The following is a 72,089-nucleotide window of genomic DNA, read 5'->3' as shown; positions in this document are numbered from 1 at the left end:
CACACTTCTCCTTGTGAAGCCTATCCCCCAAATTGCACTGTAGGGTACGACTCCAAAGGCTGCTGAGTGGATTATAGAGTAGATGCACTAACCACATGACTGGTGATCAAAGTCTTCTTATGGAGTCAACCCTACGTCCATCTGACAAAAGTCACATCACATTTGCTGACACTAGTAAAAGCAAGGTATTGGGCTTAGGAAGAGTTGCAATCTCAAAGGATCAGCACATGGATAAAGTGATGCTTGTTGAATCCCTTGATTTCAACTTAATGTCTGTCTCAATGCTTTGTGATCTGAACATGATTGTGATATTTGGAAAATATTGTTGCCTTGTGCTTATGGAATCTGACAAATCTCTAGTCTTTGAACGATATCGAAAAGATGATATGTATATGGTAGATTTCTCCATAGGACCACAGCTGGCCGTACGTCTTCTAGCAAAATCTTTAGAGTGATGGCTCTGGCATAGGATACTAGGGCATGCGGGCATGAGGAACTTGCACACTCTCGCGAAGAAGAAGCATGTCATAGGCATCGAGGGCGTCAAGTTCAAGAATGATCATCTATGTGGTGCCTATGAAGTCAGAAAGATGACTAGGGCCAAGCATCCCTCGAAGACATGACAACAACGCGTCCCTTCGAGCTGCTTCACATGGATTTATTTGGCCCTACTCACTACTCTACCCTTACTACCACTTCATGCCTCTATGGTTTCGTCATTGTTGATGATTACTCTAGATATACATGGGTGCACATAATTCTCTACAAGACTGAAGTGCGGGATGTCTTCAGACGATTCGCCAATCATGCCATGACCAACTATGGCATCAAGATCAAGCACATCAAAAGTGACAACGACACATAATTCAAAAACACCAGCCTCAACACTTATCTTGATACATTGGGCATCACACATGTGTTCTCTGCTCCATACACACCTCAGCAAAATTGCATCGTGGAGCGCAAGAATAGAACCCTCATTGAGATGGCATGAACGATGCTTGATGAGTACAATACTCCAAGGAAATACTGGCCTGAAGCCATTGATACAGCAGGCCACATCATCAATCGTGTTTATCATCCCAAGTTCCTAAAGAAGACATCATATGATCTCCTGACTGGTAAGAAGCCAAATGTCAGCTATTTCAGAGTACTTGGTGCTAGGTGCTAGATCAAGGACCCGCATCACACTTCAAACTTTGCACCAAAAGCACATGAAGGTTTTATGCCTAGCTACGAAAAGGACTCGCACTCCTACAGAGTTTTCAACCTCTTTCACTATAAAGTGGTTGAAACTCTAGATGTGCGGTTCGATGAGACTAATGGCTCGCAAAGAGAGCACCTGCCAAATGTGCTAGATGAAGCTACACCAAGTGAATCTATCAAGCGTATGGGTACTGGAGAAATCATACCTTCAGAGGAACAGGATGAAGAGGAAATCATCATTTTTGCACATAATCAGCATGAAGACACTACTCAGCCTGAAGCCAATGCTGAAGATGAGACAATGATCAGTAAGGGCTAGATCTTCGTCCAGTACATCCTCGTGTTTCAAATGAAGTCCAGATTGAGAAGATAATTGATAGCATCAATGCACCTGGTCCACTCACTCGTTCAAGAGAAACACAGCTAGCCAATTTCTGTGGACACTTTGCATTTGTCTCTATATCTGAACCCAAGATGAAGCCTTCATGGAACCTGAATGGATTCAATCTATGCAAGAAGAGCTTCAACAGTTTGAGCTGAACAATGTATGGGAGCTAGTAAAGTGTCCTGATCCTCGCAAGCACAATATCATCGGCACCAAATCGATCAATCACAACAAACAAGATGATCATCAAGTTGTCAGAAACAAGGCTCGTCTCGTTGCTCAAGGTTACACAGAAGTTGAAGGGATTGACTTCGGTGAAACCTTTGCTCCTTTGGCAAGGCTTGAAGCCATTCGCATACTGCTGGCCTATGCCAACAACAACAACATTCTTCTGTACCAAATGGATGTAAAGAGTGCCTTTCTCAATGGCAAAATTAATGAAGAAGTGTATGTTGCACAACCACTTGGCTTTGAAGACCCAAATCGTCCTGACATGGTATACAAGATCCATAAGGCACTGTATGGCCTCAAACAAGCACCTCGCGCTTGGTATGGCACACTCAAAGACTTCCTAAAGAGCAAAGGCTTCAAATCTAGTTCTCTAGATCCCACTCTCTCCATGAAGACGTATGATGGTGAACTGTTCATATGCCAAATCTATGTGGATGACATTATCTTCGGATGCACTGACAAGAGATACGGTGATGAATTTGGGCATATGATGCAAGAGCAATATCAGATGTCCATGATGGGTGAGCTGAAATTCTTCCTTGGTCTTCAAATCCGCCAGCAGAGAAATGGCATCTTTATATCACAAGAAAAATACCTCAAAGATTGCCCAACGTAATTTGGAATGCAAGACTACAAAGGGCACACGACGCCAATGCCAACCAAAGGCCAATTGGCCCCGACGACAATGGTAAAGAGTTCGATCAAAAGGTATATCGCTCCATGATTGGTTCTTTACTCTACTTATGTGCATATAGGCCTGATATAATGCTTAGCGTTTGCATGTGTGCCTGATTCCAAGCGGCACCAAAGGAACCGCATCACTTAGCTGTGAAGCGAATTCTTCGATATTTGGCTTACACCCCAATACTAGGATTATGGTATCCAAAGGGCTCAGAGTTTGATATAGTAGGATTCTCAGATGCAGATGCAGATTATGCTGGTGGCATGTTGATCGCAAGTTCACATTAGGCACATTTCACTTTCTTGGACGATCTCTTGTCTGTTGGTCTTCAAAGAAGTAGAACTGTTTATCACTCTCCACTGCTAAATCCAAATATATTGCTGCTGGATCTTGTTGTGCTTAGCTTCTATGGATGAAGCAAACTCTCAAAGACTATGGTATCCACCTGAAGCATGTGCCACTCTACTACGACAATGAAAGCACCATCAAGATTGCCAGAACCTAGTTCAGCACATCAAAAGTGACAACGACACATAATTCAAAAACACCAGCCTCAACACTTATCTTGATACATTGGGCATCACACATGTGTTCTCTGCTCCATACACACCTCAGCAAAATTGCATCGTGGAGCGCAAGAATAGAACCCTCATTGAGATGGCATGAACGATGCTTGATGAGTACAATACTCCAAGGAAATACTGGCCTGAAGCCATTGATACAGCAGGCCACATCATCAATCGTGTTTATCATCCCAAGTTCCTAAAGAAGACATCATATGATCTCCTGACTGGTAAGAAGCCAAATGTCAGCTATTTCAGAGTACTTGGTGCTAGGTGCTAGATCAAGGACCCGCATCACACTTCAAACTTTGCACCAAAAGCACATGAAGGTTTTATGCCTAGCTACGAAAAGGACTCGCACTCCTACAGAGTTTTCAACCTCTTTCACTATAAAGTGGTTGAAACTCTAGATGTGCGGTTCGATGAGACTAATGGCTCGCAAAGAGAGCACCTGCCAAATGTGCTAGATGAAGCTACACCAAGTGAATCTATCAAGCGTATGGGTACTGGAGAAATCATACCTTCAGAGGAACAGGATGAAGAGGAAATCATCATTTTTGCACATAATCAGCATGAAGACACTACTCAGCCTGAAGCCAATGCTGAAGATGAGACAATGATCAGTAAGGGCTAGATCTTCGTCCAGTACATCCTCGTGTTTCAAATGAAGTCCAGATTGAGAAGATAATTGATAGCATCAATGCACCTGGTCCACTCACTCGTTCAAGAGAAACACAGCTAGCCAATTTCTGTGGACACTTTGCATTTGTCTCTATATCTGAACCCAAGATGAAGCCTTCATGGAACCTGAATGGATTCAATCTATGCAAGAAGAGCTTCAACAGTTTGAGCTGAACAATGTATGGGAGCTAGTAAAGTGTCCTGATCCTCGCAAGCACAATATCATCGGCACCAAATCGATCAATCACAACAAACAAGATGATCATCAAGTTGTCAGAAACAAGGCTCGTCTCGTTGCTCAAGGTTACACAGAAGTTGAAGGGATTGACTTCGGTGAAACCTTTGCTCCTTTGGCAAGGCTTGAAGCCATTCGCATACTGCTGGCCTATGCCAACAACAACAACATTCTTCTGTACCAAATGGATGTAAAGAGTGCCTTTCTCAATGGCAAAATTAATGAAGAAGTGTATGTTGCACAACCACTTGGCTTTGAAGACCCAAATCGTCCTGACATGGTATACAAGATCCATAAGGCACTGTATGGCCTCAAACAAGCACCTCGCGCTTGGTATGGCACACTCAAAGACTTCCTAAAGAGCAAAGGCTTCAAATCTAGTTCTCTAGATCCCACTCTCTCCATGAAGACGTATGATGGTGAACTGTTCATATGCCAAATCTATGTGGATGACATTATCTTCGGATGCACTGACAAGAGATACGGTGATGAATTTGGGCATATGATGCAAGAGCAATATCAGATGTCCATGATGGGTGAGCTGAAATTCTTCCTTGGTCTTCAAATCCGCCAGCAGAGAAATGGCATCTTTATATCACAAGAAAAATACCTCAAAGATTGCCCAACGTAATTTGGAATGCAAGACTACAAAGGGCACACGACGCCAATGCCAACCAAAGGCCAATTGGCCCCGACGACAATGGTAAAGAGTTCGATCAAAAGGTATATCGCTCCATGATTGGTTCTTTACTCTACTTATGTGCATATAGGCCTGATATAATGCTTAGCGTTTGCATGTGTGCCTGATTCCAAGCGGCACCAAAGGAACCGCATCACTTAGCTGTGAAGCGAATTCTTCGATATTTGGCTTACACCCCAATACTAGGATTATGGTATCCAAAGGGCTCAGAGTTTGATATAGTAGGATTCTCAGATGCAGATGCAGATTATGCTGGTGGCATGTTGATCGCAAGTTCACATTAGGCACATTTCACTTTCTTGGACGATCTCTTGTCTGTTGGTCTTCAAAGAAGTAGAACTGTTTATCACTCTCCACTGCTAAATCCAAATATATTGCTGCTGGATCTTGTTGTGCTTAGCTTCTATGGATGAAGCAAACTCTCAAAGACTATGGTATCCACCTGAAGCATGTGCCACTCTACTACGACAATGAAAGCACCATCAAGATTGCCAGAACCTAGTTCAGCACTCGATGACAAAGCACATTCAGATTCGTCATCACTTTCTCAGGGATCATGTCATGATGAAAGACATTAATATCATGCACGTCAACACTGAAGAGCAATTGGCAGATATCTTCACAAAGCCCTTGCATGAGAAAAGGTTTTGCAACCTGCGGTGTGAGCTAAATATCTTAGAATCCTCGAATGTCCTGTGAATGGGCACACATCCTCATGCTTATGCATGTTGATGACTTAGATGTGCAACACATGAAGTAACGTATATCTTCAATCAATGAAGACTTACCCTCTAAGTGTGAATACATTAACACGGAATTTGACTTTGGAGCGCCATGATAATTGTGTGCCGTGTGTGGGTCTAATACTTCCTATATGGTGGGTAACGCCACCACCAAACTTTCCTGGCGGTTTTTCATTTTGCGTCATGACTACATTATCTTCATATTTGGAGATTATTTTCATCTGTAATTTATGATTACAAGTTTTGGTGTTCTTGGTCGTTTCCATGTCCACCATACAAATGTGTTCTTCTTTTTCTGTTGTTTTACTTTTGAATTGTCATTGCAGGGAGAGATATGAGGATTGTATGAAGAGATTTGTGTTGTCAATTTTGCTTCTTTGAGTTGTTTCTACCCCGGATTCCCATGTTATTTGGTCATTGCTGGAGGTGGTGTATGGCGGCTGACTGTAGCCTGCGATATCTTGTAATCTGGTCAAACTGTGTAATTAAGTTGCGTGTTTTCAGTGTTGTTTGAATTGCTGTCGTATGTGTAGTTGGACTGCTTCGTGTCAAAATTGTATTACTGTGCGTTGACATCGGAGTAAGTATTTTCTACTGGCTGCCTACCCATACCTCTGCACTTTGAGTATAAAGCCCGAGCCCTCTGTTACTTTCATTCCAGCAGCTGCAACCAAAGAAAAGCGAGATGGATCCTGAACCAAGAGAGATCACCGAGGAGGAGGAGGATGCCGTCGATGTTAGGGATGTAGTAGCGGAGCAGAGGAGGAGGAGGAGGTGCAGGCGCAGGTAGATGTCACGACCTGTTGCCAAGGAGGAAGTGGAGGCAGAGAAAATTCAACAGACGCCTTGCGCGCAAGGTGATGGATACTTGCAACTCCAATGAACTGGTGCTTCTTTTCCCAGAGGGCAGGGGAAGGAACCATATTCAGATTATCAGTTGGGCTAGGGCAAGAACAGCCACGGCTCCACATCCATCCACCAGGGCAAAATGGCGTCGTTTCTTTGATCGTTGTGACTGAAGTAGTGAATTTTTTATGTTTTTAAGATTGTGTTGTGAGGGAGAAGATGTTTGAATGAGTAAATGAATTCAACTGTCTATCCCTGAATGTGTTGTTTTGTCTTCATATGTTGGTTATGTGCACTTTTGAACTGCTGTTTTAACTGAAGTTGAACTGATTTGCGGTCAAATGTTGCATGACTTGTATAATAACTATTTTCTGCCAGCTGGCTACCCACCTGCCAATTATTTTTATAATCTGTGAGTCTCCCTGGCTATAAATTCTATCCATCTATGTGTGGTGTGTGGCTCAGCCTCCCCCTCCTTTTTCTTCCTTCTTCCAGAATCAGATCTAGGTTCCTCCCTCTTCTCTTCATTGTTTTCTTCCGTATTCCTGTGATTTCCATGGAGGATTGTTCATGCGGATGTCTGGCAAAGATGGCGCGCATAGCTGACGGCTGTGTGTACGAATCTGGTTTGGAGCTGATCGAGACTCAGGCCGTGGGCAACTTTCGTGTCTACTGTACATGAACCATGGGTTCTGTGCACCCTTTGTTTGTCGCCTGACGATTGGGGACTTGAAGGAATCATGGGTATGTGTTTCTATCCGTATTGTCTTCTTCTTTTTGTAGGCCTCATTTTGAATCCCATGGACTGAAGCTGTAGTTTAGTTTTATCAATAGTTTGTCTATAATTTTTATTTGGTTTTGTCAGAATTTAATAGTAGGGATTTGTGTGTGTATTTGTTCATTACTTAACATTATTTTATCCATTTTTGTATAATCCTTGTTCTGTTTTCGTGAGATGTTTTTACTGTAGGTGGATTGATATGTATATTTCTTCAGTTTAGTCAGGTCATATGACTAGTTAGTTTGGTGTTTTTATTTTGGTTCAGATATTTTCTTTTCACTTTGTTATGCAACCGTTCCTAGATCTGTGTAAAAATTCAGTTATATCAGGTGTTCATTTTGTTTTCTACCCCATGCCCATTTGCAAAAAATGTCACCCAGAATCAGGATTGTTGCTGCTAGTTCCGGGATACTGAAGATGGAGACTTCAGACAAAAACGGGTATCAGTTGATGGAAGTTGCCTACCACATCGACTTTGATGGTTGCATCAACCTAACTACTTGGTGGAAGGAGTTTGTGGTAGAGTCTGGATTTGAGGATGGTGATGTGGTTATGGTTATGTTCTCCAGGGAAGATGACTCTCTGACGTTCAGAATTTATGTGTTGTAGGTTTAAATGTGGCAAATGACACTGGTTGTGAGATTTGTGTATGTTTGATTATGTTGTAGTATTTTTTCCTGTAAAACAATGCATGCGAGATGGTTGAATTCTATAGTATTACCAGATGGTTTGGAACAAGTTTTTTTATTTTACTTTATGCGCTATTTTTTAATTTATGTAATGCTTTCCTATTTTTTGCTCAAGCATAACTGTTTTTTATATATTATTTATATTTGAACTGGAACAATTATAGTTGAACTGATGGGCATCCTTTGGTTTTGACTGGGATATTTTCTTGTACATAGCTCGCAGACGGAAAATATACACTGATGATGTTTGTAGGACCCCTTTTGGGTTTTGAGTTTGCTGAACTTACATGTTGTTATTGATAGTACTAAACTATTTAGGATGTCAATGGCCAATCGCATTTGTTTGTTGTATACCATTTTTTCTTACTTTTGTACATGAAATTTACAGCACAATTTTTCTTTTTTAGTTGAGTATTGATGGTTATAGTATTTTTAAAATAAAAAGAATTAATCTTTGCTGCACAGTACTAATTTTACTTGAACCTTATGAATTGCAGTAGTTGAACATAAATTTGTTTGTGAAATTTTTATTACAATCTTTTATCTTTAATTTTCTAAAAAAGTATTTTTATTTTTTAGTTCATACAATTAATATGTGTTTGAACTTTTTACATTATTTGCTTTGAACTGATTTCTTAAGAGTTTTTTTAAATTATCTGCATTCGTTTTTTATTTGGTCGTGCGTGATGGGCTGGAATTTTGTAATGGGGCGAACTACTGTGTTGGGCCATCCGCCGGAGTCATTGTTTTGGGCCCAGATAGCTCGTCTACGCGGTTGTGCAGTGCAGCATGCGCGTGCGCTATACATTTAGTCCCACCTCGCTAGTCTAGGGGGCTCTTGACCTGTTTATAAGCGCAGCCAAGGCTCACTACTTGAACACCTCTGAATACTTACCTGAGCGCTTATACACGGCCCTCGCCCTCTGTCATGACCTGTGGGCCCTGGTGGGGTGGCCCCCGCAGTCTGGTTTACAAAGGGTTCGCCGGTTGTTTCATGGTTGGCTTGAGTCCTAGTACCCACCTGCGTTGGGCCGGCCAGTCCCGTGGGGTGGTCAATATTTTTGTTTCTTAGCATTTTTTCTTTCTAGTTTTTATGATTTTTTTGCCTATAAGCTTTTTAAGTACTGAATGTTGTCCTCTACTTGAACTGACATGTTTTTTTATAGTGTGTTTTCATTGCTTTTCTCTTTGTTCTCATTCTTTCTCGACATTTTTCTTGGATTTTTAATGAATATCCGGGTAAGATATATAGGGACCGTACCGAGTGGCATAGTTGTACTGATAGATTTTTGTATGGACTGAAGAACATCTATCTCTTTTTAGGGTGCGTGGCTAGGTGCGTGTGGGGGGGATAGAATAACCGCACTGTGCCTGTCAAACGAGCGCACCGTCGTGTTAGTGCGAGGCCGAGCCACCCCCTCCCCATCTCGGCTAGGCGAGCCGGGAACCAGCCGTAGCAGGCGACGACGCAGCGTGCCGCGGCGTCGCATGCGGAGGCGAGTCCGTAACATGACTTGCCCACATTATCTTATCTTTTTTAGGGGAAAAACCAGCACAACACCGAGGAGCATAGTTGTACTGACACATCTTCCTTGTATGGACTTGCCCCCATTTATCTATCTTAGGGTGTGTGGGTGCGTGTGTGGGGGGGACAGAATAACCGCATTGCGCCTGTCAAATGAGCACACTGCCGCGTTAGCGCGAGGCCGAGCCGGGGGGAGGGGGGTCGGTAACCCCCTCCCCCATCCCGGCGAGGCCGAGCCAAGAACGAGCCGTAGCAGGCGACGATGCGGCGTGTCGCAGCATCTCATGTGGAGGCGAGTCCGTAACATGACTTGCCTCCGCACCGCACCGAGGGGCATAGTTGTACTGACATATCTTCATTTTATGGACTTGCCCCCATTATCTTATCTTAGGGTGTGTGGGTGCGAGTGGGGGGGACAGAATAACCGCACTGCGCCTATCAAACGAGCGCACTGCTGTGTTAGCGCGATGCCGAGCCAGGAACGAGCCGTAGCAGGTGACGGCGCGGCGTGCCATGGCCTCGCATGCAGACGGAAGTCGGCAACATGACTTGCCCCCATAATATTATCTTTTTAGGGGAAAAACCAGCAGCGCACCGAGGGGCATAGTTGTATTGACACATCTTCCTTGTATGGACTTGCCCCCATTTATCTATCTTTAGGGTGTGTGGGTGCATGTGGGGGGGGGGACAGAATAACTGCACTATGCCTGTCAAATGAGCGCACTACCGCGTTAGCGCTAGGCCGAGCCAGGGGCCCCCTCCCAAATCCCAGCGAGGTCGTGCCAGGAATGAGCCGTAGCAGGCGACGACGCGGCGTGCCGCGGCGTCGCGTGCGGAGGCGAGTCCGTAGCATGACTTGCCCCCATTATCTTATCTTTTTTAGGGGAAAAACTAGCACCGCCTCAAGGGGCATATTGTACTGGCACATCTTCCTTGTATGGACTTGCCCCCATTTATCTATCTTTAGGGTGTGTGGGTGCGTGTGGGGGGAATAGAATAACCACACTGCGCCTGTCAAACGAGCGCACCGCCGCGTTAGCGCAAGCCCGAGCCGGGGGGAGGGGGGTCGGTACCCCCTCCCCCATCTCGATGAGGCCGAGCCAGGAACGAGCCGTAGCAGGCGACGATGCGTCGTGCCGCGGCGTCGCATGCGGAGGCGAGTCCATAACATGACATGACCTTGCACCGCACCGAGGGGCATAGTTGTACTGACACATCTTCCTTTTATGGACTTGCCCCCATTATCATATCTTAGGGTGTGTGGGTGCATGTGGGGGGGACGAATAACCGCACTGCACTTGTCAAACGAGCGCACTGCCGCGTTAGGCGAGGCCGAGCCGGGGGGGAGGGGGAGGGACCCCCTCCCCCATCCCGGCGAGGCCGAGCCAGGAATGAGCCATAGCAGCCGACGATGCGGCGTGCCGCGACGTCGCATGCGGAGGCGAGTCCGTAACATGACTTGCCCCCATTATCTTATCTTTTTAGGGGAAAAACCAGCACCGCAACGAGGGGCATAGTTTTACTGACACATCTTCCTTGTATGGACTTGCCCCATTTATCTATCTTTACGGTGTGTGGGTAGGTGTGGGGGGGGGAATAGAATAACTGCACTGCGGCTGTCAAACGAGCGCATTGCCGCATTAGCGCGAGGCCGAGCTGGGGGGCCCCCTCCCCCATCCCGGCGAGGCCGGGCCAGGAACAAGCCGAAGCATGCGATGACGCGGCGTGCCGCGACATCGCATGCGGAGGCGAGTCCGTAACATGCACTACAAAAAAATACACTTCCGTGATGATACGTGTTTGTCACAGTAGGTCGTGTTTTTTGTCATGCATGTACATCCATGATGATTTTATGACAGAATCAAGATAGTCATATCTATGTTGTCGTAGAAGTGTTCCATGACATTACCAAAATTAACATCACGGAAGTGTCCACTTCCATGACGATAAATCGCGCGTCACAGAAGTGCTTTCGTCAAGGGTGACCGACACGTGGCATCCGCCATAACGGAACACCGTTAAGCTATCGGTTCCGGTTTTGGATCCGATAATCTGCTAACATCCCCGACTAATGTGGATTTTCCACATGTAAAATCATCATTGGCTGGAGGAAACACGTGTCAGCTCACCGTTGGGACAGATGTCATCCACTCATTGGACCGGAGGTGCCTATGATACGTCGACACGTGGCACGGCCGAACAGTGGCCCGTTCCTGTGAAAAGGCCGGCCCGTTTGACTTGGTCAAAAGGTGGCAGGCCGGCCCAAGGAAAGCCTGTTAACGGCCTGATCACATATAGCCCATTTACAATCTGCTAACCCAGGGCCAGTTACGACCTATCCGAATTAGGCCCAGTAGCGTCATCTGGGCCGTCCAATATGATTCCAGCCCATTTTAAGTTCCGGCCCATGTATGGTCCATGACGTCTTTCGGCCCATATGAGGCCCTTTGTAACTATTAGCCCATTAACGGCCTGTGGTGAAACTGGCCCGTAATGAACAGTGTATCACTTTATACCCATTAACGGCCCATTAATCCATTGGGTCGTTTGCAGCCCATGTTATCTTTCGGCCTTCTCAGGCCCATTTATTCTTGGGCTCATTTCCAGCATTCGGTTACTTACGACCCGTAACTGCCATTTTCTGCTTGTGGGCCAAATTTAGCCCGTGGTTACAGTCGGCCCGTTTGTGGCCCGTTAATACGTTGGGCCATTTTCATAGCGTCATCAAATATGGCCTATTAACGACGGCCCATCATGGTCGACCCATGAACGGACGACTCCAACTCTAGCCCGTTTACGACCATAATGTGGTCTATTTTTGGCCCATGTTTGGCCAATCGATCATACGCCCCGTATAAGGCCCATTGATGATATGGCCCGTAGAAGGCCCATTGTTTCTATAGACCGTAGAAGGCCCATTGTTTCTACGGCCCGTAGGAGGCCTAGTGTCACTACAGTAAATATAGGTTTAAACCTGCTAATGGCCCAAGATGATTATAGGCCCACGTTTTGGCCCATATGAGTAACGGGCCGGCCTGAAGACTGACAACACTAAGATCCACTGAACCTTCCGGCCTAAATTACAGCATACCGACCAAAGAATAAACCTAGACTATACAATAAAGAAATTACGGCATATTACATCCACTAGGAATCAAAGTTCGCTACCGATGATAATAAAGCGCAACATGACCGCGAATTACATACACTGGGCTTCAAAGGTCGCCACCAGTGCATATAAACGCGCCAACAAAAGAATATACAGAACTGAGAGCACTTCAGAAGGCAATAGACCTAGCAAGGTCGGCTCCTGCAAGTAGCCGAACAAGCTGATGAGACCTCCGTTGTTTCAACGATAGATGCTTCACCCCTAGTTGCATGGCACCATAGTGCGCAAGGCAGTCCCTTGACATCTTCATTACATCTTTGACTTCAAGTCGGAGCTGAGCTGAAGCAAGCCTTTCCGCTTTAAGTTGAGACCGAAGAACCCGAACCGATTGAGGTAGCGACTGCACAGAGGTTGTCTCACACCTGTTGATGAGTAGCTTCAACTCACTGTATTCATCAAGATAGGACCTTGGGGTCATCTCGCTGGCCTCAAGATGGTTTGGCTCACTCTCTTTCCTAAAATTCTGCCTCGCATAAGAGATACGACTCTAAAAGAGAAACAAGGAGACACGTAACAGGTTTCACAATTATATAAGCAAATAAATGGATCTATTCTGCATAAGGAACATGTTTTTACAACTACAATTTAAAACTGGTAGTTGTTGCAAACATCCAATCAGATGTAAACATCATTGGATGAAATGATGCATATCCAAATCTATACCAGAACAAAGTTTGAAGGCTTGAGAATGATGAACTTACATTACATGTTAACACGGGCTGGACAAAGCCCTTCTCCATCTTGATGGAAGGATAATTCAGTAAATTCCCCAAAGAAAATTCTTTATAAGCATTGCCATTATTCTACATTTTGCAAAGAGTAAATATAAATCAAATAATATTGGAAGAAATAGAGGATAATGAAGCTCAGGTGCAGCCTGATGTTACATAATCAAATAGCAATTAATTAAGTACAGGGTTACAAGGCAAAAGGTACTAACAAGAGGAATGCAAACATCAACGTGTGAAGTGGCACTGGCTTTATTCAACATTTGGTAAGAGTAAATGTAGATATGATAATTTAGAGAAAGTGGAAGGCAGGGCAAATAAGATGCAGAGTAATGCTAGACAATCAACTCTCTCGTGATGCATGTACAGTAATACCACCACCATCCGTTATTACTTGTCGCTCAAATGGATGTATCTAGCACTATTAAGTTCTAAATACATCCAATTAATCAACAATTAATTCGATATAGAGGGAGTACATGACAACAGGTACTTACATGAGCAATCCGAAACTTCATAACCATTGTGTTAATTCTACATTTATCTAAGAGTAAATATAGATCTTATAATTTCAAGCAAAGGGAGGATAAAGAAGCGAACATTACAAAGGGCAAGAGGTACTGACAAGAGCAATGCAGAGCCCATTATTGTCGTCAGATCCTATGACCCTTTGAGCAAGGAGATTCATCTCGAATTAGTTTTTGTACAAGAGAGAAGGTAAGGCACATGCAAAATTTTAGGAGTTCAAATTTTGAATTGATATCATAGATAGTACCTGATGCTGGGCTCTCAGCAGTTCAAATAGGGGTTTGGCCACTGGAGTAGGGGTAAAGTCTGGTATAGTTGGGCCTGTGTTTTCTATGGCTGCTGATCTGTCTGATTTAACAGGTATCACTACCTTTTCCAAATACCTAGTTTTTACTCCTTGAGGATCTGCACTTACCCTCTTCCTTTTGGACGTCTATTATGAAAGAACAACATTTGACTCGAAAAACATAGTATGACGACACATGGAATAGGTACAGAAAATGGATAGGTATGGCATATACTCATATATGATGCTTAAACTAAGCAAATGGTGTAACAAAGTAGAAGTAATGCAAGAGGTCAGATGCAAAATATGTGCGACCAATACAACCTTGCCAAGTTAGAGCATGCACCTTGATGGGTGAATAAGATAGGCCATCCTCCACCATGCCAAGTTTGTTAGCCAGTGGATTGTTCCGCAATATTCCTCTCGTGCGCCCATTCTCATATTCATTTTGATAATGTTCAATACCTGACATGCATGAAAACATAAAAACAAGTGAGATTATCTTTGTAATGCAGAAGTGATTCTCATGCAATACTTCCTCCCTGTAAACCCCTTTGTGCTATCTCTGCAATTCATCTAAGAGGTGCCATGCATGTTGTAATTTGGTGTGTGCATTAATCTAATGTGGCCTAGTACTCAAAATATGAGAGCTCCAGAAGCGATGATACTTCACAGATGACAGCTTCAACATATAGTAAAGAAGAACAAGTCGACCTGACCTGACAGATTCAAAATATACTAAGGGAGGGGGGTTTTATCATTTCCGCCACTAGTTGTGTCCCACTACTCAGTTTTGCCATTAGAAGTTACAACTACTCAAAAATGCCATCGATTCGTGAGATGCTTGCTCAAAAATGCCATTAGATATCTCAAAAATGCCATCATTCCGTTAGATGTTTGCTCAAAAATGCCATTAGACACTGCTATTTTCACGTCAAACCCGTCGACCATGTTATATGACAAAAATAAGCCTAGACCCACATGTTAGTTCTCTCTATCTCACAATGATAAGTGTGGCCCCACTTGTCAGGAGTAACCAAGCGAATAATTTTACAGGAAAATAAGAACGTTGTTGGGAACAAGTGAACCCCACACTTTATTGTAGTGAGATAGAGGGAGAGCTGGCATGTTGGTTCATAGGTATTTATGTCATTATAACATGGCAAAAGAGATTTGACATCACAATAATGGTGTCCAGTGGCATTTTTGAGCATGTGTCTAACAAAGCGATGGCATTTTTGAGCAGTTGAAATTCCTAGTGGCAAAACTGAGTAGTGAGACACAACCGGTGGCATAAATGATAAAAACCCAAGGGAGAATTACTTGACCTGACCAGTCGACCGCAAGAGAAGAGGGTCATCTTAAAGAAGAGCAAGCAAATTGAAGATATTACAAGTCTTTCTATACAATGTCGGTTGGCCACCCATGATGAACCAGAGCGCACAGAGAAATACTATTCCTTCCGGTCTCTCCATATGTGGCTCACATGCATTTCGAAACTAAAGTAGGAACATTTAGCTGACTAATTAAACATCTCTCAGTTTTACTAATATCAGATTTGAATTTGTACAACTAAGCTTGTTTAGCTCGATGGGTGGAGCAGTGCTATTATGACACGAACCACGTAGGCTGATCGTTGTCATCATAAAATGGGGAAATCGTAAGCATGATGAGTATAGTATCGACTGTGGCAGTGGGATGGCAGATCTGAAGCTACAAACCGTGCAAAAGGGTAGTTAGCAAACGTTGTTTGCTTTGAAATAAAAACTAAGATTTGGTATGGACAAGAAAGTACAGTCAACAAGTGACAAAGAAATGCAATTCTGTTGTCTCTATATGTCGCGACATGCATTTGGAAAATCAAGTGGGACCTTTAGCTAACCAATTAAATGTGTCTGTTAACTAATATCAGTATCATATCACAATCATATTTGAACAACTAAGCTTTGGAATTTTGAGTGTTGTGGTGTTTAGCTTGAAGGGTGGAGTAATGCTAGTACGACAGAAAGCACCTACGCACATCATAGTAGAGTAGATAAAAGGGGAAAACCCTAAGAATCAAGAGTAAAATCAGGAAAGTGGAACTAGCTAGACCAGTGGGTGGCGCATATGCTTTTCGAAATGAATATAGGAACATTAGGTGACCAATTAAACGGTCTCTATTTTAGTAATATGAGCATCATATCAGATTCGTATTTCAACACATAAGCTTTGGAATTATGAGTGGCATGTTGTTTCGCTTGATGGGCTGAGGTCTTGAGGAGCAGTGCTAGCATGACACAAAGCAGTGAAGCACCTATGATGATGGTAGTGAATATAAAGGGGGGAAACCATAAGCTTTATGAGTATAGTGTCCGTGACATGGCGGATCTGAAGGTGCAAACCGGACAAAGCTACTTCGCAACCAATGTTTGCATTCAACTAGCCACTACGATTTGTCACTAACAAGAAAATTATAGTAAACAATTTAAGATCTATTTTCCGGGTGAGATCAATAACTTAAGCACATATGGAAGAGTACCACCTCTCTTGCGACGCCGTGTATGCTCCTGTTGATACGTTGAGGGTGCTGTGGGTGCTATTCCTGTCGGCGGCGGGGAAGAAGACTTTAGATGTCAGACGGCCAGGTCGGGGGATAAATCATGTTGCCGTGGACGAGGCGGTTATAGGATCGGCAATGGCAAGGTGGATGACGGCGCCGATGAAGCGAGATGATGCGATGAAAGGATCCTGGTCCGGCGCCGTGGATGAGAGACTCCATCTCTTGCAGTGGACGACGAGGTAGGGGTAGTGGCTCCGGCAAGGTGGAGGATGGGGTGGCGGACAGAGGAGGCTGGCCGCAGTGGGGAGGTTGTCGTGGCGCCGACGGTGTATGAATTGGGAAATGGAGGGGGGGATCTCAAACTTTGCTACGTGCTTGTCTGAAATGTGGGAAAGTTACGAACTTATCCCCCATTTAAAATTTCGGACATCATGTTGGTTGGGGATAGGACGGTAATCTCGCATCTCAAATATTTGCTGGTAACGATTTTGGGCGAGGAGAGGGTGTTTTGCCGCCCGCGTTTGCGCCCATAGTGTATGGATGGGGCTGATAGGTAGGGCGGTTGTGTCACGTCTGAGGGAAGTTACACATCTGCCCCCATTTAAAATATTAGCCTACATCAATTTCGGACGAGGAGAGTTTGTTTTGCCGCCCACCGTGGATGAATGGGGAAATGGAGGGAGAGAGACGTGTCTTTCGGACGAGCTTGAATCAAATGTGTTTTGCCGCCCACGTTTGGCGCCCACCGTGTCTGAATGGGCTCAGAGGCCGTCGTGTCACGTCCGATTGAAGTTACTAGTCTACCCCTATCGATAGCATTGTAAATCCGGTCGATAAGGATGTCATGTTTCAGGGGTAGACAGTAATTTCCATCTCGCAAACACTTGCTTCGGGCAGCCCACAAATATAGTGGGTGTTTAGCCGCTTCGTTCAAAACATGGGAGAATTAGCATTCACGTTTGCCCTGGGCCCTGACAACTAAATCCAAATCCAATTTTTATTCGATTACGAATATCCACAGATAATTCTACGTTTTGTTATTTATTTCTTCAAAATCACAACAAATATTAATTCCACCTTTATATATGATTATGATTTAGAAATGTCGTGATCTTCGAATTCAGTAGGTTGGATACACTTTAAGTCAAACAGTTATTTCATCCAATACAATATGCTCACACGAAAAACAGTTCACCTTATGTCAATCATACAAGTACTGAGGATTACCTCGCCTAAAAAATTCGGATGATTACAACACATTACAATAATCTAATGACAATTTTAACTGCTATCTAAAGAAGAATTGGGATTACCCTGGGCTTCAGATAGCAGAAGTAGCAGGACCTCCTCCGTCTTCAAATGCAACATTCTTACTTCCTCCAATTCTTGGGTTGCTGACATAATGCGTGCAGCTAATTGCATAATTTCCAGCTTCAAGATCGAGATTACCTCATTCAGGGCAGCCACACCATCTCTTTCTGCCTCTAGTAGAGCCTCAACAACTATAATATCTGTGCTCAGACTGCTCTCCGGCGGTGTTGCCTCTAAACTGCTACCATCTGGTAACATCGATGGCGCACTGCTTCCACAAAGAGATTCTGGGATTGTACATTGTGTCCTAGTGAGAACGGCATCCTGAAAGGTTTTCGCTGGACATAAGTAAGAGATACTTATCGCATGATCCAGGCAGTAAGCTTACATGGTTATACGAATTATTGCCGAGCATGGCAAGCTATATTTAAATGGTTCGAAGCAGCATCAGCCAAAAAGAAATTAAAATGGTAAGATGAAACTAGGGATGTAAGTGGAAAATAAATGACATCCGCCAGTCCACATCTAGTTAGTTTTTGCTAGCTCCCTGTTTCATTTTCCTATAAAAAACAAAAACTCTTTTGAACTATCATACCACTAGTGGAATTTAAACGGGACCCAGTTGACATCCCTATTTGAAAGGAAGTGTACCACCGCTATATTTAAGTTGCCAAGGCATCTAAGCGGTTGAAATAATATGAGAAAGCACTTAACAGTGTGGCCTCATATTAACTACGAAGACAGTCTTGTGATGAAGTTCAGAGGAAAAGTTAAGGACTCAAATGAACTAGGCATGCATTTCTTTATGATAGTATAGCAGGCACTGCTGACATATTGGCCAACTCAGGTATAGCGTAACAAGTAACAAACAAGCATTCGAATCAAGCAATACAACAAAGCAGACAACTGGACTATTTGTTATTCTATAGGATTACAGGTTGAGGGCACAAGCCAAGAAAGCAGCCCACACGCATTTTTCATTTCACATGTACTAAAACACACTGGCTTACCATATGTTGCTATGAAGCCTCGCTGCTGTCGCAATGTTCTTTGAAGATATCGTCCGCATCCCGTGGTTGCAAATCTACTTGTTGTAGTTTATTCTGCACCCTCTATTTAGGTAAAATTAATTTTAATCACATGCACTGGTTCGAATTGATCATCAATGGTTCATCTAAACTAATGAAAGAAGGGTGTGTGCATACACGACAATATATTTGCTTCCCTCTATTTTTATGCTTGTTCGAGGTGCCAGCCCCAAAATAACAAATATTTTGCTTGATGGGGTTGGAAGCTCCATAATTAATAGAAGCATCAAATTAGTCATGCAACTTGGGAAGATCAAGAACACAAAAAAGTAATGAACAGAGGCTCGGAGTAGTGATGTAATAGCGAGCATCAGAAAATGTAGGGTAAAACGAACAAAAACCAGCGGAACCACATGCTAGTTTGCCGATGTGTAATTAAGCATAGAGAACATGAAGCAGTCTGATGGAACCAACAGGTGGCATCAGAATAACACCATTATCATAAATATAGCATGCAAGAAGTAAAATTGTAGGCAGTGATATCTAGGAAGTACAATAATACTTAGGACAAAACTAAAGCATATTAACTATATGTGCACTGGTATGTAATTTAGCACATGTAACATGTTCACTGCCAGAAGTATGGCCCTACAGGTGCAAGTAGAATAACGTGTCTCATGAAAAACTGAATGATGCCCTGAAGAAATTCAAAGGTGCGATGCTTATGCTAAGAAAGTGAATGTAGGCGCCGGCCGTTGGATAATAGTACCTGATTCTTGGCGGCGTATGGGTATCGTTGGCATACTTGATAGCTAAGGATCGTCGATGGTGCTCGTGTTGCGGTTGAGTTTGGGCCGGCTGTCGCCGTCGCTGAAGCGGCTCCGGTGCTACGGTTGCGGGGCTTGTCGACATACAAGAAAGCTCATTTGTGGTAAGTGAACAGTTGCATGATAGAGAGAAAAACCGAAGGAGTACAAATCGAAAGAACCTGATGAGGCTGCAACGTTGGTAAAGCAGGGCTGGTGGAGTTGAATATGGCGTTCGTGGAGCGGGTCCGGTGCAGTGGATGAAGGCTTCGTCGGGCGCGTTGTACAGTGCTTTCGGTGTGGCGGATCTGTTGCGGCGGACGAGGGCTTATATGAAGGGCCAGCGAAGGGATGGATGAGGGAGTCAGTGAAGGGCCTACACTGTGGTGGACGAGGGCGCCGGTTAAGCAGATCCAGTGTGGTGGACCATTGTCGGGTGGTTGGTGCGACATATGCCAATGGATGGCTTATCATTGTGGGAGCCAATAAAACATCGCCGGTGCGTGGAAACGGGATAAGGCGAAGGCATGCACGCCGGTGAATCTTACCCAGCTTCAGGGCTCTCCTTGGAGATAACACCCCTAATGCTGCTCTGCGGGGTCTCTACATGATCACTAGCTCGAATGGTAGCTACAGAATGCTCCTTGAGCTGTTCGGTGAAAGGATGAAGGAGGGCCAGGCTCGCCCGCTCCTCTTCTCCTTGCGGTGTCTAAAATCTATCCAAAGAGCGATCTCCCTTGCATGGGAACCCTGGGGGGTTTATATAGGCCTACCCCCCAGGGGTACAATGGTAATCCGGCTAGGCGTGGGCCCCAGCCGTATGTGTCTACGCCCGCCGGCTTCTCCGCCGACTGGTGGGGCCCGCTGACTGGTGGGCCCGCCGGCTGCCGACCCTTTGGCCGACAGACCGGCCCCACCGCCTGGGGGTCTTGTCGAGGGCGGGCTAGTTTTACCTTGCCCCTAGTGACGATGGCTTTGTCGTGGTAAGCATGGCAAGTGCCGCCGCGAGGCGGCTCATCACTGTAACCTTACCTTCTCTTGTCTCCTTAATGAAGCTCCTCCTTAGAGGGAGAAAGTTGGCCGGCTAGCGGAAGCCGGCCATATCCCTGGCCGGCTGAGGGAAGCCCGGCCGCCTTTGGGATCTCCCTGACCAAGGGGGCCCGCCACCCATGGGTCGTACTGGCCGCTCGCCGTGGGTGACGTCACGATCATCGTGGCAACAGTGCTGCGTCGGACGGGGATGGCCGCCCCGTACGGTGCACTGTGGCCAGGCGTGCGCCGGGATTTCGGGGGTGGCAGGCTTTTCTGTAGCCACGCCCCGTCTTGTCGCCGTTATGTGGGTGCAGATTCCGAGGGCAACATCTAAGCCGCCTGCTGAGGGGCCGACTCCTAGGAGTCGGCCTTCTCGTGGTCTTGTTTCTCAAAGATTTCAGGGCTGGGCCGCCTTCGCGTAGTCGGCTTGAGAGGCAGCCGGCTAGGGGAAGGCGGCTCCGTGTCTTGGTCGCTTGGAGGCTTGATCGGTCTGTAATTTTTCTGAAGTACCAGGGGGAGCTGGCTAGGCTACCCGTGGTCATTTACTCCGACAGTAGTCCCTGAAGCTGGTTGGGCTCCAAGGCAGAAAAAAGTTGAGGAGCCCAGTCAGCTTCCTATCATGAGAAGCCAGGAACTAGAAGCCGGTTTCGACTAGGCACGCCGTCTCTTAGATATCTTGAAGTTTGAAGGCGGGTGCCAGTCGGTTGCACGAATCCGGCTATGAGCTGACCGCTCGTTGTCCGCGCGCCACATGGCATCCTCCGGCTGGAGGGGCCTGCCAGCCCACGCGCGCGACGGGATGCCTCCGCAGTCTGGGGCCCGCCACTATAGGGCCTCGGCCCATGCACGGATCTTCTACGGCCTGGACGGACCGTGCGTGCCCCAGCGGCGGTTTCCCCACACCGTAATGGCGTAATAATCACGGTGCGTGGGGGAGTGGGTGCAGTTAATCCCACATCCCCCCACGTCCTGCCTCCTCGGCTTCGCCGCATGAGGCTATAAGTAGGGGGAGAGGAGGGGAGCGCCAAATGCTCGCGCGCTCTCCCTCGCTCTGCCCCCTCCTTCTTCTTCCTCCTCTTGTCATGACAGGTACCTGCCACCGCTCGGCCTTCCTGCCAATCTTCTTGGCTCGCCGTTGCTTCGTCGTAGTTGGGTTGTGCAACCTCCTTTCGCCACACCTTTCTCGCCGGCGCGCCATTCCCATGGTGTTGTCCAGCTCCTGGGACGGCTCCAACATCCACGACGACCACGTCGACTTCCTCCATCGGACACGGCGGCTGCCGGGCGCAGATCTTGTGCGGGTCCGCCTCGCGCCGCAGAGGGAAATCTCGCCGGCGCCGGAAGAGGACGAGCGGCTAATCTTCCGCTCGCACTGCCTGCGTGGCTTCGGCCTGCCGGCGAGCGGGTTCCTCCGCTCGTTCCTTGAATTTTATCATCTCCAGCCGCATCACCTCACTCCGAACGGGGTGATGCTGCTATCGGCCTTCGTCACCCTGTGCGAGGGTTTTCTCGGCGTCCTCCCCACTCTTGAACTATGGGGAGAGTTCTTTTAGTGCAAGCTCGGCACCGTCATCGCGGGCATGCCCGCCCCATGCGGTGCTTTCATCGCCATGTGGAGGGCGAGCGACAACAACCCGTTTCCTCTCATCCCGCTGATCCAGTCGGTGAAGCTCTGGTAGAAGTCCTACTTTTATGTGAAGAATATTGCTCCGCAGGGCGACTTCGTCAACCTGCCGGCTTACATAGCCGGCCCGCCGGCTGGGAGGCAGCGTTCATGGTCCTTCCGGTCCAGGTCGTGTCTCCGGGCGGGTCCGCCTCCGTTGCCCGGCTCCGGGTGATGATCCAGTCGGAGGGTCTGTCCGGGGCCGACCTGGTGGCCACCTTCGTGGAGCGCCGGGTGCTCCCGCTCCAGGGCCGACCTCATATGATCTGCCAGATGAGCGGCCGCTTCGACCCATGCCGGCTAAGCACCAAGGAGATGCCTCACGCCGAGGTATCTTACATGGTGAACTACATTTCCAACTGCAAGCTCACCGAGGAGTGGCAGTATGGCAAGGTGCCGTACTCTCGCGCCAATCCTCCGCCGGTGGTAAGTTTCTCTTCCTCTTTGTCTTTGCTTGTTGCCAAGTTCATGGTGGCTGACTCCTGACCAGCCGACCTTTCTTTGGCAGAACCCCATGCTTTCGCCAGCAGCCGGGGCCGCAGGGGCGGCCTCCATGGAATATGACGTCGCGGGGGAAGGCGGCGACGCAGGCGGGTCCGGGCTCGGGGCCGACCTCGAGGACTGGCCAGATGACGATGAGGCCGAAGTCATCGCGCACCGCCGGCCGGCGCCCGATCACCAACGTGCGGGCCCATCCGCCGGGCCGACTGCCCAGGGCGGCGCGCACCAGCGCCGGGCCGCGTCGACCCACTTCGGCAGTCGGCCGAAGAAGCCCAAGAGTACCGCGGCGGCAACCAAACGGGACGAGGCGGCCGCGAAGGCAGCCCGCTTCCGCAAGGTGGTGAAGCAGCCGCAGGCGGTCTCAGCGTAAGTGTCGCTGTTCTCATGCCTTTCTTTCTTCTTCTTCTTCTTCGGTTGATGTTTTTCCAAACCCTTTTCTCAAATTATCAAACAGGGCCACTCTTTCCCATGAGCGAGCCCCGGCCGCCTCCATAGTCGGAGCCGTAGGAGGGTCTTCAAGCTCGCGCCGGGCAGATCCCCGCGCCGACCTCCTAGAGGCGACGGAGCGGAACAAGCGGGAAGCGCGGGAGGAGCGGGAGACGGAGGAGCGGAAGGCGACTCGGGAGGCGGAGCAGAATTCGGCGGAGGCGCGAGCCGTCGCGGCCGCCAAGGCCCAAGCGGAGGCCGCATATGCGGAGAGGGAGGCGGAGGCCCTGCAGAACCAGCCTCCGCAGTTCGTCATTCCCCTCCGCGCCACGGCTCCCGACACCCCTGTGCCCCCGTTGGAGGAGGCTGGCCGCGGCCAGCCGGAGATGGAGAGGGAGGCGGCGCCATCGTCGCCGACTGGAGCGGACCGAGAAGGCCGGCCTAAAGTGCCGCCAGCGCAGCCGGCTGGGGATGAGCCGACCGTGGGAGGGGATCTTGTGATCTCATCACCGCTTCGCCGGCGCGCGGGGAAGGCGACTTCAGCGCCGGACGCGCAGAAGACCGTGGACGCCGGCTCGTCGGCCCAGGACCTAGAGGCGGCCAGCGACAGCTCGTCCGGGTGGACGCCGGGCGACGGGACAGCCGTGCTGAATATGGCGGCGCAGGACGTCCGGAACCGGCTTCAGGCCCAAGCCACCGCGCTGAAGCAGTACACCCAGGAGTTCCTCATGACGCGGTCGGTTATTCGGGTGAGTCCTCCTGCTCCTTTGATTGCTTTTAATTTCTTCCGTGAGGGCGCGTCAGCGCACCCACTGGGTGTAGTCCCCGCGTTCCTAGCCGGCTGCTAAGCAGGTGGCTTGGAACTTATTGGAAATCTTGATTACCATCTTGTTCTTACTCACGACCCTTGTCTTCTCTGCAGGAGTACCACAACCTCTGCGCGGCGGCCTTCAACTCCCAGGCCCAGGAGTTGAATCAGAAAGCCTCTGATCTGACCGCGAGCTGGAGTAAGCGCTTCGTTTTTCTTTTAAGTGGGGGTGCGTCAGCGCACCCACTGGGTGTAGTCCCCGAGATTCGGGCCGACTACCGAGTAGTCGGGTCGGATCTTTTTCTGACGACTTCTTTCTTTATATTGCAGGGGCCAATGCCGACTTGAGGAGCCAGCTGAGCGGAGCCCAGACCGCCCTTCGTGCCTAGGAGGCCCAGTAAACCGCCCTGGCTCAAGAGCGTGACCGCCTGGCCAAGAAGCTGGCCGACCAGGAGGAGAGCCACAAGGCGGCCCTGAAGGCGGCGCAGGACAGCGAGGCCGCCCTCAAAGCCGAGTACGAGACCAAGTCGGCAAACTGGGCCGAGATGAGGCAAGCGCTGAACCAAGGCTACAGCCGGGTGGAAGACTTGATTGATGGTAGGCCGCCTTCTTCTTTGCTTCCTTGCCTGCCTTCTACTATCTGATTCATTTTTTTGATTTTGTGTCACTGCTTTCCTCTTTGTGCAGATTACTTCCCCGGCTACTCAGCCGCCACCCAAGCCATCGAGGCCTACCGTGACGCGCGACGGCATGCGGGGGCCGAGATTGCGCCGAATGCCAGCAGGTCACTTGAGGAGAAGCTTCTAGGGCTTCAAGCCCGTCTGCAGCCGGCCCATCGCATGCTCCACCGTCTTCAGCGCGCCGGAGCACAAGTGCTGGCCGCCCTCTGGCCTGGCGAGGTGATTCTGTGCACCCCAAGTCGGACCGCCAACTGGTTGGAGGTCGTAGTCGGCCGCTTCGAAGCTTGGAAGGCGTCAGCGGCCCGCTCCGGCACTGGGCGGGCTCTGGAGTTCGTCCGGGCTTGGTATCCTGGGCTGAACTTGGACCATCTCAGCACCTGGCGGCAAGAGGCTGACGAGGAGATGGAGGCGGTGCAACCGGCTATCATCCAGCGCGCCTCGGCGATCGCCGAGTATACCGATACCAGCGCCTTTGCTCCTGAGGTGGATGACGCCGGCATCGCTCAGCCGGAAGAGTGGTTCGGGCTGAACCCGGCCGAAGGTGAGGACTCGGCAGAGGAGATTGCCTCCAGTGATGAGGGCGAAGAGGAAGAGGGAGAGGATGACGAAGACGCTGCGCCGGATGGTGAAGCGACCAGCCCGCCTCAGCCCGATCATGCTTCCAACAACGATGCCGAGACTCGCCAGCCGGTCACTCCTCCAGCCGGCACCATCGACTCTGCCAACCTACCCAACTCGCCGGTTGTTCCCCTGGCTTGATCCGCCATCCTAGCTTTCCTGCTTGTTACTTCTTTGAATAATCTTCTAAATTTGCGCACTTCCACCCACTGGGGGTGTATTCAGACTATTATGAATGCTGGCCTTTTGAAGGTCTTTTGTGTAAATATTATGCATGTGTTTGGCTTCAGTTTATATTTGCTTTTTATCCTTTGGCTCTTTCCTTTGCCACCTTCCCTTGGCCGCCGCCTTCCTAGCCGGACAGCTGCTCTGCAGTCTGTGGCCGGAGAAGGACTTGGTCCTTTTGGGAAGGCAAGTACTTGAGATTTTTCAGATTTGCAGCAAGGTGAACGGGAAGCCGACCAGCCGACTGCTCTAGTAGTCGGCTGGCGGGGTGGGACGCCGGCTCGTGTTATATAAGTTCGTTAGTCCTTAGCTATTTTTCGCGTGGGCATCCTTTCCTGCCCTTGGCTCTTGCTAGTCGGACAGTCGTTCCTTCGAGCTGCGACTTTTGGCAAGAGGGGGCTTGGGTGCCGGCACACTACTTGTCTGGCTGCAGGTGGAACTTCAGATATAACTTGAGGCGGCGAGTCCCGGTGCCGGACGAGGAAAGCAAGTGTAGCAACATAATCGTATGCGTGATACTTATCTTTCATAGATAAAAGAGGGTAGTCCCCGAGTACTCCTCGGGGCACCCCTTGTCTCGTACTTAATACAAAAGGTAGCGTGCTACGTACTGCTTTTTAACTGTAAAATCTTCGGAGGAGATTGGCGTTCCACGGCCTGTTCGACTCCTTGCCGGAATCATCTCTCTTGCGTGCCTTCGGCTTCTGCGCATCGATTAGGTAGTAGGAGTCGTTGCCTAAAGCTCTGCTGATGATGAAGGGGCCCTCCCAAGGGGCCGAGAGCTTGTGCTGGCCGGCTGTTCGCTGGATCAGCCGGAGCACAAGATCGCCCTCTTGGAAAGATCTTGGCTTGACCTTCCGGCTGTGGTAGCGGCGCAGACCCTGCTGATAGATGGCGGACCGACTGAGAGCTAACAGCCGATCCTCTTCCAGCAGGTCAACGCCGTCTTCTCGTGCTTCCTTGGGTTCCGCCTTCGTGTACATGGTGACCCGAGGCGAGTCGAACTCGATGTCAGTTGGGATGACGGCCTCGGCACCATATACAAGGAAAAAAGGGGTGAAGCCGGTCGATTTGTTTGGGGTAGTGCGCAAACTCCAGAGAACGGCCAGCAGCTCGTTGAGCCAGCAGCCGGCCGAACGCTCCAGTGGCACGACCAGTCAGGGCTTGATGCCGGAGAGGATGAGGCCGTTTGCTCGCTCGACCTGGCCGTTTGACTACGGGTGGGCAACGGACGCTAGGTCCAGCCGGATGCCGCTTGTTACGCAGAAACGTGCCAGTGCTCCCTTTGCAAAATTTGTGCCGTTGTCGGTGATGATGCTATGCGGTACGCCATACCGGGTTATAATATCTGCGATGAATGTGACGGCAGTCGGCCCATTCAACTTTTTGATCGGCTTCGCCTCAATCCACTTGGTAAATTTGTCCACGGCAACGAGCAGATGTGTCATGCCACCGCGTGCCGTTTTGAATGGGCCCACCATGTCCAGCCCCCAGACGACAAAGGGCCAGGTGAGGGGGATGGTCTTGAGTGCAGAAGCCGGTAGGTGTTGCTTGGAGCTGAAAACCTGGCACCCTTTGCAGTTTTGACTAGTTCCTTGGCGTCTTCCAAGGCAGTCGGCCAGAAAAATCCGTGGCGAAAAGCCTCGGCGACGAGTGATCTTGAGGCTGCGTGGTGGCCGCATTCGCCTTGGTGGATGTCTCTGAGGATTGCTATGCCCTTCTCTGGTTCGACGGAACACTGGAATACTCCTGTGACGCTGCGCCTAACAAGCTCTCTGTTGACGATTGTGTAGGCTCCTACTCGTCGTTGAACTTGTCTTGCCGAGATTTCGTCAGTTGGCAGCTCTTTGTTTACTAAGAAGTTGAGGATAGGCTGGGCCCAGGATGGAGCTGTGACTTCTTCTATTGTCAGGACTGCCACTGTGATAGGGGCGGGTGGGCTGGGTAGTGAAGAGTTGAAGTCAGAGTTGGCCATCGCCTGTTGTGTTGATGTAGTCCCCGGGCCGAGTTCTGAATTCCCCGGGCCGGGTGCGACTATGGCAGTCCCCTGGCCGCCTATTGGAGTCCCCGCGTCGCCTGCTTGGTTTCCCAAGTCGGATCCGACTGCGTTGGGGTCAGGCGGCACGAAGATGGAATCAGACTCTGGAGACGGCTTGATAGATGGCCTGAGGAGGCGGTGGAGAGAAACGCCGGCTGGTATGGCTTGCCGGGTGGATCCTACTCGTGCCAGGGCATCCGCTTGCATGTTGTCGGCACGTGGTACATGAAGGAACTCACATCCTTCAAAATATCCACTGATTTGCTCGACGAGGAAACGATAGCTCGCCATGTTTGCGTCTTTGGTGTCCCAGTCACCAGATGACCGTTGGACCACCAAATCCGAGTCGCCATAGCACAGGATCCAGAGGATGGCGAGTTCTTTGGCTAGCCGGAGCCCGTGTATGAGCGCCTCGTACTCGGCCACATTGTTGGAGGCGGAAAAATGAATTTCCAATGTATACTTGAGCTTGTCGCCCTTGGGAGAGGTGAGGACGATGCCGGCTCCCAAGCCGGTGTGCATCTTGGACCCATCGAAGTGCATCCGCCAGTGAGTGGAGTCGGGAGCCGGCGGCAGGTATTGGGTTTCGGCCCAATCGATGAGGAAGTCGGCCAGTGCCTGGGATTTAATGACCGTGCGGGGCTGGTAGAAGATCGCGTAGGGGGCCAGCTCAATGGCCCATTTGGCCACTCGGCCAGATGCATCCCGGCTGCCTATGATCTCGGCAAGCGGGGCAGTACATACGACCATAATGGGGTGCTCTTGAAAATAGGGCTTGAGCTTCTTGGCAGCGAAGTACACACCATAGCACATCTTCTGGTAGTGTGGGTAGTTCTTCTTCAAGGTGGACAAGACTTCGCTTAAATAATACACCGGCCTCTGAACCGGCTGAGCCCGGCCTTCTTCTGGGAGCTGGACTACGATGACAGTGCTGACCACCAGGCTAGTAGCGGCAATGTAAAGGAGCATGGGCTCCTTTTCAGCCGGTGCCGCCAAGACAGGCGGCGTGGTCAGCATCTTCTTTAGCTCGTGGAAGGCTTGGTCCGCCTGGTCGTTCCACTCGAAATGAGCGGACTTCTTCATGAGTCGGTAGAGGGGGAGGGCCTTCTCTCCGAGTCGGTTGATGAAGCGGTTCAGGGAAGCCAAGCATCCGGTGAACTTTTGGACATCCCGCAGCTTGGTGGGAATCTCCATTCTCTCTATGGCCTTGATCTTCATTGGGTTGCACTCGATGCCGCGTTCGGAGACCAGGAAGCCTAGGAGCTGGCCGGCTGGTACTCCAAACACGCATTTCTCGGGGTTGAGCTTGATTTGGAATCGGCGCAAGTTTTCAAATGTTTCTCTGAGGTCTTCCAGCAAGGTGCCGCGCTTCTCCATCTTCACCACAATATTGTCTACATAGACGTGAGCATTTCTGCCGAGCTGCTTGAGGAGGCATTTCTGCATGCAACGCTGAAAAGTGGCACCGGCATTTCTCAAGACGAATGTCATAGTCATGTAGCAGAAGGCTCCGAATGGTGTGATGAAGGCGGTTTTCAGGCGGTCAGCCGGATCCAGTTTTATCTGGTGGTAGCCTGAGTAAGCATCCAAGAAGCTCAACAACTCGCATCCGGCTGTGGAGTCTATTACTTGATCAATCCTTGACAAGGCGAAGGGATCTTTGGGGCAAGCCTTGTTGAGGCTAGTGTAGTCTATACACATGCGCCACTTGTTATTTTTCTTCAGCACGAGGACCGGGTTGGCGAGCCACTCTAGGAAGAAAACTTCCATAATGAAGCCGGGCTATCTCTTCTCCCACAATCCTTCTCTTCTCTTCCGATAGTCGGCGGAGAGGCTGTTTGACAGGTTTCGCAACTTCTCGGACATGTAGCTTGTGCTCGGCGAATTCCTTCGGCACACCCGGCATGTCCTTGGGGGACCATGCGAAAATGTCCCGATTCTCATAGAGGAAATCGGCGAGCTCGCCTTCCTATTTGCTGTCCAGGTTTTCCCCGATGGTGGCAAACCTTTCTGGGTCATCTGGGTCCAGAGGTACCCTCTTTGTTTCCTTGGCCGGCTGAAACGAACCTTGGGCACCACATTCCTTAGGGTCGGGGGACAGGGCCGGCTGCTTGCCGGTCATGGCCACGACTCGGTCCAGTATCTTCTTCTCTTCAGCAATTACAAGGGACTCGGATAGCCGGCTGTTGGCAGCCACACACTCGGAGGATTTCTTGTAGTCTCTGGCTACGGTGATGATGCCCTTAGAACTTGGTATCTTCATCTTGAGGTATGCATAATGGGGTATAGCCATGAACTTGGCCAGGGCAGGTCGGCCAAGCAGCGCGTGGTAAGGGCTCTCTAGATCCACCACTTCAAACAACACCGCCTCTCGGCGGAAATGATCCTTGCCCCCGAAGAGGACATCTATCTTGATCTTGCCGATTGGGGAGCAGGACAAGCCGGGTATGATGCCATGGAACATAGTCCGACTGGGCATGAGCTGCTTTGTCTTGATGCTCAGCTTCTCCATAGTGTCGTGGTACAGGATATTGATGCTGCTCCCACCATCTATCAGCACACGGGAGAAACGGGCGGCTCACCTTTCCGTAGCGAGGGTGGCATCCAGAACCAATGCGTAGGAGCCGGGAGACGGCATCACCTCTGTGTGATCTGTCCGGCTCCAGCTAATAGGCCTTTCGGACTAGTGCATGAATTCTGGGTTGTTGGAGGCGACTTCGTTGACTTCTTGGTGTAGTCCGCACCGGCTACGCCGATCTTCTGGCTGGCTGGTGAAGACGACGTAGGCGGCATGCTCGTCGGGGTACTCGCCTTGAACTGCCCCGACCACTGGTCGAGCGGCCGGCTACGGAGGAGCCGGAGGCGGATGACCAGCAGGCGGAGGCGGCGCCATCCCCTCACCCTTGGAGATCCGAGTGAGCCAATGGCATTTTCTGGTCGTGTGGTTTGAAGGCTTTGCACCGCTGTGAAACTTGCATGGGGCATCAAGTGCTTGCTCGTAGGAGAAAGCCGGCTGCCAAGCCGGCCTGCCGCCCTTCGGCTTCTTGGGCGCGGGCCGTCCTTCGGGTTGTTCGTCCTCGACTGTGACCACCTGCCGACTGGTGGAAGGCAGCAGGGGAGCCTTGCGCTTGTGATCGTTCTGGTGCAGGCGCCGGCTGGATTCTCCAGCCAGCGTCTTGGGACTTGGAGCGAGCACCTTCCCGGAGGCGTCTACTCGGAGCTCGGTCTTCATCGAAGAATCGGCCGTGGCATATTTATTAGCTATGACCAGTAGCTCGTCAAGCGTAGTCGGCTCGTCGCAGAGGAGTCAGTGCTTGAGGAGGGTGCCTTCTCGGCACCCGGCGGTGAAGTACTCTATAGCTTGGACCTCGTGCACTCCCTCGCAGGAATTGCGGAGCTCGGCCCAACGCGTGAGGTAGTCGCGAGTCGATTCCTTGGGCCCTTGGACGCACAAGGAGAGCTGTCGGGGCTTCGGAGCCCGCTTGTAGGTGCTGGTGAAGTTGCATATGAAGGCTTCAGTGAAGTCTAGCCAGCTGTTGACACTGTAAGGCTTGAGTCTGTTAAGCCAGGTGCGCGCCATGCCCTGGAGCATGAGGGGCACAAATTTTACGGCAACACGCATGTTGCCGTTTGCGATGCTAACCGCGATGGAGTAGTCGATCAACCAATCCTCCGGCTTCACAGAGCCATTGTACTTGGGCGTGTCTCTTGGGAGCGAGAACCCTTTGGGGAAGGGCTCATCACGGATGCGGGGGTCGAAGCAAGACGGGCCGACATCATCTTCTTCTTCCAGAGCCAGGGATCGCGCAAGGCGGTCGATCCGGTGGCGGGCATCATTCTCGCCGACTCCTTCACGGTGACCCAGCCGGCCACTGAGAGTCGGATGCGTGACAGGCGGCGGGGTAGGGTATCTCTCCCCACGAGGCAATGGAGGAGGAGGGTTGCCCCGCCACTCCATGGCTCGAGAGCGGCCCTCGGCGTCACGCTCGATGGAGATTCGAGTCCGGTTGCGGCTGGCAGCCGGTTCCTTTTCTTTTCTCGCGCGGGTGTTGCCCGCGGTCGGTGTTCGGGACGTCGCGCCGTGCTCTCGGCGTGAGGGAGGACTCTCGGCAGGGACGTCAGCTTCATGCCGCTCTGTGGCTGCGTCGATAAGTTGCTGGATGCGTCTGGTCATATAAGGGAGCTCATTAGGCCCCAGCCCATTCAACTCGTCTGCAGCCGCCTGGGCGGCGCGCAAGTTCTCGAGAGGTGTGGCATAGACTAGGCGGTCTACTCCCAGCATGTCGGCGATAGCCGCGCCGTGTTTCTTGACGATACTGACGCGGCTCGGCCCATCGGGAGGCGGCGTGCCGAAGGTGGCACGGTCGACCTCGCGCTGGTGAGCCTCGGTGAGGCGTCTCATGGTGGCGAGCCTCTGGCCCTCCGCAACGAGGGCGAGGCGGCGCGCCTCCAATGTCTTGGCGTCCGCGTCAGCCGGGACGGGGACGGACAAGTCGTGCAGCGACGTCTGCAGAGCGTCGTGCGGGTTTTCGCCTGAGGCGGCGCCGTGGCTGATGATCAGTACCTCAGTGATGGCGCTGCCGCTGCTGCCGGCTCGAGGAAGAGGATCGTCGATGACCACCACGTTGGTGGGGAAGGCGTCAAGGGATGCCGTGTCGGAGTCGACAAGCATCGGGTCGGTGGAGCCAACCGACTCCAAGTCCGCGGCAAGCTCGCCGGAGACATGGAGTTGATCGAGGAGGCTAACAAGGTGGCTCTCGGGGTAGTCTGTGCCCGCGTCGGACGCTGGCTCGTCAGAGATGCGAGCCTCGCCAAGAAGATCGGCGAGGCAGCTCGTCGCGCAGGCGTCAGCGACGTCTTGCAGCGCGTCAGGGCAAGCGCCATCGGGCATGCCAGGCTGGCTACGGACGTTGGGAAGGAAATTGGTTCCCGTCCAGAGTAGGTCTCCGGACGACGGTGCACCTGGCCGCACTGTGGGTGCCAAATGTCGGGTGGTTTTTGCGACATATGCCAATGGATGGCTTATCATTGTGGGAGCCATTAAAACATCGCCGGTGCATGGAAACGGGATAAGGCGAAGACATGCACGCCGGCGAATCTTACCCAGCTTCAGGGCTCTCCGTGGAGATAACACCCCTAATGCTGCTCTGCGGGGTCTCCGCATGATCACTAGCTCGAATGGTAGCTACAAAATGCTCCTTGAGCTGTTCGGTGAAAGGATGGAGGGCCAGGCTCGCCCGCTCCTCTTCTCCTTGCGGTGTCTAAAATCTATCCAAAGAGCGATCTCCCTTGCATGGGAACCCTGGGGGGTTTATATAGGCCTACCCCCCAGGGGTACAATGGTAATCCGGCTGGGCGTGGGCCCCAGCTGTCTATGTCTACGCCCGCCGGCTTCTCCGCCGACTGGTGGGGCCTGCTGACTGGTGGGCCCACCGGCTACCGACCCTTTGGCCGACAGGCCGGCCCCACCACCCGGGGTCTTGTCGGGGGCGGGCTACTGTTACCTTGCCCCTGGTGACGATGGCTTTGTCGTGGTAAGCATGGCTACAGTGCTGCCGCGAGGCGGCTCATCACTGTAACCTTACCTTCTCTTGTCTCCTTAATGAAGCTCCTCCTTGGAGGGAGAAAGTTGGCCGGCTATCGTAAGCCGGCCATATCCCTGGCCGGCTGCGGGAAGCCCGGCCGCCTTTGGGATCTCCCTGACCAAGGGGGCCCGCCACCCACGGGTCGTACTGGCCGCTCGCCGTGGGTGACGTCACGATCATCGTGGCAAAAGTGCCGCGCTTGACGGGGATGGCCGCCCCATACGGTGCACTGTGGCCAGGCGTGCGCCGGGATTTCGGGGGTGGCAGGCTTTTCTGTAGCCACGTCCCATCTTGTCGCTGTTATGTGGGTGCAGATTCTGAGGGCAAGATCTAAGCCGCCTGCTGAGGGGCTGGCTCCTAGGAGTCGACCTTCTCGTGGTCTTGTTTCTCAAAGATTTCAGGGCTGGGCCGCCTTCGCGCAGCCGGCTTGAGAGGCAACCGGCTAGGGGAAGGCGGCTCCGTGTCTTGGTCGCGTGGAAGCTTGATCGGTCTATAATTTTTTCTAAAGTATCAGGGGGAGCCGGCTAGGCTACCCGTGGTCATTTACTCCGACAACCATGATGGCGGTCAAGGAGATCTGGAGCGGTGGACAAGCCAGTCGCTGAAGCGGCTCTGGTGAAGTGGTGAGTTGGCAGTTGGGGGTTCCAAGGTGCGGAAGGTAGATCTGTCAGGGTGTGAGGTCCACCGCTGCGGCGGAGGACTAGATTCGGTGGCTTGCCGTGGTTGGGGGGTCGGGTAGGGGAGAGGGAGGGGCTCTGGGGAAGAATGTTGGGGGCAAAGAGGGGAAAACAACGGATTTACCAAAGCAGCCCTTTTCCATTCATGTGGCAGGGGTAAAACAGTAATATCGCAGGGCTAAACTTTCGGTTACGAGATATTTCGATGTGAGCGGGAAGTTTGAAAGCTTTTGGCGCCTGAAATTATATTCTGCTCTTGTACGGCCGACTATGATATCATGTCCGAGAATTTGTTTGTTTTGCATGCAAAAAAATGTGCAAGTTTTGAAAATCAATGTCTCCAACTCGAAAATTAGATTATCCATTCAATTCAAATATGGATCATTGAGCTACTACAAGAAAATACCATCATACGGTCCAAATCAAATGAAATTCCAAATGTGTTTATCCTAAATATGATGACAAAAGCAAAAATGTGTATGTGTATGAATAAAGTGGATGATTATAAAGTTTGAACATGCGCATATCTCTAGGTTTGATATAGGAATTTGAAATCAAAAAATCCCGGCTTAAAAAATGTACCTCCGTTTAAATGAATTACAAAAGCTAATGATGGAGTCCAAAATTCCAATCTTAGGTTTGTAAATCTAGTACATCAAGGTATATCACGCATGTTCAAAAGTATGGTTATCTCATAGTCCAAACTGTGAAACAAATTGATCAACCATGAGTGCACACACTATTGACAATGTATATCTCAATTACGCTAAAGTCCCTCAAATATAGACACCTCACTCTTTATCTGAAGCCATCCCCCCCTCGTCGCCCCCCACACACAGAAGTCGTTCTCTCCCCCGAACACCAACACACGAGCACATTAACACTCTTCTCTCTTCTAAAGTCCGGACCCCAATATAGGTCTCTATCACTTTGTCTCTTGGGCATGCACACATCTCTTCCCCCACTCTCTAGATAGGTCTCCTGGCATCTCTCTTTCCCAAGCACACGCACTATGTAGAGTGTATCTTTCCCATACACACAAAACGTCGCCCCCAAACGTCTATCTCCCTTGTTATGTGGTTCTCGCACACTCACCTCACACACCACCCCCATTGCAAAAAGCACACTTTGTCTCCTTGTGCAGCACTCTCCTCTTTCTATCTCTCCCACATGCGGACCCGCCCCAGCTCCTCCCTGTATACATATATGTCGTGACTCTTTCCATAGCTCCCTAATGTATCATCGTTCTCGATCTCACACATTGTTCTCTACACCATCCATTCTAGATCACTCATGAAGTCCCTATCACACACATGATGACTCGCTTCCCTTGCGTCTCTGTACATAGGCCAATTTCAAACAACATCAACATTGTCTCCCTATCCATACGCCATTTATGGACACAAACGCCCTCTCTCTCTCCCTCTCTCTCCGTCGCTAGATCTCTCTCTCTCTCTCTCTCTCTCTCTGTCGCTAGCTCTCTCTCTCTCTCTCTCGCTCTCACACCCCTCTCCCACACACACTCGATGTCTCTTCCAAATAGTCTGCTCCCCTTGCCCGCACCCATGCTATCCCGCTACTACACATGTCACACCATTCCCCCTTCCCTTATACTAGGTTGACAGCATTAGTGGTCTCTCTATTCCACGCACACACACTCCCTCTGACACAAAAATGCGCGCACAAACACACATAGACACGCACAAACACCCATTAATCTAGATCCTCATCTCTCCCCATGTGCACATGTGTATCTAACACACTCACTCTCTAATTATGTATATGTGTCTCCACGTTACACAACACAAAGCCCCATGTACATCTCTCTCTCTATCCTCCACACACATAGACACAAAGAATCTGTTATCATTGCCTCAGTCTCTAGACATATCACACACGCACACACGCTCAACAAGGGTTTCCCCGTGAATAACTTATCATCTATTCATCAACAATCGTGGCAGTATGGTGAACACGGGACATGAAAAAGAATAAATCTACACGTGCCTAGACAACCTAGTACGACAACTAGGACTAGAGCAAGCCAAAAAGCGCACCACCGTCACCCCCTCCTTATCGGCGACGGGAAAACCTTTGTTTTACACAGTCGAGAAGTCATTGTGCTAAGGCCTCACATGCTGAGGTGTTGAATAGAATGTAGATGCTAGTTTACATTTATGACAGGGTTGGCCCACACGTCCGTGCTGACGAGGCAGCTTAAACCAACACATTTTGTTTGACCATTGACACGAGGGACCCACATCTGACCTTCTATCCTGTTATTCCCCCTCAAATCATTCTTTTTTCTGAACATTACTTCAAGCAGTATCGATGCGTGTTCGTTGGTGGTGCCGGTGATGAGCGAGTTGGCCGCCGCTCCGCCGGACGGGCCGGACGCCGCGCTGGCCTCCGCACGGTTTGGCAGACTGGCCCAAGCGTGACTCACGAGTGAGCAAGCCGCCGCACTGGCCTTCGCTTGAGCCAGATGGCTAGCCTTAGCGCGGCGCGCGTGAGTAAGCCGCCGCGCCGCCGTGCTAATCTAGCTAGAAAACCTTGCAGACAAGCAGTTGCACCGAGCTATCTAGGCTAGCTAGCGACCGCGAGCACTGGATGGAGCTGGCATCTGGGCTACCGCAAGATGGGCTCCGCACCGCCGGCGGTTTTGACATCGCCTTCTGCTGGCGGCGGTAGCTGCTTCCCATGGCCGAGGATGACTAGGTGGACAGGCCGAAGGTAGGAGGTCACTCGAGGATTTTTGTGCAGACTGACATGTAGGTCCCACAAGTCATAACGCCCGGTCGAATAGAAGGCGTTGACTTAATGGGCGACATCGGACTTGTTTGGATACTCTAAGTCAGAGGTTAGATTTAGATTCTAACCCTGAACTAACTCTAACCAAAGTGGTGTTTGGATGGCAGGGTTAGATTGACAACAAATGTATCCAAACAGGGCCATGGGTTGAGACGTGCCTATAACGGCACTTTGTAGAGTAGTCGTTTCTTGGTAGGGCTGGTTGGTAAGAGCATGTACAATGGTTGATAAGGTAGTCTTATCTTAAGTCTGCCATGTATGCAACTGGTAGTAGTTTCTTGGCATTATTAGTGGTTTCTTGCTTTATTAGGGGTTTCTTGTAAGGAACAATGTACTACTAGCGACAAAAGGCGATTCTAGGTTGCGTTGTACTGCAACGAATACTACTACTGGTCACGGGAGTGTATACCTCTTTTTGTGGGTTCGATCCCGGCCGAACGCACGGCGGCCTTTTTTAAATAGTAACTTCGCTGCGAGCCAATATTTTACACAGGTAGTTTGAGTTTTGAAGTCAAACGGACGTGCGGCACCACAATCTGGGTGCACTGGATGGCCTAGCTATGTGAACGGGTTTTCCTTCACTCCCCAGGATCTCGTGGCTCACATGCTTGCCCTAGCCGCACCTCACTTGCAGCTTCCTCATCAGCTAGTAGCATATTTAAACTAGCGCCTCCCAATTAATCCCGAGGAGCCGGAAAAGCCTGGCGGGGCATTTGGAATTGTGCAATATGGCTCTGTACGTAAAGTATGGCTCTGTACGTAAAGTGCTCTGCTACTACTCTGTAGCTTGTGGCATTGCACGCATGGAATTCACTCCATTATCGGCTCTACTATAAAAGAAATTCCTCTTGACGTGTTTTTTTGAAACGGAGGCAAAAGCTTTGCTTCATCTCATTCATAAAGAAGGAACTACTAACAAAGTTCGACGAGATCCATTACACCTCCACAAATGGAAGCAAAAAGCCTAGTCTCGCTGTATCAAATAACTCAAATTTTCTGCCCCCGCAGTAACCGTCACTCATAAACAGGCTACTAGTGTGTGCGTGAGAGGAGTGGCTGAGTAGGCCAGCTACGTGCGAGGAGCGGCTGAATAGAGCACTGAGAGTACCCACTAGGCCACTACGCAGGTGTAGTTTCCCTGCATTGCTAGTACAATGATGGTTCTAGAGAACAGTACGTAGTACCCTCCACTTCCAACTGTAGCTCCTTGGCCTTGAGATTCAAGAGTTCAAAACTGGTGCACCATAGTAGAAGTACAGTACACCGCACTACTAGTTGAGAAAGTAGTACTAGTACTGCTATAGTACGAGTACGTACTCCTCCGTCACATAATGTAAGACGTTTTTTGACACTAGTTGGCGTGTACAAAAAATAGCAAAAACATACCCAAAATTTCTTCATCCACGCAAAAAACTACTAGCTAGTGCCAAAAATTTCTTACTAGTGCTATTATTTACAGTATAATGCAATCCCATAACATCCCATAATGCTAGTAATAGTAGTAAATAATAGCCTCACCCCTTCGCTAAGGAATGATCTATAGTTGGATGGGACGAGGCCTTGCGGTTAGTACGCTCTTATCTCCTCCTTGCCAGTTCCCCTCCCCCCGAAGAGAAGGCAGTTCGTCGCTGCTCCCATGGATTCGCCAGGCGGTTCTCCTCCTCGTCGGGGTTGGGAGACCTTGGACAATGATCCTCTGGGAGAAATCATAGGCCGCTCCGACGTCCTCACCGCCGCAACACTCGGTGCTTCCTGCACCAACTTTTTCAAGACGGTGCTTAAAAGGCTTGGGATAAGGCCATGCTTGTTGGTCTTCCATGCGTCCTCGAGGAGAAGCTTCTTCTATGGGACAATCCTTCGAACAGTCCACCGCTCCCTGGCCATGGTTGCACGTTGACTCCGCTAGAGTTGCCAATGTTGAGAGGTAGTCGGATTTTGTCCGATGAACAGGCCGGTAATGGAGTTTGATCATGTAGTACTTAGTTATTCCATTTCCATCTCGTAATTTCTCCACTGCCCACCGTCTTATATATAGGTATGGGTCGGTGCCAACGAAGATTGGCTTGCATACCTCCAGCCGGATACCACCATCATTTTGCACAACATCCACAACAGTGCGGCTGTTCGGGTAGACCCCTTCTCCACCATTGGGATCGGCCTTCTAGACTAGCTGGGCTTGAATTCGTATGATGATGCCTACATGAGATTGAAGAAGATAGCAATTGCGGACCCGCCGACAAAGCGACGCGGCTACGACGATTACTATCTCATCGTGGTGTTCGACACAAGGATTGCCATCAATGCAAGAGGCAGTAACGGCAGAGGCTGGCGCATGTTGGCGGCGGCAGATTTGTACCCCTACACGTCTGAAGACGCCGTGCGCCATCTAGGCCGCATCTTCATAGTGACAAGCCAGGGGACTTGTTTCATATGGTTTCCATCCTACGTACGGGAGATTACAAATGGAATGCACAAACAATCATTTGCATCCCTAACGGTACTCCATTATTTTGTGGGGACCAGTCATCCCGTGATCAAAATAAGATCGCCGATCCTGGATGTGCATTTGCATCTGCGATTCGGTCGAACCTGGAACCTTGTAGCTGACTTTCGCATATTGGGATCAACTCTCTTAGCAGTCATTACCCATGGTACCACTGATGTTCAACATGGTCACACAATCTACCATGATCGGACCGTCACCATCTACCCAGGTATTCCATTTTTTAACCCTCTCGCCTGCTCTTTCATTGTTGTACTAGTACTCTACTTACGTACTAGTAGGAGTAATCCCTCCATTCCCTTATACAAGGCCACAAACTCATATTACTGGTACCAAGATAAAACTTAATGACTTCTTTGCAAGTCAATTTTTCTTTAACCGGGATCATTAATACACCACAATCATGCAACGAATGAATGGGAAGGAAGTGGTTGAGTGTCATTATGACTACATGCATGTAAATATTAAAAAGTTGCTAGTACTAGAAAACATCATTAATTTTTGCCTCGATTACTGTTGGTGGCCTTGTATTGATGCAAAATGTATTTTTGATAGTGGCCTTGTATAAGGGAATGGAGGGAGTACTTTTTACCTTGGAGGACGCGTATAGCATGCTAGGCCCTTGAAGACTTGAACCCACTAGCTGCCACCATTTTTGTTTTTCCATGTCTTACTATCTCATCCATGTAGCCAAGAGTGGCTATATATAATAAGCGGTTATTTTACTTCCTCTATAACAGAGTAGTACTATTTGCTGCATAGTATTACTGATTGCCATATTTGAGCACAACATTATTATGCATGGACCTTGACTATGTACGTCACCATGTGTCCAGATCTGAGATGTCGTGTGTACCAGATGAACGACGCCGAGTTTGACCCCCGTGAGGCTACGTGGGTGCCGAGGAACACTCTTGGAGAGTACTCGCTTTTCATTGGGGACAGCTACCCCATTGTGAGGCGGATGCCACCTTCCGTGCACGAAATGGAAGGCCTGCCATTCTTGAAGCATGGTTGTGTCTTCAGTGCGCACCGCCGGATGAACGACATGCTGGGACACGCTATCGCTGATTTATGCCGCTTCAGCTTGGATTAGTCTCCATCGTGTGGAACCAGACTAGAAAGCTGCGACAATGAATCCCGTTGCCCACCGCTATGGATCGTGCCATCCATGAAGAACACTTGGGACTGGAACCTGGAGGAGGACATGTAGCCCATCTATAACATGTAAGTGGAGTATGGTAAATTGTGAACGATAGCGCTGTGAATATATGTAGACTAGTCGTGCACAAATTTATCACATGAATTGGAGATGAACTTGTGTGGCATACTGGCATTTGTCCTTTATAATTAATTACTAGTAAATGTGTTATGTGTACGTGCAACTTGTGTGGTTTTTGCACGGGCTCCAAGACGCTCTTTGAGAAAAAAAAGGTGGCACAGCTTTGGATATGTTGGAAATATGCCCTAGAGGCAATAATAAAAGCATTATTATTATATTTCCTTGTTCATGATAATTTTCTTTATTCATGCTATAATTGTGTTATCCGGAAATCGTAATACATGTGTGAATAACAGACACCAACGTGTCCCTAGTAAGCCTCTAGTTGACTAGCTCGTTGATCAACAGATAGTCATGGTTTCCTGACTATGGAGATTGGATGTCATTGATAACGAGATCACATCATTAGGAGAATGATGTGATGGACAAGACCCAATCCTAAACATAGCACAAGATCGTATAGTTCGTTTGCTAGAGTTTTCCAATGTCAAAGTATCTTTTCCTTAGACCATGAGATCATGTAACTCCCGGATACCGTAGGAGTGCTTTGGGTATACCAAACGTCACAACGTAACTGGGTGACTATAAAGGTAGACTACGGGTATCTCCGAAAGTGTCTGTTGGGTTGACATGGATCAAGACTGGGATTTGTCACTCCGTATGACGGAGAGGTATCACTGGGCCCACTCGGTAATGCATCATCATAATGAGCTCAAAGTGACCAAGTGTCTGGTCACGGGATCATGCATTACGGTACGAGTAAAGTGACTTGCCGGTAACGAGATTGAACGAGGTATTGGGATACCGACGATCGAATCTCAGGCAAGTAACATATCGATTGACAAAGGGAATTGCATACGGGGTTGATTGAATCCTCGACATCGTGGTTCATCCGATGAGATCATCGTGGAGCATGTGGGAGCCAACATGGGTATCCAGATCCCGCTATTGGTTATTGACCGGAGAGTCGTCTCGGTCATGTCTGCTTGTCTCCCGAACCCGTAGGGTCTACACACTTAAGGTTCGGTGACGCTAGGGTTGTGAAGATATGTATATGCAGTAACCCGAATGTTGTTCGGAGTCCCGGATGAGATCCCGGACGTCACGAGGAGTTCCGGAATGGTCCGGAGGTAAAGAATTATATATAGGAAGTGCTGTTTTGGCCATCGGGACAAGTTTCGGGGTTATCGGTATTGTACCGGGACCACCGGAGGGGTCCCGCGGGCCCACCGGGTGGGGCCACCTGTCCCAGGGGGGCACATGGGCTGTAGGGGGTGCGCCTTGGCCTAGATGGGCCAAGGGCACCAGCCCCTATAGGCCCATGCGCCTAGGGTTTCCACAAAGGAAGAGTCCAAGTGGTGGAAGGCACCTCTAGGTGCCTTGGGGGGGAGGGAAACCTCCCCTTGGCCGCCGGCCCTAGGAGATTGGATCTCCTAGGCTGCGCACCACCCCCCCCTTGGCCCTCCTATATATAGTGGGGGAGAGGAGGGACTTCATACCCAGCCCCTGGCACCTCCCTCTCTCCCCGTTACGTCTCCCTCTTGTAGTATAGGCGAAGCCCTGCTACTGTGACGCCCTGCATCCACCACCACACCGTCGTGCTGCTGGATCTTCATCAACCTCTCCTCCCCCCCTTGCAGGATCAAGAAGGAGGAGACGTCTCCGGTCCCGTACGTGTGTTGAACGCGGAGGTGCCGTCCGTTCGGCGCTTGGTCATCGGTGATTTGGATCACGTCGAGTATGCCTTCCTCATCCCCGTTCTTTGAACGCTTCCGCGCGCGATCTACAAAGGTATGTAGATGCATCCGATGACTCGTTGCTAGATGAACTCCTAGATGGATCTTGGTGAAACGAGTAGGAAAATTTTTGTTTTCTGCAACGTTCCCCAACAGGATATACGTGACGTGGTGGCATCATACAGTAGCATTGTTCGCTATAGTTGTAGTACACTCCTACTAGGACGACAACTCCTATAAAACCTGCGCTTGGCTCTTTGCCTCTTCGGGAGGTTCAACAGTTCGTACACGTGTGAACCTTGCACTTGGCTCTTCGCCTCTTCGGAATGTCCAACAATGATGATACTACAGTACAATATGCTTCTAGCAATCTTACACCGATTGAATTGTTGCACGACCACCGCGAGTGCGAGGGCGAGGGAGAGGGAGAGGGTGTTGTAGTCAAAACCCTCTCCTCGTCCTTCGAACCACCACACGCGTGGGCGAGGGAGAGGCGTAGTAAGCAAGCTTCTCCTCGTTCGGCGAGTTGATGGGACACATCAAAGCAGTACTAGTACTAGTCCATACTGCGTCCTTTCCGGTTAATATGGCTTAATTTGAAACAAGAAAAATACACTGGCGGTCAATGTATGTAACAATACGCTCTTTACGGTCACTATATATAGTTTTGCGGTGATTATACGATCACTAGCTCAGCGTAGAGCACCGTATTGCACCCTACTGTCCGGCCACATAGTCGACGTGGCACTTTGTTGACTGGTTAAATTGTCACCAGGTTTCTGGGTCCCACCTGTCAGTTGGCAGAGCAAAGAAATCAGTTAAACAAAACTTTACGCAGGCGGGACAGGATTCCAACCCTTGCGCGCGAACCACCCTGGCTGTGTATGTGAGTGCATGCATGTGTACTCCCTTGGTCTTCCAACAAAGAGTGTACATCTGCTAAAAAACAAAGAGTGTAGCACATCTACACTTCCAATGCATTTAGCCTTTAATCTAAATCGATATTGATTGACTAATGCACCAACTTGTGCTCTGGGTATAGGCTACATATCTATCCTTAATTACAGCATCCAACGACCTTCATTTAATCTTCTTCTCTCAATGGTCGCATGCACACATAAGTCTGCTACTTTTGGGTGTTAATTATTCCCTAGTCAATGTGTAAATATCTAAATGTACAGTCTTTCACGGACGTAGGAAGTAGGTTGAGCACTTTGAGCGTGAGCATGTGTGTTGCGTCGTGTGCTGTGTGTCGCATGGGTGCGTGAGTGTTGCGTGTGTCCATGTGTACGTGTGAGTGTTGCGTGTTGCATGCATGGGCTTACTCCCTCCTATTGACATGTTCATATTTCAAGCATCCTCTGTTAACTCCATATGGTGATACTCCCTCTGTTCCCAAATACGGAGTAAAATCCTCCCTCTGTTCCCAAATACAAAGTATTTGTCTTTCTAGAGATTTCAACAAGTGACTACGTACGGAGCAAAATGAGTGAAGTAAGCGTAGAGGCATAGTGATAATGTAGAAAGGAAGTATTCGCAATCCATTACTCCCCATCTCGGTTAGAGAGAACTATTCAACTAGTCTTCACAGTGAAGTGACAATACATGCTGCAGCAGATGGGACACTTCATTAATAAGCTGAACCAGCGTGTTGGTGTTACTAAATCAGCCTTACCCAGTACTGCCATCATGTTTGCCAGTAGAGCACGCTTCTGTCCTCCATTAACTGACATATGGGCCCTCTTGTGGTACACCCACATGTCATCGGTGTAACTATTTACACTCCGAAGGAGGGTATATCCTGGTAGTAGTAGAATTGAGATTTAATGCACTTTCTTCCCTGTCTTCCACTCTTCTTACTCCTCTCTTCTTCTTCCTCCTCTCTTCCCCATCGTCGGCCGCACACCATTTACCCCCCACTCACTTCTCGCCCGCCCGCGCTATCTTCCTTGGTAGCTCGTGCGTACCATATCCCCCCGCTCACTACTCGGCCACACGAGGAGAAGCTTCTTCGCTTGCTCACCCGAATCCACTTCCCGCTGGCTCGCAGACAATGAAAACCCCAATGGCAGAACCGACAGACACGCAGAGCCGCGATTGGAATTACCTCCCTGATGTTCTCTTGGAGCAGATCTATGATCGTATGGACCTACTCAGCACCGTCCGTCTGGCCGCATGCTCGGTGTCTTTGTACCGTCTACTCGTCTGCAACCGGCTGGCTCTTTTCAAGACACCCTGCTTGCTGATGCCCAATCCTTGCAAGTGACACCGACTTGACGATCCTACGGAGGTTTCCGTGGTGCCCCTCGACATGCTACCACTACCCGTCCACCTGTCTTTCATGCACGACCACTACTTGGCGGCATGAAGGCCAACTGGATCGTCCTCATCCACCAATCCAGTAGTTCGTGGCGTCTTGTGGGTATCTACACCCAGCGAGAGATCACCCTTCCATCATTGGATACCATCGCCATTGAGCCTCACGGCCTGCCGGACACTCCTGCCTACTACGCACGAGACGCGTAAAGCTTTTGGCTTGACCTCTATTTGCTGAAAGTTGTAATCTGCAAAGTGCCCACACCATCAGAAGACTACATGGATTACAAGCTCATTGCCTTGTTCAACATGGGATTAGTCTATCTGGAATCCGGTCACCATACATGGTTATGGCTCATCGTCAATCTTGTTGAGGCAACATTTTTGTCTGATGCTATAGTGCATGATGGCATCGTTTACGCGGTCGACGCACAGATTGGCTGCCTATACTGGTGGAATCTATCGTCGTGTAATTGTTTTATCTCATCTCATCTTTACCTTATGAATACGACTGCCTATTCATTGTTACAAATTTAGAATAGATAGTATGTCTATAACCACATCATTGCTATATGTTCCTCTCATTTCCTAGATTTTAATGACCACACATGTTATTGTTAGAGTTGATATGAGAACAATTGGCATCTAATGATTGCTAGAATAGATATTATGAGCATAACATCATGATTGCTATATGTCACTCTCATTTCCAAGATTTTTATAACAACGCATGTTATTGCTTAGAGTTGATATGAAAACAGTAGTAGTAAGTGCTATGGTAGAATATGAGTAGGCTCTGTCATAGTTGTTTTCCTCTCATTGTTACATGATGTTTGAACCATGACCAGACATTGCAATTCTCTGTCTATGATATGTGTCACTGTTATAATAATCTTAATTCCACACATACTCTGAACATGATTTTTTATTTTTGTCCTTTTGGTCTCCAATTTGAATTGTTGTAGCAGATGCAAATGCGCTTGCCTTGATGATTCTAGGACCTGGAATCATACTAGCCGATGGGTGGTGGTTTATCGCTCGTTCAGCTAATGGCGGTCATTTGATGCTCATTCGCATGTACCAAATTGACCAAACCATTACATCAAACCACATGCAGTACAATGCCTAGGGCGTTCGTGATATTGATGGCTATGGCTGCTTCGTGTTCGAGAAAGATCCCAGCTCCGTTGGGCCAGGCGTATTCAACTGGAGGCGGGTTTACAGCCTCGGCAACCACTCCATGTTCCTCGGGCTCAATTATCCGATCATCCAACCAATCATCGATCATATCACCGGCGATGATTACTGTGCTATGCAACTTCCATTCGCCAGGGGACTGTGTTTACACATCATACCATGGGTTTCATGAATAACCATATCCAGAGATTCGTCGACACAGCTTGTTGCCTGATAATCTTCAGTGTGTGAAAGGCATCAAGCTTCCATGCGATGGATGGCTTTTGCAAACCCGACATGCGGCGATGTGGTTCATGCCAATAGAAAATATGCACAACTTGATTCGTACTGATATCTAGACTGAGCCATGTATTCTGCTGCTGTAGCGCGACCCTCTTTTGTTGGATATTATGTACTGTATTCTGTTGCAGTATATATATATACGTATGTATGTATGTATTTATGTATGTATGTATGTATATATCAATTAGGCTTCAAGTGCGTACTTGTTAGTTAAACCTATGGTTAAAATGTGACACTAAATACGACCAGTAAGTAGTACAGTAGCAGTACTATTATACGTCGGTCAAATTATTCATCATGTCTGCACAATGAATTGACGTGACCACACGCTGCGCATGAGGTGACACAAGAATCCCGGCGGCGTGTTCGGGTATTCTGGTCTTCAGATTTGGAGTACCACTTATCTGTCGAAATGTTTTATCATTCACTTAAAATAGTCAATTGATCATACATTGAGTACCATATAACTGGAATTAACCGATGTAAGTTGAAGAAGGATTGGCCGGTGCTGCCGGCTGGCGTCAAGTTCGATCCCACTGATCAGGAGATGATCGAGCACCTTGAAGCCAAAGTGCATGATGATAGTGCGAGATCTCATCCTCTCATCGATTTGTTCATACCAACCATCGACAGCAACCACGGCATATGCTACACCCATCCTGAGAAACTTCCAGGTAAGACACCAATCGGTCGTCTATTTGCACAAACATATTCCTTTGTTTATAGCTCTATCTTTCTTTTTAGACGCAGACCTGGTGAAGAAATTACAATTCGACAGTTAATAAAAAGTGAAACAAGTGACTACAACACGCCAAAGATGTTATGAAAATGCCAACTACGTACACTAAAACCTGTATTCGACAATACTGCAGATATCCCACTGAGTGGCCTAAGCAAGCTTTTCTTCCAGCGCAAATCCAGGGCGTTCCAAAGGGGCACGTGGATGCATCGCAAGATACAGTCCGAGTGCGGCATGCAAGTGATGTGGCACAACACCGGCAATACCTTGCCGGTGATGGTCAACGGTCGGCAAACGGCCAGCAAAAAGGTTCTGGTGCTACACACCAACAAGAACTTCGACCAGCAGAGGACCAACTGGGTGATGCACCAGTAGCACGTCGGAGACCTGGAGCAAGAGAAGGAGCGGGAGCTGGCCTTCTGCAAGATTTTCTACCAAACGAACACTGGGGCCAGGGGTAAAAAGATTATAAGTTAGTTTGGTATTGGTACTTGTACTACCTTGTCGTCCGCAAGTTGTTATTGTTGTTAACGATATTTTGGTATGAACTCGGCATTTGCTTCCAACCATCATGTCGAGGGTCGACATGGATATAAAGCTGAATCATTTGTTTCGAAACGAATTTTCAAGGACCTGATATTTTTTTGATGGGTAGCATAAGCACCTTCCGTTCGAATTCCAAGTTCTCCAATATTTTCGAAACAAGTGCATGCACTTATTATCACGATGAAAAAACAATATCCCTGTTGCATCCCAGTTATCAGTTTGTACATGCAGAATTCTCTCGTTTATTGAGAACATATATTGTTTTTTGAGGTCGAGCTAGTTTCAACTGGGATGTACACTGCCCAGGCTTGGTTTTGTTTTTAACAGGCCCAGCCCATGACGACAACGGGCACAAAGATCCAGCAGGTATCTACTGGCCTTTGGCCCACCAGCGTTAGTTATATTTTGTCTTACAACATCCGCAGGCAGTTTTTTTACTGAATCAAACACACAACCTAGTTCTATTTTCCTCTTGGAACGCATGTCCTACATCCGTTTTCTAATCTCTACCTATAGTTTTACTAGTTCATATACACATATCGTTATATTGAAAATACATAAAATTCCCTTTTCATATTTACATCCATATTTTTGTTGTTGTTTTCCCTCCCAGCGCTGATTTTTTACCACTGGTTTTCCCTTAAACCAACTCAATTGTCCAACGTCTTATTTGCTTACAAAAACAAAACGATTTTTTGGCAAATCAATAAGTTCTTAAAAAAATGTTTATCATTTCGGAACTACAAAAGTTCGGACTCCACAGAAATATGAAAAATAAGGTTGAACTTTTTGAGCATGGTCCTAGGCAGAAAATGGGTTGTAATAAATTACTTAAGAATTAGCAAATGGGCTGCAAATTATTAAAAAATAGCAAATGGGCTCTATGTTGTTTGCCACAGATTTGGAGGCTGACTTGTGGGCCTACTAAGTTCATGCGCAATGAGCAACCGGCTGCAGTGCGTGTGCCGGCGGGGGTGTGATGAGACCCACAGGCGATGGTACGGGTGGTGACTTGGCACATATCTGGTTGTTTCCTGCCGAAGAGCAGTTGGACGAGAAGCTAGCGGACATGGTTGCTGTGGCCAGAGCTTCTGATGCTAGGCAGAGTAAGTAGAGAAGAGGAGAAGCGAATGTTGGATATGTCAGTTTCATTACTTGCAGAGTAGCATAGCACCATATAGTCATAGTCTGGGTTTGGATTCGAACCAGCTACAGGAGCACGTCTCTCTTTTTCTAAAACTTAGCAATGTCTCTTTACTGGTACACTAGCTTGTTTTGTACGCCTTCTCAAGTCTTTGATTTTCTTTCTTTTTTTGGCGAGGAAGGAAGGAGGACAAAATTGAGAGTTCCCCGGACTCGAACCCAAGACCTCTTGGTTGAAAACCAAGGGTTGTAGTCACTTATGTGGCGAACGTTCCTTGGGAGGTGGATGGCAGACGAACGCATTTTCCTCGCAGTTTTAGTTGCGACACAAGATCGAACGGTCGTAGTTTCGGGAATGTTATCAGGCGAATGAGCCTAGTTTTTCTTTTCTTCCTATATATAAAAAAGTATGCTACTTGGTGTCAGCTTAGTCAACAAACGATTGTGCCAACCTTGACCGTTGGATTGACATATCAACGTCTTTCGTGTTTATTCAGCGTCTTCTTCCTCCAGCCACCAAAGTCTAACCAGCACCAGCGGGACCACCTGCTCCCGCCTCCTACGGCTGGATGTGCTGCCGCGCATGCATCGTGGCCACATCACACCCTAAAACTCTGCGCATCTTCCCCGGCTCCTGTCCGTTCCCATCCGAGGCCTCACCATCGTCCTCCGCCTTGGTTCACTCACCGGGGCGCCGCCCTCCGGTGTTGTCAACATGGTCAACAACCGAGAGGCATAAGGAGAAGACTGTACATGGTGAGGATGACAGTAGGGACCCAGCAGTGCGCGCAGTAATTTTGTTTTTTCAGGATGGAGAAGGGTATCAACTGGGTTGTTCGGGAGCCGTGGCCCATCTAACACATGACCAGCCCAGTTTGTTTTCTTCCTTTTTGAAAATGGCTAGCCCAGCTATTTTGTTTTCTGCAGAATAACCAACATAGGCCTACTTGCTTTTCTACGCCCTGCTAGGCCGGAAATCTTTCAAGACGAGGAGGGATGCATTTTGCCCAGAAAATGGGCTATAAGTAATTATAAAATAATAAAAATACAGGAAACAAGCAATTAGTTCCTAAATACTTTTGGATTTTGGATTTTGATATTTTAAATTACATTCTTTTTGTGCGGGTAAAATTTCATTGGATTTAAATTAAGGTATGTTTAGTTTTTAAATTAATTTGAATCTGGCTAGAAATTTTGGGTTGTATGCTATTTCAGACAGATTTGGAGGCTGACTTGTGGGTCTACTAGGTCGACGTGTATGAAAGGCTTTGTCAACTTAGTCCAGAAACGATTCTAGCAGCAGTGACTGTTGGATGTTAATCCAACGGCCGTGCTGCTCCTTCAATGTCTGTTCTTCTTGCTCCAGCCGCCCAAACCAGCGCCGGTGGACTGTCTGCTCCCGCCTCCATGGGCCAGTTGTGCTGCCGCGCAGGACAGACTGCCCCACCCTACTCCATTGTTAGTCAGGCCATTCCTCTACTCACCCACACCTCCTGTTATTTTTCGGCGACGGCAGCCAGACTAGTAAACCCTCGTACTCCCCACCGCGTGCGCAACCATTGATGAGTCTGCCCCGGCTCCATGTCGTTCCCTTCCTAGGCCTCGCCGTCGTCCACCGCCCTTGTGCTCTCGGCGCGCTGTGGTCAACATGGTCAACGAACGACATCCATCGGATGTGGACTGTACGTGGAGAGGCTGACAGCTAGGTCCACGGTCGCACACAATGAAATGCCTACTTATTACGCGCAAAATAATGATTCCTCCACCGGACATCTGGGACCCACCGGAAGGGCCTCTGTATTTCGCGAAAAAATGTTCCCCCCGCTGATAGGTCGGACCCACCAGCTATATCTTCGCACGCAAGGAAGTGCCTCCTTATTACGCACAAAAAATGAATACCCCCCTGCTAGCTGGGACCCAGCGTAGTGGGAGGCTGACATGTGGGCCTACTAAGTTGACGGGGACGGAGGGCTTGTCAACTTAGTCAATATGAATGATTCCAGCTCCAGTGACCGTACGATGTCCATCCAACGTCCGTAGTGCTTCTTCAACCTCTGGTCTTCTTGCTCCAGCCGCCCAAAGCAGCGCTGGTCGTGCCGCCTGCTCCTGCCTCCCGTGGTCGGCTGTGCTGCCGCGGAGGCCTCACCGCCACCTACTACTCCCACCGCTGGCCAGGCCCTGCAGCGACAATAGCCTCACACCGCAGCCGAACTAGTGAACCCTCGTACTCCTCTCCGCATGGGCATCCACTGCCGCATCTTCCCCGGATCCGCATCGTCCCCTTCTTAGGCCTTTCCGTCATCCACCGCCTTGGTGCTGTCGGCACGGCGTGGTCAATGTGGCAATGAACGACTTCCATCGGAAGAGTACTGTACGTGGAGAGGCTGACAGCTGGATCCACGGCCGCAACAAGGTAGTGCCTCCTTATTACGCACAAAATAATTATTCCTCCACCTGACAGCAGGGACCCACCGGACGGGCCACCGTATTTCGCGTAAAAAAATGTTTCCCCCCTGACTGTTGGGACCCACCAGCTACATCTTCGCACGCAAGGAAGTGCATCCGTATTACGGGCAAAAAAATGATTCGCCCCGCTGACTGCTGGGACCCACCAGCTACATCTTCGCACGCAAGGAAGTGCATCCGTATTACGGGCAAAAAAATGATTCGCCCCGCTGACTGCTGGGACCCACCAGCTACATCTTCGCATGCAAGGAAGTGCCTGACATTCAGGACCCACCTGATCGAAGCATACGTAGCGTTGTCATTCTGGTCATGAACGTGTACGTACATACTGGTCGATGTAGAGGTGCGCACGTGTCATAGTAGAGGCGTGGACGTGTCGTAGTAGAGGCGCACACGTAGCATGTACACGTACGTACAGCGGCTAGGGTGCAAGAAAGTAAATACGTCTACATATGTACATACGAGCGGGGTCTCGAACCCCTACTCGCGCATATATATACGGACGGCCAGGGCTTGTGTACATGGAGAGGGAATGGACGGCAGGAACGACGTCCTGTTCATCAGGCAACGAACCGGCTATGTCGGAATGGAGAAACAACATCCCGTTCATCGGGAGGCAACCAACTGGGTCGGAATACGTCGTGTCAATCAGGAGCCAACCAGCTTGGCTGGAACAGCCGATGGAAACGAGGCCTGGCGTATCGTAGAATGGAGGAAACGGCCTTGTGTTCGACCGGCCACGGTCAAAACGGGATCCTGTTCATCGGGAGGGGTCTGGCGTACCGCAAAATGGAGGAAACGGACCTCCTGCGGTGAAAATGGGGTGCTGTTGATCGGGAGGGGTGTGGCATACCGCAAAATGGAGGAAATAGACTTGTGTTGGAGCGCTACAGTCAAAACAGGGGTCCTGTTCATCGGGATGGGTTTGGCGTACCGCAAAACGGGACTCCACGGGATACTGTTCATCTCCACCATCGACTGACTCCACGGGCTACTATTCATCAACCGTCGACCGCCTCCAGCCTCCTACGACTATGTAGCGCCCCGTGACCGATGTGCCAAGTGTCGTCCAGTTATTCGCCGTAGTTGCCTTGTCATTGCTTGCGTGTCATGCATTGCATATCATGTCATCATGTGCATTTCATTTGCATACATGTTCGTCTCATGCATCCGAGCATTTTCCCCGTTGTCCGTTTTGCATTCCAGCGCTCCTATCTCCTCCGGTGGTCCTTTCTACCTTCTTTTCGTGTGTAGGGGTTAAACATTTCCGGATTGGACCGAGACTTGCCAAGCAGCCTTGGTTTACTACCGGTAGACTGCCTGTCAAGTTTCGTATCATTTGGACTTCGTTTGATGCTCCAACGGTTAACCGAGGGACCGAAAAGCCTTCGTGTGTGTTGCAGCCCAACACCCCTCCAATTTGGCCCAAAACCCACCTAGACCTTCTCCATCTTCTCGTTCGTTCGATCACGATCGCGTGGCCGAAAACCGCACCTCATTTCGACTCTCCTAGCTCCCTCTACCTATATATATGTGTGCCTCCCCGAATTTTTCGCAGTCTAAACCCTAGCCTCTTCTCCACCGCGCCGCCGGACACGTCCGGGCGGAGCCGGACATGTCCACCACCGCACTGCCATGTCGCCGGACCAATAGTAGTGCGCCACGTCGTCACCGCCGCCTCCCTCCTCCACTTGCGCGCCGCCATGTGGCGCTGCCTCCCTCCTCCACCGCGCGGCCCGGGGAAGCCCATCATGGGCCCGCCCGGGCCCGGATCTCGCCGCCGCCCAGCCCGCTCTGCCCCGCCGTGCGTCGCCGCCCTCCCCATCCGGCCGTGCCCTCGATGCCAGCCCGGACCCAGCGAGCCTCCCCTCGTCTCCGGCCTTCTCCCTCAGCTCTGGCCGTCTCCTCGCGTTTTCCGGCGATCTTCCGGCGAGCTCACCCGACGAACTTCGATTTCCGTGCTCAAACCCTAGATCTGGGCAAGGTGAAACCCACTAAGTACTTTTTATGTTATGTATTTTTAGCTATCTTCATTGCATCATAACCCTGCACTCGTAGCTCCGATTCGTGCATATAGCATATCAAAATGTTCGTCTCAGAGAGTACATCATTTCATATCATTGTATCATTTTCATTTGAGTTCATCTTGATGCCCGAAATGCTGTTAGAAGAATGCTATTTGAGTTAATTGTCAGATCTGCTGCTCCATTTAGATATTTGTCATTTTTGCCATGATTATTGTGTGCATGATATGCCCCTGAGCTCTACATGTGTTTTGTTATATGCTTTGCCATCTTTCCAGAGGTGCAACCCATGTATTTTTGTGATGTGTGTGGTGACTAGCACAAGCTTGCAAAGTAGTGCATTCGTTAATGCTGATTTCAGGGACTTAGCAATTCCACCAAGTCCTTGATCTGTTTTTATCAATATGCCATATGTTCATGTTGTTTCCTAGTGATCCATGCCTCTTTTGAGGATGATCAGTAAGGATAATTTGTTAATATTGTGATGCTCTACTTGTTAGCGATTTTGCCGAGGATGTTGTAGTTGATCCGTGCATGCTATGTTGTTGTTCTTGCCATGTCTAGATTGTATAATATGTATTCTTGATGGGTGCATGGTTAGATTGTCGTTCCTTGCTCTGTAGTGAGTGCATCGAGCTCGTAAACATGCCTACTTGATATCTGATTTGCATGCTCCAGTTTTTCACCAAGTCTGTGATCTGATTATGTTTTTGCCATGTTCACATGCCTGCAATTGTATTTTCAGATCCCTTTTGGCTCAAGGTCACTAAGGGACTTTTGTTAAGCTCTTTGAGTAGCTTCATGCCATGCCTTACTTTGCCATGTTAAGTTCCTGTAGCTTATAGTTTTCATGCTCCAAAGTGTGCTACCTGATCTGAAATTCCAGGCTTGTGTTAATTTCACTAAGTCTGAAATCTGTTTATCAATTGCACTTTTGCAATGCTTGTTTGAACCTGTTAATGGATGAATTGGACGTAGCTTAGTGTTCATATTTTGTCAAGCATCTTGAATGGATCCCTGCCATGTATTTTTTGCCATGTTTGAGTGCTGTAGCATACTTAACTGGTTGCATTTAGATGGCTACCTGCTGTTTATCGCAGACCGGTGCCATATTTGTTTTGCTTGCCATTTCCAAACCGTGTCTCCGATTCCGGCGTTCTTTATATCGTTTTCAAGCGAAATCACCTCACCTTTCCAGTGGCACACTTGGATTTACATGTTGAGGCCAGGTTCAATCATTCCTAGTCAAATCATGCATATGCATCGCATACCGCATCCCGCATATCATATCATGTTCATGTGTTGGTTGTTTACTATGTTGTGTGCTTCTTTCCGGTGTTTGCTTCTTCGGGTTGGTTCCTATAACATCACGTTTGTGAGCACCCATTCGCCTACGTCCATTTGTCTTCTTCATGGACTCGTTCTTCTTCCTTGCGGGATTTCAGCAAGATGACCATACCCTCGAAATCACTTCTATCTTTGCTTGCTAGTTGCTCGCTCTTTTGCTATGCCTATGCTGCGATACCTACCACTTGCTTATCATGCCTCCCATATTTTTGAACCAAGCCTCTAACCCAGCTTGTCCTAGCAAACCGTTGTTTGGCTATGTTATCGCTTTGCTCAGCCCCTCTTATAGCGTTGTTAGTTGCAGGTGAAGATTGAAGTTTGTTCATTGTTGGAACATGGAGATGTTGTTCCTTGTTGGAACATGTTTACTTGTTGGGATATCACAATATATCTTATTTAATTAATGCATCTATATACTTGGTAAAGGGTGGAAGGCTCGGCATTATGCCTGGTGTTTTGTTCCACTCTTGCCGCCCTAGTTTCCGTCATATCGGTGTTATGTTCCCGGATTTTGCGTTCCTTACGCGGTTGGGTAATAATGGGAACCCCTTGACAGTTCGCCTTGAATAAAACTCCTCCAGCAATGCCCAACCTTGGTTTTACCATTTGCACTAACAACCTACCACCTTCCCTTGGGTTCTGCAGACTCAAGGGTCATCTTTATTTTAACCCCCCCCGGGCCAGTGCTCCTCTGAGTGTTGGTCCGAAACGGGCAACCTGCGGGGCCACATCGGGGCAACTCGAGGGTTGGTTTTACTCGTAGCTTGACCTATCCGGTGTGCCCCGAGAACGAGATATGTGCAGCTCCTATCGGGATTTGTCGGCGCATCGGGCGGCTTTGCTGGTCTTGTTTTACCATTGTCGAAATGTCTTGTAACCGGGATTCTGAGTCTGATCGGGTCTTCCCGCTAGAAGGAATATCCTTCGTTGACCGTGAGAGCTTGTCATGGGCTAAGTTGGGACACCCCTGCAGGGATTTGAACTTTCGAAAGCCGTGCCCGCGGTTATGGGCAGATGGGAATTTGTTAACGTCCGGTTGTAGAAAACCTGAAGTTGACCTTAATTAAAATGCATCAACTGCGTGTGTAACCGTGATGGTCTCTTCTTGGCGGAGTCTGGGAAGTGAACACGGTGTTGGAGTTATGCTTGACGTAGGTTGTTCTAGGATCACTTCTTGATCATAGTTTTCTCGATCGTGCTTTTTCCTTCTCTTCTCGCTCTTATTTGCGTATGTTTAGCCACCATATATGCTAGTCGCTTGCTGCAGCTCCACCTCATACCTTTTACCCTACCTATAAGCTTAAATAGTCTTGATCGCAAGGGTGCGAGATTGCTGAGTCCCCGTGGCTCACAGATACTTCCAAACCAGCTTGCAGGTGCCGTTGAACCGAGCAGGTGACGCAACCAAGCTCAAGGAGGAGCTTGATGAAGATCTTGGCCTTTTTGTTGTTTCGTTCTAGTTGATCAGTAGTGGAGCCCAGTTGGGGTCGATCGGGGACCTTGTCGCATTTGGGGTTCTTCTTTTATTTTGGTTCCGTAGTCGGACCTTGATTGTATTTGGATGATGTAATGCTTTATTCATGTAATTGTGTGAAGTGGCGATTGTAAGCCAACTATGTATATTTTCCCCTATTGTATTACATGGGTTGTTTGCGAAGATTACCTCACTTGCGACATTGCTTTCAATGCGGTTATGCCTCTAAGTCGTGCTTCGACACGTGGGAGATATAGCCGCATCGAGGGTGTTACAAGTTGGTAATCAAAGCCTTCCCCGACCTTAGGAGCCCCCACTGCTTGATCGTTATTAGCAGCCATTGTTGAGTCTAGAAAAATGTTTTGAGTCATTTAGGAATTATATATCGGAGAGTTTAGGAATTATTTTTACTCCCCAGTCGCTTCATCGCTCTGGTAAGGCATCCTGACGTAGAGTTTTGACTCTTCTCTTCTCAAATTTCACTAAAAAAAATTTAGGATCACGCGGGTATCTTGGAATCGTTCCGATCGATTTGTGACGAGAACATTGTTCTGGTGCCTCCTGTCATTTAGGGGTTGTGGCAGTGTCCCGGGGAGTTGAGCTCCGAGGTGTTGTCGTCACAATTTTATCGTTGCAGTTCTGGAATACCTGAGTTTAGTTTCGCCGACATCGAAAATCTCTTTTATGTAGTTGTTGGTGAGATAACCTCGACGCCACCCAGTACTGGGGCGGGAGTTCGGGAGTATTGCCATAACTCGTATAACGGATGCTTTTCGAAGGTTGAGGCAGATGATTTCCGAAGGGTTCTTGGTTATGTGTTGAAGGATGGATACAACTGGATGTAGGATTTGCTAGTTTTGGGTGAGATATTATGCTTCCCCTATAGCCCCAACACCTGATTGCATAACTGGGAAGATTCCAGGAGTTTATAAGTGGGAAATCAAGTAGCTCTTAGGATATCTTTCCGACAGATGTATGATATGAAATTGGGGTTCGACGTCTAGTGGTCCGCCTATCCACGGTTGGTTTTATAGTGGTCTCGTTGTGTCTTAAAGAGTCCTTGGCTATGCCGACTCGGGGACGCTTTGCATGTCATGTGCACTGCCTTGTACATGATGGTGCTGTACGATCGAGCCCGTGTAGGCCCCACCACGAAAACTTCGGACGAAATCTCTATCATATGTTTGTTCCGGCTTATTCTGCAAGCCAATCATTTGTTTTGTTTTGAGTTGTGGTATTCGAGTTGCTTCGAAGTCAAATGTTGATTCCATCCCTTGTCTAAGTGGTGTTCTCATATTCCTATGTGAATACTAATCCTTCGTGATAATCGAGATTGTCTTGTCAATCCTTTTCACCGGCGTGTTTTCTCTTCAAGTGGATCCGATCATTTCAACATCAGCAAGATCAATTATCATTTCTTCTCAACGGTGTTCGTTTTGTTCTCAACAGTGTTTTCCCACCCTCCCACCCTTGTTTTTCTTGAACGATTCAGATTTCTTGATCAAGTATCCATCTTAGTGATGTGATGTCTCTTCATTCTTTTCTTTCAATGTTCGTAACCGATGTTTCTCATGAAGATTCTAACGGAGCCTCAAGTTTTTCATTCTTTGTTCTTTTATCTTCCCTGGTGTGTTCAATGCAATCTTTCAATGGTGATCACATCCTCTTCCTCGTTTCAAATGTGCTCTTATGCCGGTGCACCTCGTAATCATCCACTCCTCGCTATTTATTTGTTCCAGAGTGCTCAAGATGTCTCGATGATTCGTGTTTTCCACTCTGCATTCGTTCAAGATCTTTTGAGGTTGTTATCTCAGTCAAGCCATTTAATTCAACCGGTGCAATATCTCTTTTCAAGTAATCGTTCAACGGTGTTTCTTGAGTGGGCCCTAACCCACAGGTCTTTTCCAGGATCTTACCTGACTCTTCTTATTTTCCCGGAGTTATTCTCATTTCTTTTTCAAAAGTTTGACATAAGAATGAATTATCATCAGTCAAATGCCTTTCTGCAAGATCTTTCAAATTATTTTCATCGTTGGCTCAACCTTTCCATTCTTCATTCCGGAGTGCCTCAATAATTATTGGTGGTGTTTCTCGTCGTCATTCTCAGATTTTGAAGACCGAGTTTCTCTTAAATCTTGCTCCATTCTCTTCAAGATTCATGGTGCTAGCCTTATGCCGTCCTCTCATAATTGTTTTCGTTCGTGATAATTCTTTTCGCCCATCCGGAGCAATTCAGGAGTCCTTTCAGTTTGATTCTTCGGAGCCCATCATCTCATAATTATTCATTCTTAGCTTTCGGCTCTCTTTAAATCTTATCGGTGCTTCATTCAAGTGTTCTCTAATCATCTCGGAATCTCTTCGTTCACTTGTAGCTAAATTCTCTCAAGTATCCTCGTTCATTTCATAATTCTAACTGGTGTTCCTTTATCTTCCTTTCGGTCATTTTAATTCTTACGGTGGTTTGTGCAAGATTCCTCTTCTTTCGTTATCATATCAATTTATTCGTTCTTTCAACCCGATTGGCGGTTCATTGAAGACCTTTCTCAAGTTGACGCTATATCTATCATAATCCTTTTCAAAGAAAATAAGTAGTATGCCAAATCCATTTGCTCGTCATCAATTAAATTGGTGAAGGATAAGCATAATGTAATGCTTATTCTTGTTTCATCCAAGTGATTTAATTTCTTATTCCGGAGGTTCATCAAATTCTCGATTCAAGTTGTCCATCTTTCCTTTCCGGAGTTCCAAGCTTTTCCCCATTATCTCGTCGTGAAGCTCCTTCTAAATCATCGTTACAAGGATTCACCTTGTGTTTTCAACTTCTCTTTCCTTTCGTTTGACCATTCTTTTATTACCGGAGTTCTTCATGGAGGTTCTACATGATGGTTCATAAAGGATTTAATTCCTTCTCGAAGTTTTCATCAAGATTCTTTTTAGAGGAGCTCAAGTATTCTTCATCTTGCAATCCGGAATGCAATTCTTCCTTCCGTATCAATAGAGGTGGTATTATGTCATTCTTGATAATTTGAGTTCATGTTTCATGATTCACATGTTGTCAAGGATGAGATATTTTAAATCCATCAATCTCTTCTTTGGAATTATCTTGGGCTATATTTCACCTAAAACCGTCCCTAAGGATTGTTGCTATTTATGGTGCTCATATAGGACCCAAAGTCTTCTTTATCCTCCCGGTGAAATACTTTCTCGTCTCCTTGTTCATATCAATCCAATTCTTCTTCCCGTGAGTGGCAGGTTGTCACCTCATAATTTTTGAGATGTATTCCATAAGACCATATCAAGATTTTCTTTTTGTTGTTGGTTTTCCAACAACTCCGATCTAGCATTTGTTGTAAGCGTGCTCCCTCGAGATCTTGTTTCCCTTCGTTCACTTCATTCCATTCTTACTTTTGTTCCGGAGGCATTGTGATGCTCATCTTTTCAACCCATCATCTCGTTTTGTCAAAGACCATGTTATTTTCGTGCTTATCCATTTAACTGGAGTGTTCTATCCTTTCTACTCAAGTTCTTTCACCTTATCAAATTTTGCATCCCTTCTCAACCGGAGTGCTGTCCAAATTATATCATTCTTAATCCTTTTTCTATCTTGTTTTAACCGGAGTGGTTTCAATATTTATCTTGCCCTTCAACCTCAAGGTTTTTCGCAATGTTCTTTGTTCCTCTTTTCTAAAGGAGTGTTTTCGACCTTGTTCACCTTTGCTGTATTCTGTCTCGAATTTGTTCAACCTCGCAAGGTTCTTTGGTTTCACTCATTCGTCAAAGAAGCAACTTAGTTTTACCTCTTCTCTTTATTTTCCGTTGTCCCTCCGGTGCCATTCTAGATCTCGGGACAAGATCCTCTCGTAGTGGTGGAGTGTTGTAGCGCCCCGTGACCAGTGTGCCAGGTGTCGTCCAGTTATTCGCCGTTGTTGCCTTGTCATTGCTTGCGTGTCATGCATTGCATATCATGTCATCATGTGCATTTCATTTGCATACATGTTCGTCTCATGCATCCGAGCATTTTCCCCGTTGTCCGTTTTGCATTCCGGCACTCCTATCTCCTCCGGTGGTCCTTTCTAGCTTCTTTTCGTGTGTGGGGGTGAAACATTTCCGGATTGGACCGAGACTTGCCAAGAGGCCTTGGTTTACTACTGGTAGACCGCCTGTCAAGTTTCGTATCATTTGGACTTCGTTTGATGCTCCAACGGTTAACCGAGGGACCGAAAAGGCCTCGTGTGTGTTGCAGCCCAACACCCCTCCAATTTGGCCCAAAACCCACCTAGACCTTCTCCATCTTCTCGGTCGTTCGATCACGATCGCGTGGCCGAAAACCGCACCTCATTTGGACTCTCCTACCTCCCTCTCCCTATATATATGTGTGCCTCCCCGAATTTTTCGCAGTCTAAACCCTAGCCTCTTCTCCACCGCGCTGCCGGACACGTCCGGGCGGAGCCGCACATGTCCACCACCGCACTGCCACGTCGCCCGACCAATAGGAGTGCGCCATGTCGTCACCGCCGCCTCCCTCCTCCACTCGCGCGCCGCCATGTGGCGCTGCCTCCCTCCTCCACCGCGCGGCCCGGGGAAGCCCATCGCGGGCCCGCCCGGGCCCGAATCTCACCGCCGCCCAGCCCGCTCTGCCCCGCCGTGCGCCGCCGCCCTCCCCATCCGGCCGTGCCCTCAACGCCGGCCGGGACCCGGCGAGCCCCCCCATCTCCGGCCTTCTCCCTCAGCTCTGGCCGTCTCCTCGCATTTTCCGGCGATCTTCCGGCGAGCTCACCCGACGAACTTCGATTTTTGTGCTCAAACCCTAGATCTGGGGAAGGTGAAACCCACTAAGTCCTTTTTCTGTTAAGTATTTTTAGCTATCTTCATTGCATCATAACCCTGCACCCGTAGCTCCGATTCGTGCATATAGCATATCAAAATGTTCGTCTCAGAGAGTACATCATTTCATATCATTGTATCATTTTCATTTGAGTTCATCTTGATGCCCGAAATGCTGTTAGAAGAATGCTATTTGAGTTAATTGTCAGATCTGCTGCTCCATTTATATATTTGTCATTTTTGCCATGATTATTGTGTGCATGATATGCCCCTGAGCTCTACATGTGTTTTGTTATATGCTTTGCCATCTTTCCATAGGTGCAACCCATGTATTTTTGTGATGTGTGTGGTGACTAGCACAAGCTTGCAAAGTAGTGCATTCGTTAATGCTGATTTCAGGGACTTAGCAATTCCACCAAGTCCTTGATCTGTTTTTATCAATATGCCATATGTTCATGTTGTTTCCTAGTGATCCGTGCCTCTTTTGAGGATGATCAGTAAGGATGATTTGTTAATATTGTGATGCTCTATCCATCCATGTCTTTGTTTGCAATTATGGAGCACCCTAGCTTGAGTCAATCGAGCTCTACTTTTGCTATTTCGTGAATCTGGGCAGATTGTCTACTTGTTAGCGATTTTGCGGAGGATGTTGTAGTTGATCCGTGCATGCTATGTTGTTGTTCTTGCCATGTATAGGTTGTATAATGTGTATTCTTGATGGGTGCATGCTTAGATTCGTTAATGCCTACTTGATATCTGATTTGCATGCTCCAGTTTTTCACCAAGTCTGTGATCTGATTATGTTTTTGCCATGTTCACATGCCTGTAATTGTATTTTCGGATCCCTTTTGGCTCAAGGTCACTAAGGGACTTTTGTTAAGCTCTTTGCGTAGCGTCATGTCATGCCTTACTTTGCCATGTTAAGTTCCTGTAGCTTATAGTTTTCATGCTCCAAAGTGTGCTACCTGATCTAAAGTTCCAGGCTTGTGTTAATTTCACCAAGTCTGAAATCTGTTTATCAATTGCACTTTTGCCATGCTTGTTTGAACCTGTTAATGGATGAATTGGACGTAGCTCAGTGTTCATCTTTTTTCAAGCATCTTGAATGGATCCCTGACATGTATTTTGTTTCCATGTTTGAGTGTCGATACTTAACTTGTTGCATTTAGATGGCTACTTGGTGTTTATCGCAGACCGGTGCCATATTTGTTTTGCTTGCCATTTCTAAACCGTGTCTCAGATTCCGGCGTTCTTTATATCGTTTGAAGCGAAATCACCTCACCTTTCCAGTGGAACACTTGGATTTCCAAGTTGAGGCCAGGTTCAATCATTACTTGTCAAATCATGCATATGCATCGCATACCGCATCCCGCATATCATATCATGTTCATGTGTTGGTTGTTTACTATGTTGTGTGCTTCTTTCCGGTGTTTGCTTCTTCGGGTTGGTTCCGACAATGTCGCGTTTGTGAGGACCCGTTCGCCTACATCCGTTTGTCTTCTTCATGGACTCGTTCTTCTTCCTTGCGGGATTTCAGGCAAAATGACCATACCCTCTAAATCACTTCTATCTTTGCTTGCTAGTTGCTCGCTCTTTTGCTATGCCTATGCTGCGATACCTACCACTTGCTTATCATGCCTCCCATATTGTTGAACCAAGCCTCTAACCCACCTTGTCCTAGCAAACCATTGTTTGGCTATGTTATTGCTTTGCTCAGCCCCTCTTATAGCATTGTTAGTTGCAGGTGAAGATTGAAGTTTGTTCCTTGTTGGAACATGGAGATGTTGTTCCTTGTTGGAACATGTTTACTTGTTGGGATATCACAATATATCTTATTTAATTAATGCATATATATACTTGGTAAAGGGTGGAAGGCTCGGCCTTATGCCTGGTGTTTTGTTCCACTCTTGCCGCCCTAGTTTCCGTCATATCGGTGTTATGTTCCCAGATTTTGTGTTCTTTACGCGGTTGGGTAATAATGGGAACCCCTTGACAGTTCGCCTTGAATAAAACTCCTCCAGCAATGCCAAACCTTGGTTTTACCATTTGCACTAACAACCTACCACCTTCCCTTGGGTTCTGCAGACTCAAGGGTCATCTTTATTTTAACCCCCCCGGGCCAGTGCTCCTCTGAGTGTTGGTCCGAAACGGGCAGCCTACGGGGCCACCTCGGGGCAACTCAAGGGTTGGTTTTACTCGTAGCTTGACCTATCCGGTGTGCCCTGAGAACGAGATATGTGCAGCTCCTATCAGGATTTGTCGGTGCATCGGGCGGCTTTGCTGGTCTTGTTTTACCATTGTCGAAATGTCTTGTAACCGGGATTCCGAGTCTGATCGGGTCTTCCCACTAGAAGGAATATCCTTCGTTGACCATGAGAGCTTGTTATGGGCTAAGTTGGGACACCCCTGCAGGGATTTGAACTTTCGAAAGCCGTGCCCGCGGTTATGGGCAGAGGGAATTTGTTAACATCTGGCTATAGAAAACCTGAAGTTAACCTTAATTAAAATGCATCAACTATGTGTGTAACTGTGATGGTCTCTTCTCGGCGGAGTCCGGGAAGTGAACACGGTGTTGGAGTTATGCTTGACGTAGGTTGTTCTAGGATCACTTCTTGATCATAGTTTTCTCGATCGTGCTTTTGCCTTCTCTTCTCGCTCTCATTTGTGTATGTTTAGCCACCATATATGCTAGTCGCTTGCTGCAGCTCCACCTCATACCTTTTACCCTACCTATAAGCTTAAATAGTCTTGATCGCGAGGGTGCAAGATTGCTGAGTCCCCGTGGCTCAGAGATACTTCCAAACCAGCTTGCAGGTGCCGTTGAACCGAGCAGGTGACGCAACCAAGCTCAAGGAGGAGCTCGATGAAGATCTTGTCCTTTTTGTTGTTTCGTTCTAGTTGATCAGTAGTGGAGCCCATTTGGGGTCGATCGGGGACCTTGTCGCATTTGGGGTTCTTCTTTTATTTTGGTTCCGTAGTCGGACCTTGATTGTATTTGGATGATGTAATGCTTTATTCATGTAATTGTGTGAAGTGGCGATTGTAAGCCAACTATGTATCTTTTCCCCTATTGTATTACATGGGTTGTTTGCGAAGATTACCTCACTTGCGACATTGCTTTCAATGCGGTTATGCCTCTAAGTCGTGCTTCGACACGTGGGAGATATAGCCGCATCAAGGGTGTTACAGACTATTCATCCATGGGCTCCTGTTCATCCAGCCTCCACCGCGCGCTCCTCCACCGGCTACTGTTCAACCAGCCCTCTCCACGGGGTCCTGTTCAACCACCCCTCCACGGGCTACTGTTGATCCAGCCCTTCACCGGCTACTGTTCAACTAGCCCTCCACGGGGTCGTCCTATTCATCCATCCCTCCAAGGGGTCCTGTTCATCCACCCCTCCACGGGGTCCTGTTCATCCACCGGCTCGATTGATCGGGGTACTGTTCATCCAACGGCAACGGCCTCTACTACTACAGGGTCCTGTTCATCCAACCCCCCACCGGGAACTATTCATCCAACCCCCCCAAACAATGCGCACTGTTCATCCAGAGGCAGCATCGATCGGCTTCAGTTAGCAGCAGTAGCGAAGGAATCAATTGGGTTCAGTTAACAGCAAGGGATCGATCGATCGCTCCGGTTCAATAATAGGTAGCCTGTAGTGCAATCACTCGGGTTCAGTTAGGCGAACGCCTCGCCCGGGTTCAGTTAGATCCCAACGCCTCACACCCACGCGCGTACGTGTATGAGAGAAATGCACATCGCTCGGCCCCCGACCACCCACCGTAACCGGGAACTCCCCGATATTTTCCACGCCCTCGCTTCTACTACGGTTTTTCCGTCATGGATGGCCCAAAGAATTTCATGTAGCTGGCTCTCCGGCCCACCCAGGACGAAAAGCCCATTTTCTGTCATGATTTTTTGTCATAGAAGTAGGAGCCCACCACATCTATGATGATACCAGGTTTTGTCACAATTATCGTCATAGAAGTGTCATAAATATGACACGAAAAAATTTGTTCGGCCCAAAATGTCACGGATGTGTCCTTTTTTTGTAGTGTAAAGGACTGCTTGCCCGTCTCAGGATCACGGTGGAACTTGAAATTAGAAAGCTTATCATCCGAGGTGACTCATAGTTGGTTGTGAAACAAGTCAATAAAAATTACCAGAGTCCATTGATGGAGGCATATGTTGATGAAGTGAGGAAATTGGAAGAACACTTTGACGAATTGCAAATAGAGCACATTCCTCGTGCAGAGAATAACATTGCAGATGATATCTCAAAATGTGTCATGCTCAAGCTACCTATGGAACCAGGAAGTTTTGTGCTCCATTTAACTTAGCCATCTATAGCACCATCAACTGGATAGAACAAGACAAGAAACTTGAATGCCAACAAGTATTTTCCTACCAAACTCCCAGAAGCTGCCGGTAAGGATGTTGCCAGGGAAAATGACAAGCTTGCTGGTGAGTAGCAGGATCCGGCAAGAAACCAAGCTCTTGCCGTCAAGACAAGTGCTCCCGCAACTGAAGAAATTCGTTTAGTCCTTATTGTCGAGCCGCTGGCTCTATCATGGACACAACAGATTGTCAAATTCGTTCAAATAGGAGAACTTCCCGAACATCAAGAAGAAGCTGAAAGAGTATCCCATCAATCAAGTATGTATCGGATTGTCAAAAACGACCTATATACAAAGAGATCAAATGGGGTGAAATTGATGTGTATTTATCGGGATGATGGACAGAAGATGTTGGCGGAGATACATTGGGGATATGTGGCTCACACATAGGATCCAGGGCCCTTGTCGGCAAGGCTTTCCAACAAGGTTTCTTTCGGCCCACTGCCCTCCAGGATGCAACTAAGCTAGTAACCAAGTGTGAAGCAAGCCAACTCCATTCAAAATAGTCACATCAGCCAGCTCAAGCTCTTGAAACTATCCCTCTCTCCTGGCCCTTCTCGGTCTGGGGGCTCGACATATTGTGCCCCTTCCCATGTGTTGTCGGAGGCTTTGAGTACTTGTACGTTGCAATCGAAAAGTTCACAAAGTGGCCAGAAGTGCAGCCGATGAGGAAGATGACAGCACAGTAAGCCATCAAGTTCTTCAAAGGTCTAGTTTGTTGTGAGTGCCCAACAGAGTCATCACCGACAATGGCACATAGTTTACGAGTCGCACCTTCATGCAGTACCTTCACAACCTTGGCAGCAAGATCTTTTTTGCATCAGTTGCTCACCCAAGGAGCAATGGCCAGGCGAGAAGAGCAAATGCTGAAGTATTGCATGGGCTAAAAACGAGAACTTTCAACAAGCTGCACAAGTGTGGAGGACACTGGATTGATGAGTTGTTGGTAGTTCTTTGGTCAATCAGGATGACACCAAATCAAGACACTGGCCAGATACCATTCTCCCTAGTCTATGGGGCAGAAGCTATACTCCCCACGGAAGTCATGTACAGGTCACCTTGAGTGCTCACTTATGATGAGTTTGAGCAAGAGCAGCTGCGTGAAGATGACGCCACGCTTCTTGAGGAAGATTGTCTCCAGGCTGTTGTACGTGCTGCACATTAGCAACAAACTTTGCGTTGTTATCATAGCCACAAGGTTAACGCCAGGAGCCTTGAGGAAGGCGACCTTGTTCTTCGGTGAGTTCAGTCCGCCAAGAATTCATACAAGTTGACGCCTAAGTGGGAAGGCCCTTACCTGGTGATTTGAGTCACTAGGCCTGGCACCATCCGCCTAGAGACTGAATATGCCACCCATGGAATATTGAGCATCTTCGCAAGTTTTACCCGTAAGGCGCGGGTTGCCGGGCTGCCCAGCAACCACCTTTTGTACAAGTTTGTTCGCAAAGCATGTAATCCTTTGTACAAATCTAGGCGCAGACCCTATGCATAAGTGAAATAAAGCTAAGTATTCATAAGGCACGGGTTTTCGGGCTGCCCAGCAATCACCTTTTGTACAAGTTTGCTCGCAAAGCATGTAATCCTTTATACAAAGCCAGGCGCAGACCCTGTGCATAAGTGAAATAAAGCTAAGTGTTTCACAACTCTTGTCAATTCACATGTTTAATTATATGTGTTTTTGTGTGATGTTGTCATATGCTTGCCTGTGTGGATGATTAACGAACCTTCAAGGTTCCATCGTTATTTTCTATTCTTTCTTTCTCTCAGAAGACAAAGGGTTGCCTCACACGCAAGTTTGCTGGGGGAAATGATGGTATGGACACCGGAAAGTGACGTCCAGGTTAATATTCCATGACAAGAAGTATAGAAAAGAAAAGCTAAGTTGGAAAACTTTCAAACAAATTTCTTTGTTTTAGAGCTTTCTTCCTTGAACGTTTTTGGCTTTTGTATGGAAAACCTGCACGCGAAGGAACCTTGTTGCGATTAGTTGTGCTCTTATTTTGTTTTGAGTCTATTCAACAATCTAAGCAACTGCGCTGAGACCGCCAAGGGACGTTGCCTGCGGTGACATTTCCAGCAGCCTGCTAAGGATCCGTTCCTCAAGCGCTCGCGGCAAGTGTGCACACCGGCAATTTTCCAAAGGGCGTAGGGAATAAACCATGCAAAAACAGAATCAAATAAGGAAAAGTAACACACATTTATCAAACTTAACGAATCATAGATATTCATTCAGAAGTGGTTGGTAACATTTCTTCCTTACTTTTCCCTGCAGGGGTACATTTGGCACAGTACAAGAGCGAAAGAAAATAACTTTACCAAGGCATGATCCGTCTTCAAGACTCAACTCCAGTACTATTTGTACTTATTCGGATTTGTCATTCTCGATCTTGAAGCTTGGAGAGCTCTCGTTGTCTTCACTTTCGCTAGAGGAATCAGCGTCGCTGCTACTCGAGCTCTCCACACATCATTCCAGGCAGGCGCTAGAGGCCTCGAAGAACTTCACAAAGAGCGTATCAGGTACAACCAGCCTAAAATGGAGAAGGTGTCCTATGGGCGCGGACAAAGGATTTCCATCCCCGCGCCAGATACATAAAGCCATTGGGAGAAGTTTCAACAGCCACCCCGACGAGGTCGTTGCAACATCCGTCCACCCGCAGCCACAGACCGGACATATGGTTGTCCTCCATCGCCATGGAGAAAGGGTTTGGGAGACGCAACCGGCCGCATGGTCGATGGCACAGTCCACAATGAACTTGTGAGCTGTATACTCCATGTGAGCTTCTGCCTGGGGCGGAACGGACTGGGGCAAAATTGCTTGCGCTTCACCATGACTGCCCCAGCCTCAGACGTTGCACCTTCTACAACCACGGGACGTAGCCCTTCCATGAGCACTAGAGCGGACACCCGCTGCTGTGGCTAGAACACACGTGTGGTCTATAGGGGAAACTCCTGCAGCGACGACAGACCCACGAGCTTGACCCTTTCCCCTCATCATCGTGGTGGTGGTTCTCGAAAGAGCGGACAGGGAGAGGGAAGACGGAGAAACAAGAAGGAGGCGGTTTGACTGGAATGGGAAGAGGCAAATGAGCAACACCCCCCGTGGTCCTCTCTTTATGGGGAAGGCGCGGGGCCTGGCTCTTTACTGTTTGAAACCACAACTCATGGTCAGACACGCTACGCCAGCAGCAGCCCAGTTTCACCAATCCCACGTCTTGTATGCAGTACGCGGAGTGACAGGCATAGTGAAAGAGAAGATAATGACAGATTTCGTAGTTATTCTTTGCCACGTGTGCCTATGCATTGTCTTGGGCCTAGTCCAAAGATGCCTCACATGCGTGCGTGGCCCAGGCCCGGGGGCTCCTGTCGGTGTATTAAGAATGGGGTCCTTAATACCCCAGACTTATGCACAGGCAAGGCTTTCCGGAGGATAACTAAAGCCGAACTCAAGACTAGATTACAAAGACTACATAGAAGACTTCTGTAGACAAAGGACAAAAATGGTGAAGTTATAGCTCAAACGCCCGGCAAGATCCTTGCCGGGGAGAGCTCATCAACATTCAAGCCCGGCAAGCTCCGAGCCCAGCAAGTATCCCATTACCTTGTCACCACTCCACCTCATCGATTAGGTTGTCACTTGTCGATTAGGTGTCGAGCGGGCAGGTTGTTAGGTTAGGCTTGTCTGGGCACATGGCCGCTCACCGCCGAAGATGCAACTTTACTGACACCTGTCCAAATGATGTGTCATTAGAATAGAAGGTAGATGGGTGAATGACACCACACAGTGCATTAAATGCATTTGTCCTAACCCGTCAGAGTTAGGTATTTGACACTATAGCCACTATTTACATTGTATATTTACCATTTTGCCATTATGGTGACCCCTTAGTCTATAAAAGGAGGCCCATGGATACCTTAACAAAGGTCGAATCCCTGTCCATTTGCACGCATAGCTGCACCTCCCGAGTACCTTGACGGCATGTGCTCCCTGTAGCTGGGCATATACACACAATCAATACACAAAGCAGGAGTAGGGTTTTACGCTTCACAGCGGCCCGAACATAGGTAAACACTGTGCGTTTTCTATTGATTCTGCTCTTTGTGCTTGTCGATCCCTCTAATTGAACCGAAAAGGGGTCGTCATGATCCCATAGATGGTCGTACACACGATACACACATTGCAGGGAATAACTGCTAATTCTGTCATAATCTTCTCTTTTACTATGCCCTCCCACCATGCGTACTACATGCAAGGCGTGGGATTGGCGAAACTGCGCGGTCCCTTGAACATCCATAACACTGGCCTAAATGTCATAAGAATAAAAGAATGCCACATATGTATGCCACTTCATCTAGTCACATTGGAGAAACCCGCATGGAGAAATTCTGTGGTGATGGATTTGGGAGTCATATGATTACGAATCATGCAACACTTGCAAGTTTCATCCAAATGGGGAAGTACACTAAAATACTATTCACATGCTGTCGGGGGGGGGGGGGGGGGTGGACCCCGGGCAGGCAGCGGAACCCAAATCCTTTCAAAAACATCGGGGTTAGCAATGCCCCTCAATCCGACTTGCCCTTGCCAGGATTCCCAGCACAACCCGGTCAAGTCCCACAACGCCAGTCAAGCCTTTATCAACAAGCAAGCACAACCATAGTATGCTCATCAACCTGGCCATGGGTCACCTCCCATCCCTTCCAAGGCGTAGGATGGAACGAGTCCCGATGAGGGGATGAGCAAGGATACAGTGGCCCACCTACCCCACTGACCGGCGTGAGCATGGCAAAAGTGGCCCACAAACCCCGCTGATCAGGGCGGGCATGCCTACAGTGCACCCCGTCCTACTAACGCAAGATGATGGCGACCAGGCGACGTGCCACTGTAGCCGAGCCGACTCAACCACTATGTGAGGCATGACAAGATGGGGAATAGTGCCCTTTGGCACACGGGGCCCGGGCTCAGAGAACCCGGCGTACCCTGGTACCCGGCGGGCCCTAGCGCCGGCTTCCCAGACGCTGACATCCCGGCCCCACGGCCATGTAACTTTACCATTGTAACCCTAGAGGTAGACATATAAAACCCCCAGGAGGCCCCCATGCACAAGAGAGAGCACATACAATCTGATCACCAGTAGAACACACACACAATGAGAGGGAACAACCTATGCTCTGGCATGTGTTCCTTCCTCCCCAAAACAGCTCTAAGAGCAAGCTTGTATCATCCACATATAAACCACACTCGGCAGGACTAGGGGTGTTATCTCTCTGGACAGCCCCGAACCTGGGTATTTCTTGCATCGCATGCTCACTCATGTTGATCTCGCCTCTGGAGCCCACCGGTGCCCTCGTGCCTATCCCTCTCTTTAGCCATCCCTTGGCATCTTCCATGCGCCCACCACGACAGTTGGCGTACACCATGGGGAGGCTCGAGGTTCCTGCTAGAGGTAAGTTCTAGATGGGTCCCTTCTTCGAGTTCGGTGAGCACATCACGCACTATGTGTTCCCTACGCCCCACTCACCAATGGCTGCCCTCGCCGACTCGCTCACCGCGTCCTTCGGCGCGCTACGCGTCTGCGACGCGTCCGCGGCCGACGAGTACCCTGGCGGGGTGCTCAACGTCACCGACTCGCCCGTACCCCTCGGTGACGACATCTCCGTCGGGGTGGCACATCTCTATGCCCGGGTGGAGGTGCTCGCCCCCAACTCCGGCTCCACTTCGTCTAGAGCCAAGGCCGTTGCCGCCAGGTCCGCAGCGGAGTGCGCCAGCGCGCCATGATGTAGAACCTTAGCGTTCCCATCGCCACCGATGTCAACACCACCAACGCCGCCCAGGCCCTAGACCAGCTCGAGGTGGAGAGCAAGCGCCTACTGGACAAGGCCGAGACACTCGCTGCTACGCATCACCGACTGGAGTCCATCCATCGGGAGCGCGATGTTGTGTACGGCTTCACGCCGGCCGCTGCCAAGCCCAGCCAGGTTGCTGAGGTGCGGAACCGTGGTGCCGCCATCAGCCGCGCACTAGGCGTGGTCCCGCCTGTCTACGACACCCCCATCAAGAACATGCCCGCCGCGCAAGCGGCCATCGTCGGCCTGGAGCAGCTGTAGGGAGTTGACTTCGAGCAGTCCTTCGTCCGGAACTTCACCGGCAGCTACAAGCGTCCTGGCCGTCCCAGCCAACTCACCTTGTGCGTGTAGGGGCCGACGGAGACTAGCCGTGCGTACCTCGCACGCTTGAATGAACACCAGATCAGCTATGAGGGGGTCCATGAAGTCTAGGCCATCCTGAAGCAAAAGCTCTTGCGCTCTAAGCCGACCACCATGGCAGCGCTCATGGTCACCGCGGACAAGTATGCCATGGCCGACTCCACCATTTAGATCCAAGTGGTGTTGGATGAAGCCGACAAGGCGTTGCCGGCACTACCCACCAAGCCGGCTGGCGGGAGCAGTCGCCAGCAAAACAACCAGTAAAACAACAAGTGCAAGGCCGACTAGCAGACCCTTCGCTATGAAAATCGCCGAACTGGCACCTATGACCGAGCCGGCCGGGAAGCGCCTGCGAAGCGGCAAGAAGGCATGGCAACCCGCCATGAGCTTCAGAAAGATGCTCGACGCTCCCTGCAAGCACCACAGTGGTGCGAGGCCATCCAAGCACATGCTCCGGTAGTGCGTCATCACGAAGCGCATCATGAGAGGTGACATCTCGACGCCTCTGGCTCGAGCTCCGGGTGCAGGGAAGACGCCTCTGCCTCCTTCCCTGCCCCCGGCAAACGGCATGATGCGCGATGAGGTCTACCCCAACCAGAACGTGAGCTACGTTGTCTTAACTAGCCTTGGCGACGACAGGGGTAGCGAGCGCCTGCTCCGGCAGGAGGGTAACACCGTTGTCCTGGCCGTGCCGGAATATATGCACTGGTCAGAGCATCCGATCAGCTAGACCCGGGAAGACCACCCAGGCGTCATGCCGAACACGGGTAGCGACGCCCTCCTCCTCGACCCCACCATCGTCGCCGCCATGTGCACCTGCAAGTTCTTGTGGGTCCTCATCGATGGTGGCAGCAGCATCAACATATTGTACCGTGAAAC

At 48.9% G+C, this 72,089-nt stretch overlaps 1 pseudogene; it reads left to right on the top strand.

Moving 5' to 3' along the window:
- The first annotated feature begins 32,379 nt into the window (after positions 1-32,379).
- LOC147970961 (NAC domain-containing protein 75 pseudogene) lies at positions 32,380-47,261 on the top strand (annotated as a pseudogene).
- Positions 47,262-72,089: the final 24,828 nt, after the last annotated feature.

The sequence above is a fragment of the Triticum urartu genome, chromosome 5A (genome assembly GCF_056163025.1).
Source record: "Triticum urartu cultivar PI428250 chromosome 5A, HENAU_Tu73, whole genome shotgun sequence".
Lineage (NCBI taxonomy): Eukaryota > Viridiplantae > Streptophyta > Magnoliopsida > Poales > Poaceae > Triticum > Triticum urartu.
This window is presented reverse-complemented; position numbering and strand designations above follow the sequence as displayed.